This window comes from Lathyrus oleraceus, chromosome 6, assembly GCF_024323335.1.
Source record: "Lathyrus oleraceus cultivar Zhongwan6 chromosome 6, CAAS_Psat_ZW6_1.0, whole genome shotgun sequence".
NCBI lineage: Eukaryota > Viridiplantae > Streptophyta > Magnoliopsida > Fabales > Fabaceae > Lathyrus > Lathyrus oleraceus.
The window spans coordinates 427,123,217-427,195,305 of NC_066584.1; the positions used below are offsets into that span (position 1 = coordinate 427,123,217).

General features: G+C 35.0%; 4 protein-coding genes, 1 non-coding gene and 1 pseudogene across 5 annotated transcripts; 1 reads left to right on the forward strand and 5 right to left on the reverse strand.

The window, feature by feature from the left end:
* Window positions 1-12,117: 12,117 nt before the first annotated feature.
* LOC127097505 (pleiotropic drug resistance protein 1-like) lies at window positions 12,118-14,054 on the reverse strand. Its single transcript, XM_051036002.1, has 5 exons — window positions 13,765-14,054; window positions 13,213-13,658; window positions 12,965-13,136; window positions 12,573-12,827; window positions 12,118-12,491 (listed from the first exon to the last, which is right to left on the reverse strand). Exons 1-5 carry the CDS (start codon window positions 14,035-14,037, stop codon window positions 12,231-12,233), a joined length of 1,407 nt encoding a protein of 468 aa, XP_050891959.1. The 5' UTR covers window positions 14,038-14,054; the 3' UTR covers window positions 12,118-12,230.
* A 266-nt stretch (window positions 14,055-14,320) lies between these two features.
* LOC127096064 (chaperonin CPN60-2, mitochondrial) lies at window positions 14,321-15,956 on the reverse strand. Its single transcript, XM_051034685.1, has 7 exons — window positions 15,925-15,956; window positions 15,803-15,827; window positions 15,560-15,691; window positions 15,233-15,392; window positions 14,921-15,096; window positions 14,703-14,798; window positions 14,321-14,498 (listed from the first exon to the last, which is right to left on the reverse strand). Exons 1-7 carry the CDS (start codon window positions 15,954-15,956, stop codon window positions 14,340-14,342), a joined length of 780 nt encoding a protein of 259 aa, XP_050890642.1. The 3' UTR covers window positions 14,321-14,339.
* Window positions 15,957-16,184: 228 nt separating this feature from the next.
* Window positions 16,185-17,391, reverse strand: LOC127097501 (GDP-fucose transporter 1-like; annotated as a pseudogene).
* A 12,258-nt stretch (window positions 17,392-29,649) lies between these two features.
* Window positions 29,650-30,683, reverse strand: LOC127097502 (heavy metal-associated isoprenylated plant protein 39). The gene is made up of 3 exons (XM_051035999.1): window positions 30,413-30,683; window positions 30,230-30,305; window positions 29,650-30,115 (listed from the first exon to the last, which is right to left on the reverse strand). Exons 1-3 carry the CDS (start codon window positions 30,416-30,418, stop codon window positions 29,796-29,798), a joined length of 402 nt encoding a protein of 133 aa, XP_050891956.1. The 5' UTR covers window positions 30,419-30,683; the 3' UTR covers window positions 29,650-29,795.
* Window positions 30,684-32,228: 1,545 nt separating this feature from the next.
* LOC127099406 (small nucleolar RNA R71) lies at window positions 32,229-32,335 on the forward strand. Its single transcript, XR_007793910.1, has one exon. It is a non-coding gene; the product is annotated as a small nucleolar RNA R71 (small nucleolar RNA).
* Window positions 32,336-35,813: 3,478 nt separating this feature from the next.
* Window positions 35,814-36,672, reverse strand: LOC127097503 (heavy metal-associated isoprenylated plant protein 39). Its single transcript, XM_051036000.1, has 3 exons — window positions 36,482-36,672; window positions 36,299-36,374; window positions 35,814-36,183 (listed from the first exon to the last, which is right to left on the reverse strand). The coding sequence occupies exons 1-3, from the start codon at window positions 36,485-36,487 to the stop codon at window positions 35,864-35,866; spliced, it is 402 nt and encodes a 133-aa protein (XP_050891957.1). The 5' UTR covers window positions 36,488-36,672; the 3' UTR covers window positions 35,814-35,863.
* Between the last annotated feature and the right edge of the window lie 35,417 nt (window positions 36,673-72,089).

Below are 72,089 nucleotides of genomic sequence, written 5' to 3' on the forward strand. Positions count from 1 at the left end.
TTGTAGTTTTTTTGGTAGTCCTTTTTGATGCCATGATGTAATTTTTAGGCTCTTTATGAGTTCTCTGGATTTCTAATTATCTCAGCTCATGTAGCTGTGTATAATTATGGTTTGTACCACCTGACATTTTGTTTTAACATTTTATATGTTATAACATCCTTTGTGACATTCTCTGTTGGACTGATTGTCATTTATTTTGTCTAATTGGTCACTTTGGTCTATTTTGACTAAAAAGGGGGAGAAGTTAATATATGGAGCGTTGCAGTTAATGTGTGGAGATATGGAGAGCTGCAGTTAATATGTGCTGAACAGATGACAGCTGATGTTGAACAGAATGATGTTCTATGGTGTAAAGGTGATGTTGGAGGAGATGTTAGATGGGAATGTTCTGTGGTGTACAGGTGTTGTTGAAGGAGATGTCTGTGTTGAACAGACTTAGGGGGAGAAGAACGACCTACGTGTTTAATGTGTGTTTATTACCAGTTGCTATTTTAGCTAGTAATTGTGTGGTTATTGCTTTTGCTGATGCTTAACTGCTGATATGTTTTTATCTTGTGAACAAATTGACTGATATATGTTTTAGCCAAAATTTGCCAAAGGGGGAGTTTGTTAGTTCTTGTGTTGGCAGCAATTTTGGTAAGACCTAGAGTGTTCACAAGATGTCACATGTGTTGTCTTGACATAAGATATCATGTACCTGCTGGATGTTTAAAATGTAATTATGCAGGATTTTACTAAGATGTCAGACCCGACGTCATGACATCTGTATATAGAACATTCAGTCTGAATGTTATGTATTATGTGATTGCGTTTTTAATGCAAATCTATGTATGATTGAAGATATGATTTACATGCGCATTCAATCATTAATTACAACCAGATTTACTTATTTTCCAAAGAGATCTAATCAGCTGTCATGAGAAGATTTGAATGGAAAATAGTTTTAGGGTTTTATGATGTCCAAGCCCAGCCAAATGCTTCTATAAAAAGGACATGGAAAACCCTATTTGATACACAAGAAATAACAAACGAAATATTGAGAGAGAATAAGGGTTTTAGTCTTGTGTGGTCGCGTGAATTGTAAGCCATTCAATTCATCCATAGATGATTGAATTGGTCTGATTTTTGAGTTGTAATTTGTCACTCAAAGCTTTTAAGCATGAGTGTGTGTCTACTTGATTGAAGCTGTTAAGTAAGATCAAGTGTGTGTCTTTGAAGAGTGTCTTCTTTTCATTGTAATTCTTGTTTATATCACTGGTGTGATTGAGGGGGAGTGAGTGGGATCTCATATCTAAGAGTTCTTAGGTAGAAGTCACACGGGTAGAGATTAAGTGATAAGACTGTAACTTGAAGTTGTTTACTAAGAGTCTTTGAACTGATTCTATTTTAGTGGATTTCCTTCCTGGCTTGGTAGCCCCCAGACGTAGGTGAGTTTGCACCGAACTGGGTTAACAATTACTTGTATCTCTTGCATTATTGTTCTTTATCTTTTATCCTGTTTGTATTGTTCAGATATTAGTGTCGTGACATTATCTTCGACATCTCATATCTGATACCAGAGTTTTAAAATACATGGTGGATTTGTTGTTTAGGAGCTAATAACAGAGTGTAAGAATGTTAGGCAGATAATTTTCCTTTTGGTTTCATAAGAGAAAGCGAAATAGGTAGATGAATGGAGGTTTTGGCTTCTCTGATTCGCAAAGTGTTGTTTCCATGACTGATGGAGCTTCTTGTTTTACTGAGAAGGGGAAGGAAATATGTCATGAATGAAAGAGAAATTGGGGTTGAGTTATTGCGTTGGCTATAATGTAGGATCTTGTATCCATGTTTTTTGGTTATTAAGGAAGAAGTGTGTGTTTCCATGAGGATGTGAGGGAACGACTGTAGGCCTTAGTTTTGTTTTAGGTTTTTTATTTTCCTTTCCTCTTTTGTTAAGCTAACTGAAACGGGTCTAGGTTAGAACCCGACTCGTCTCCTCATTTTCTTGAAATCCCACCAGTCGGGTTGTCTCTTTGTGGGTTGTGCCCCCCACCTGATCAGTTGCCCCTGGCCCATTTTCTTTGTTTTATTTAATTGATTCTTGTTATTAGTTTTTGTTTTAAAAACGATTTATTTAACTGAGTAATTTCTACTATTAACAAATAAATATATAATTAATCATAATTTCTAATTTTGTTTTCCTCATTTATTTTATTATTTATTTAATTAATTGTTGTTTGTTTTTGATTTATTTATCATACTTAATTAAATTAATGAGTAATGGCATTTATTAAAAATATAGAATAAAATAATATTGACTTATTCCTTAAATCTTGGTTCAACACCAAGTAGTGCCCTTTTTAATTCAATTAAACCATTTTTACCCCGATTCAAATATCTTCCCATTTAAGTTTAATGATTAAAAAAAATCTAAAAAAAGATTCGAAATGAGGGGACTGTTAGGATCTAGCATTCCAGCATAACCCTCGAATGATTGGTCCCGAGACACGCATCTTGGGATAACCATTCATTATTTTCTTTCAACACTTCCAACTATTTACAAAACTACTATCAAAACATTTTCAAAATCAAATCAAACACAAGTTTAAAAAATCATTTTTCTAAACAAATATGAAAGAAGAGGATCGTTGGAATCTAGCATTTTGGTGGGAACCCTCGAATGATCGATCTCGAGCATCACATTTTAGGTTACCATTCATTCTTTTCTTTTATCCCTGAAACACTCTAATTAACTTGGAAAAGATAAGGGTCGTTGGGATCAAGTATTTTGGCGTAACTCTTTGAATAATTGATTATTATCAAACGTTCATTGTCCATCAAACAATTTTCGTATTTAATCGAATGAAAAATGACCATTGTAATCTAGCATTCCGGTGGAACCTCGAATGATTGATCCCGAGGCTTAGATCCCGTTCTCATCAAACGTTCTTCATTCACCTAAAATACATCCACCAATCAATTTTCTCGTCACCGTGCGATTAACCTCAATAACCTTTTCATAAGTGAAAGACATATTGTCTTAAGATGATGCAAAGTAATGTTTCATCTACAATTGTTAAGTTGAGATAAGTGATGTTTTTCTGAATGTTGATTTGTAAATCCATTCGATGTGATGCAAACGTCCGCTCCTCATGTGTTTTGGGTAAAACAATGTTTCTCGTCAATTAATACAAGATAACTTTCGCTAAATTATCCAACAAAAAAACATTTTCTACCCAGAAATACGTAAGCCTTGAATTCTCCGTTGCACCCGGAGATACGTAAGAGCGTGATTGTGAATTCTTGTCAGGTCCGTTAATAAAAAAGTTAGGTTTAGTTCCTTTTATCAGGCCCCCTAATAATAAAAAACCTTTTTAGGTCTTTTCTCATTAATAAAAATTCAAAAAAACATTTGTATTTTTTATATTTTCCCCTTTCAAATAACTAGAAGATTAGACACTAACACCATGCTAACATTCTTTCGATACTAACTAAACAATTCTCGTTGAGTACAATGAACGTGAGGGGTGCTAATACCTTCCTCTTGTGTGACTGACTCACGAACCCTGATATGGGTTGCGATGACCATATATTATACTTTCTTTTAGGGGTTTTATCGATATTTCCCCTTTCCCTATTTTGGGAATAAATAAAGTTCGGTGGCGACTCTCTTCAATCCATCCCACGAGCATGCGATTGCGCTTCGTGAGCATTGTATTCTTATTTTTCGAGGTGAGACAATCGCAAAACAAGACAAATAAAATTTAAAGATCAACATTGGAAGGACCTGAAGATGTGAAAGCTCGGTCGATATTACACTTAAGTATTTTAGTCTTTCTGATCAATAATATGTATAAAAGTAAGAGTAAGTCTTGATGTCCTAAAGCAATTCACACAAACACTAAAATCTTTTGAATCCCTTCACCTATTTCATATTTCTTCTAAAAATTAATCCTGGTAATTACTTAATCGGTTAAAAAGAAATTTTGACCAATTTGGAAATAAATACCCATTTTCTAACAAATTAAAGCTTTCTTCCAATCAATTAAGGAGTAATTTTACCTCCTAATCAATTAAGGAGAGAACCTAAATTAGGATTTCCTATTTTGGCACATTGATTGTTGCCTTTTTTAGTTAAAATATTTTCATATATAAAGGTGTGATGTGCTCAATTTAAAAGCATTAATTTACAAAATGTACATTACCTTAGTGATGAGAAAGTGAAAAACTTACTTTAAGTGTTGTGTAACTTTGTTATTGTATTGAATTTGTATTTTCAATAGATTAGTTCTCTTGTGAATTAGTAATTGACTTTGAGGTTGCACCCTAAAATTTTAAAAAGCCTGGTGTAAGGAAGGTTGTTGGGATGAACACGTGCAAAAGCTCAAGGTGTCTTAGAGACTGGAGTAGGCCATGTGGTTTAAGGATGAACTAATATAATTTTTGGTGGAATTTATTTAACTCCATCTCTTTACTTTTTGTTGTTTATTTTTTTTTGCTTAATCTATGCTTCTATTAGCTTAAAATTTAATCAACTTAAAATCAATCTTTTGCAACATATTTTTAAAAACCTAATAACATAATTCACCTTAATGTTGTGTTTGGAGTCACTTGTTCAACAATAATTGTAGGAAACTCACAGGAATGGCATCACATTTACCAAGCACCAGGACACTGAGATTTCAATGGTGGCAACATATAATCAAGATTGAGCAATTACATCTCAGGACACAAATCCAACTAAGATATCCAAATAACACACTACCTAGAAGCAAGATCCCTTAGATATTCACTACAACAAACAATACATTTTATGATAACACTTTCACCTCACCCAACAAAAAATGAGGTATAATTCTTGGACGCATTATGTTTTTTCTTTCAAAAAAAAATACCATTTATTCCCTTGGTTAAAGTCTATAACCAAGGGGTAAAATAATGCAGGTTCATACTTCGAATTCGAACAGCGATAGTTTTTATTTTTATTTTTGTAAAAGTGGTACCTCTCTTTTTATTTTAATTTTAATTTAATTATTAAATAATCTATTACATCGGGTTTCCTAATAACCAAGGGGTATGATACCCAAATTCATCTTTAAAAGGATTCCTTCACTACGTTTTACCCTAAATCTAACTCATATATACAACCGATCCATACTTGTAAATATTATTCTCTTGGATGGATTGCAAGACAACAAAATTCTTTTGTTATGTGTTGTTGTTCTTCTAACACCATGATTCACAAGGATGATGATTAAGATATTATAGGATTCTTCTTCAAAATTGTACTTGTAGATTTAAATAAAAAATAATGTAAAATTATGAAAATTTGTATTTCAATGAAAAATGTGGAAATATATATATATATATATATATATAGGATCGGGATCAAATGACACAAAGATGTCAAACTTAGTAACATGACACCTTCGATAACTCTTCAATCAATCAAAACTCATATGATATATTAAATAAAATGATAAAAATTAATGGTTTTCATGAAGTTTTGTAAGACGTTAGGCTTTATGTATCTCGTCGACATGTCAAATGATTTCCGATTGATATTAAATTTTATAAACATGATCTATATGATGATATATTTCAATATAACGGTTGATTTTGTTATACGGACTTAGGGTGAAGAGTTTTCGGAGGTGTCATGTTACTAAGTTTGGAATCTTGGTGTCATTTGATCCTGACCCAAAACCAATGGGAAAAGTGGCAACTTTTTATGACGCCCTTCATTAATCGCCTATGAAAATGAGGTAAAACCCAGTTTTCAACTGAGGTAAGAGTTATTTTTCATAGAACTGACATGATTGATATAACTCATTTGCGATATATGAAGGAAACCTTTAGAAAAATATCTAAATATAAAAATAACCTAAATCAAACTAAATTTCCTTAGATCTTTCATCGCTAAATTTCATTAGAGATTTCTTGATTTCACGTTTAACGTTAATGCATGTCTGGTTTCTTTCCAAATTTTCCCTATGATTATAGCTCTTTATTCCTAAGGTGGATATGCATATCCTAATATTTTCAATCATATTTATAATTAGTTCCACTTGTTGATGGATTCCTCACATCAACGAACTTTTATCTTTTCCTAAGATGATAAGCCTAAGAAGCAGATTTATAATAGTATAATGCATGATAAAATCAGCCACTAACATCACATCAAATGACACAAGATTATGTTATGTTAACTTCATATTTCTCAACATAAAATAGTTTAGCTCATGATGAGCTCAGTACATACATCAACATTGGTTCCTAAGCTAAATATTCTTAATTACCTAATGAATAAGAAATGAAAACCTAAGAGTAATTTCTTTATCTTCTTGCAATCTTTAATAAGCATGAGGCGTGCTTTGTCATGCTAGATACTGGGATACTGGTGTCTTCCAATTGAGAGGAAGAGAAGAGAAATTCTCCAAACTTAACTCAGCATACTTTCAATCAAGTTTCTCTCAATTGTTTTTCTATTTCTGAGTCCGAACATCCTTTCATTTCTTCAAAGAGGTCTTTTTTACACAACCTCATATAGGGTTTTGTGAGGTATTAGATCACATGCTTCTTTATTATCCATCACTTTTGGGACCATTAGAATCATCATATTCCATTCATTCTTTCTCCTTTTTACCGATACCTAGAGAGGTACACATCGCATGTAGGAGACAAAGCATCTAGTTGTATACCTATTGTACAAAGGAGACAGGCCGCACGCTGCAGTTGTTGTTCTATTTTTCTTTCTTTTGTTTTCTAGTGCTTTGGTCTTATCCTTTTATTTTCCAGCTTAGCTTCCTTCTTCAACACCAATCTCCGTTTCTTTTCACCTTACTCTTGATGTTTTCCATTGTATTCATCATCTTCTGGCCCTAAAGCCTGCTAAACAAGAATTTCATTCCAGGTGCGACAAAACTCGTCACCAGTGTAACTCATGCACATGTAAAAACACATAAAATTCACAAGACATAACACCTAATGTGCTCTTTATTAATCTAGATAAAACATAAAAACTCAATTTAATACTTAGATTTAAATCATATAAAACAGTAAAAATTCAAATGTTAAGGGCTTAAATATTCTCACAACATATGAGTTATCACACTCCCTTATCCTCAAGTGATGTGACATATACTCTTTGAAGAGAGCGAATTTCTACTTCCTTCCATCTTTTACTCTAGCAACATATTTCCTATCCCTGGAATTTCTTTAAGAGGATCACATAAAAAAATTTGTAAAACTTCGGTCCTTTTATATTTTAGCCATGTGAGCATGTGTGTGTGTGTGTGTGTCTATGTGTGTGTGTGTGTTTCTTGATGCTACTTGTCATCAATAAGTCTTCAATCAAGATAATTAGCCTAAATCCTAGTATGGTTATTCCATCCTATGGTCCAAGATTTTAACTTTAAGTTTTAGCAGGGGGATCAACAAACTTTGATTTATTTTGGCTTTTTAGTTCAATTTGAACTTAAGGACTTTACTTGCATCACTTTTCTTAATAAGTTTTGTTAGATGCTCCACCGTTTCACCTAACGGGATATCACTTGTAATGAGTCCAACTTGTTAATAATGGCGAAGACATCCAATGTTCCTACAGTTTCTGGCACATGAACTTTATTTATAATGCTCTTTTGAATTTTAATTCTTTTTGCACACTTTTGTGTGTTTCTTTGTAAATGTTATAGATCCTTGTGCTAGCCTTATTTATTAGTGTTTTCATCCTCTAAAATAAACCCTACAATGAATCTTATTTGATACTCAACAACAATTCAAACATCTTAAAAGGCTAACTACTTTTCTAACATCTTTTGGAACGACATGGTTTATCATAAAGTCCCAAGCAGGTGCATTGATTTATATCAAGACTTTGTTTCTAGCAAATTCAGCAGTCCAGTTAGAAATTTCCTAAGTTCTTAGAAATTCTTCTATTTTAAAGATGAATATGATTATTTTCTTCTCTCATTATATATATATATATATATATATATATATATATATATATATATATATATATATATATATATATATATATATATATATATATATATATATATATATATATATAATAAACACATTTAATTAATTGAAATTGAAATTAACATGGGCTAACTTGATTGAAATAGAAAACTAGATAGGTTCCTTCACCCCTAAACTTAAAGTAAGGACATTGTCATTATTGTCCTTTTGATGAGTTCCGACACAACAGAAAACAGGAAGGTAAATGGAAGAATAAAAACTAAACATGATTGGTTGGAAATACCGCTTAGCTTGAAGCCTGCTGCTTTTCTTGGAGTCCTTCTCCTGATCTGTCTTCTTCCTCTTTTAAATCTAGTCTTTCTTCCCAGCCACTTTATCATTTGCATGCACTTTTCTCTTCACCTTAGGAATAATATCATATGTTTTAGTTTCTTTCATTTTCTTAGAGAACTCGGTGGCCTCAGTTGCTCTCTATTTGGTGGCTCTCTGGTGACTTCAGGCACGATAACTAGGATATTCTCTTTAACCTTTGTTGGGCTCTTCTTTTTCTCAGGGCTTTTCGGTTTGAAGGGGTTTTGGCTTATGCTGGACTAGGGCCTTTGACAGGGAGGACGACCTATGTTGGTCTTTTGATGACTTCAGGCAAGAAAGGTGTTGCCTCCTCGATTTGTGGTTCAACATTGCTTGTATTCTTTGGAGATTGTCAGTTTTCTCATCTTCATGTTCTTCTTTTGATGTTTAGGTGTCATCATCTGATGTATCAGGTTCATACCTAATAAATTTTTTAGTTTCAGACTCTCCCTCTTCTTCAACAATCTCTTCTTCAGTGTCTTCTTGCTCTCCTTCCTTTTCATCAACTTGCTCTTCATCTCCATTCTTATTGTCTTCAGCATTGTTATATTTTTCCTCTTCTTTGTCTTCTTCATCTTCATCTTTCTTTTCTTATTCTTTTTTGGTTTCGTCCTCCACCTTAATTTCTTTCTCTTCTCTTAATTCCTCAGTGTCTTATGTCACTTATGTTGGTCTCTCACGAACATGTGTAACTCCCTTTGGTCCTTTTTCATTTATAAAAAAATAGCCCACGAGATTTCTTTTTTGTCTCTTGAAGTACCATCTCCTGATGGCTTTTGGCGTGTCTCAACTCTTCCCTTATTCACTTTTGGGTTCAGTAGATTCATGATAGCTTACTAGTCAAACCCAAATGGTGGGTAGCATATTTCATGTGTGTCCTTCTGTGGAACTCCTTGAATTTTGCACATATCAATGATGAGGCAAGAAAAGTATATCATTCCATCATTCTTTTTAAAACAATCTTGGAAAAATTGTAGTATATCATCCTATCATTCTTTACCGGATGTAAGTGGTAATGCAATGCAGTATGACCAACCTAGCCTTGTTGATTGTTTAATTATGAGCAGTGGGATTGAGGGAGTGCTTGAATAATTGGTAGCTAACCTTTTGTACGTGTTATAGGTTCATCCTTAGCAAAATCTTATAGACTTGTTGGCCTCCAGCCAATTTTTTCCTGGTATATAGATATAATCTTTCATCATATCTAGGTTTTCCTCATCCACTATTTACAATAACCTTTGATACATTTCTTACACACTATTCACTTCTAGAATCATGATAAGGGTTCCTTCAGAGTATTTCACCTTTGTCCCTCTCACAATGACCTCCAACCTATTTTGAGAAATGTCGACCATGTTAGGATAGAACTCCTTCATTATCTCCATGTTGTAGGCTTAAGATATTTACAAAATTTCTTCCACTTATGGCATGTTATGATGCGCCAGAGTTCATCCGTGGGCCTGAATCTCCACCCTCGATGTTCAAGATAAAACCCCTCTCTTAATGCACACTCTTGGATGCAAAGATTTGGGTGAAATGCTGCTTGGCGTCACTGTTGATAAATGTCTTAACATCAGAGAAATCAGAGTCAGATAGTCAATAGAGGGAGTGGCATTTTTCCTTGCACGCATCTTAATTCTTTTTCCGACCATTTTTGGATCTATTGAGAGAATAGGGTTTAACAATTATGGGATTGATGGTGATGGAAGTTGAGGTGTTGAGAATTCTTAGAGAGACAGAGATGGTTTTGAGATGTTTATGAAAACCGGGAATGAGAGGGAATGATGATCATGGTGATGAGAAGTTGTACCTTTTTATAATGGAGAGGTGAAAGAGGGTTAAAATTTTGAATTTGAAAGTAACCGTTGAACTTTTACTGTCTGGTAACTTGTCACGGTTAATTACATGGTAAATGATGACATACATAACCATTATTACACTAGCATGAGTACTGCGGTGATAATGTCATGTATGTGGCTAAATGTTTTATCCATTACTAACTTTCTCTTTCCTCATTATTTTCCTCTTTAGTCCAATTTTAATATTCCTTGTTTCTTTCTTTTCCTTCTAGGATTTTCATCTTCATACAACTTCACACTTTCCCTTTTATGCCACGTTATTGTCATACCATAAGACTTCATAAGGCGTCAGGATTCCACCATTTTCTAATTCATCACTTCAAACAATAAATTATTAAGTTGAGCTTCCTCCCAGTAGTACTACTTTAGAGTCTTATAGCTTGACTTAAAATAAGAGCAATCATACATTAAAATTCACGGTGAACCTTGTGTTGTTTAAGGGATCATCAAGATAGGTTTTCATTCTTTGACTATTAACTTTAAACTCATTCCATGTTTTCTCATTCAAAGGGTCTACAACCCCATGTGGATAATTTTTCAAAAGTTTGAAGGGGCCTGACCATCATGACTTTAATTTTCCAGAAAATAGTTTCAATCTTGAGTTAAACAAGAGAACTTGTTGGCCTTCCACCAATTTCCTTTTCTGGCATTTCCTATCATGTCATTTTTTGGTCTTTTCCAGGTATAGCTCAGCATTTTCATATGAGAATAATCTATGTTCTTCAAACTCATTGAGTTGGAGCATTCTTGCTTGCCCAACAGCTGGCAAATTAAAGTTCAAAAATTATATAGCCTGTAATGCTTTGTGTTCCAACTCAATGGGTAAGGTGGCAAGCCTTTCCATAAAATAGCCAATAGGGAGACATTCCTAAAGGGTTTTTTAAGCAGTCATATAAGCCAACAAAGTGTCATCAAGATATTTGGACCAGTTCTTCCTTACAGGATTAACCACCTTCTCCAATATTCTTTTTATCTCCCTATAAAATTACTCAAATTTCCTATTACTTTGTATGTAATAGGTTGTAGAAACCTTGTTCTTGACCTCATACTTTACCATTACATTTTTAAATAATTTATTGCAAAAATGGGTTCCCTTCTCACTTATGATAGCTTTAGGTGTGCCATGTATAGAAAAAATATTTTTAATTAAAATTTTGGTCACAACCTTAGCATCAGTATTGGAGGTTACTAGTGCCTCTATCCATTTGAATACATAGTCCACAATAACAAGGATGTAAAGATTGCCAAAGGATAGTGGAAATGTCCCCATGAAATCTATGCCCCACACATCAAAAAGTTCAATTTCCAAAATGTTTGCGAGTGGCCACTACAACAAACAAGACCTTAGACAGCGCTTTTTTTAGCCTTAGACAGCGCTTTAAAGCGCTGTCTAAACCTCCGCTGCTAAAGGTTTAGACAGCGCTTTTTTAAATCTTAAAAGCGCTGTCTAAGCCCCCCCCCCCCCCCCCTTAGACAGCGCTTTGGCCAAAAGCGCTTTATAAGACCCTCTTATTTTAAATTTTTTAGATATACCTTAGACAGCGCTTTTTTCAAAAGCGTTGTCTAAGCCCCACCCCCTTAGACAGCGCTTTGGCCAAAAGCGCTTTCTAAGACCCTCCTATTTTAATTTTTTTAGGTATACCTTAGACAGCGCTTTTCAAAAAGCGCTGTCTTAGCCCCCCCCCCCCCCCCCCCCCCCCCCTTAGACAGCGCTTTTGCCTAAAGCGCTTTCTAATCCCCCCCTTAGACAGCGCTTTTTACAAAAGCGCTGTCTAAGGTATACGAAAATTTTATTTTAGTTATTTTTACTATTTTATGTTACATTATTTTGAAAATAAGCACACAAAAAAACTAATAAATATTATATTTGACGTCAATTTTTTAAGATAAATAATCGTTCATACATTTTAAAAATATTCAGAAACATCGATAAGGATTATATTAAAAATTCTCCGTTAGATAATATTTAAAATGAACGAGAAGAGTATAAATATACATAGTAATCATGTACAAAAATTTGAAAGTGAAGAGAATCCATCAAAATTGGCGCCTAATCTACCGTCTTTGGAAGTTGAAGAGTTTGATTGAGACAGCAAAAATACATGCAAAGAGCACTCCTGTCCCAACAACAACAGCTGCACAAACACCTATGAAATCATGCTTGATACCAAAGTAACTTGTTATGAATTCTTGAACTGTTTCATTTTCTGATTCCATCATGATGTTTATATCTCCAAATTGTGATGCTATCAATCCATATATAGTCCAAGCCACAGGACATGCCCAATAGTACCATCTCCACCACACCGGAATCATCTGTCATCGTCGTAAAAACTTAGAACATTGTATGTACATCAAATAAATACATTTAAGGTTGGTCATCCGTGTTACACTTACCGGTCGTGGAACGACGAATCCTGAAAAGAGATTCCAAATCGCATAGAATGCAGAAGCCACGATTGACGCGACATGGTGATTTGGAGTTATTGCTACTGCCATCATTCCATAGAAGGTGAAGTAGCACAATGTAAAGTACATGAAAAATATGTACCAAAAGAATTTCTCTAGAGTCCAATCAAATCCAATCATCGCATAAACTATCACACCATATGATATAGCTTGGATAAAAACATAAGGTAGTTCTATTATAACCTGTCACAAAAGAAAGTGAATTCTATGAAACATCATGGTGAAATAGGGTCACTAGTTCTTTTGTCTAGTTTGAAGCGTGACTAGCTTACACAGGGCTTCCAAAAACTTACGACGGCTCAGGTTGAGATTTTTTTTACCTGTGCGAATGCATAGGGCAAGGCAGAATACATTCCAGCAGCTCTTTCTCTATAGAAGACAGATCTTTCAACGGCTACCACGGGTTGTACAGCCGATGAATTCTGGACCCCAAGGAAGAGAACAGCAGTATACATCGAACCGAACGCATTAAACAGATCTTGTCTATTTGAGCTGAAAATCAACAAAAGAGGTTAGAATTTGTTCAACTTGGAAAGAAAAACAGATTAATAATTGAAGTTTCACTTACTATTTCCTGCCAAGATCCCAGAATATTGTTCCAAACATCAAGCCTATGAAAGTAGTGAAGAAGAACCTCACAGCAGTATATGGCGGATTGCGCCAATACGACCAATGTTGTTTCCATAAGCAAGCCAAGCATTGGACCGAAAATGACTGTGAGTATTGGGTGGAGAAATGAAGATCCTTTGAACCATAAGCAGGTTTGCCTAATTCTTCTATAAGTTGCTTGTTTCTCCTAAACAACTCAGAGTTTTTGTATGTATCATTAAAATCAACACCTAAAGTAAGTTCTTGCGCCGAACTCGTAACTTCCAACATCCATGTTGCTGGATTATAGCCATCTTTGATTTTACTAACCCCTTCAATGCTCTCAAAATACTTGATCAGTTGACTCGAATGACGACCCAACGGCCCAACGTATACTTCTTGTCCTCCGCGCTTCATCAGGAATAACTAAAAGAAATCATATATGTATGATAAGATATGTCATTTCAATTTTCAAGTCCAGAAGATGAAGAATCAGAAAACACTTGTTTTTTTTATCGAAATCATTTCTTACCTTGTCAAAAGCTTCGAATATGTCGATACTTGGTTGATGAATGGTGCAAACAACTGTTCTTCCTGTGTCAACTGTGTTTCTAACGGTTCGCATAACAATTGCAGCAGCTCTAGCATCTAAACCAGATGTAGGCTCATCCATGAAAATTATGGAAGGGTTGGCAACTAACTCAACTGCTATAGTTAGCCTCTTACGTTGTTCGGTTGAAAGACCGTTCACGCCAGGCAAACCAACCAAAGAGTTTCTCAATGGATTGAGCTCCACTAGTTCCATTACTTCCTCAATGAACATCTACAACCATTTATCAGATATCTCGATTAATGAATCAAGTATAAAAGAAAATCGCAAAGTGTCCCAAGCTTTAAATACGAACCTTTCTTGTATTGTAATCAACTTCGGCTGGTAAGCGAAGCCATGCCGAGTAGAGCAATGACTCATGTTAAGAAAAAAAAGAAACAGTTGGAAAATAGCCTACACGTTAAAAACAAGCTACAAATCCAATCCAGAAAACAGATATATGTATAACAGAGCAAAAATGGAAGACAGAGTGGGACTAACAAGCTTGCTAGAAAGTATTATATGCAAATACTTCTAATGATGCTGTGTAGAGGCAATGATATAGAACATACACATTTCTGGTTCTTCTGGTTTGTAATGAAATACGGAGAAATATAGCCTCTGTCAAGCTTCATTCCTTCAACAACTTCCAACTCATTGAGCAATGTCTTGCCATCCTGAAACAGCTCAAAAGTTATATCCCAGCATATCACAAAGTGCATGGCATACATGCCGAAGTATGAACCCCATTGGAGGATAAAGGGGAAAAAGGAAAGGCACAATAAAAACACTGCATGAATAACAGTATGCTCCCAAATCCATAAAACAAATAAAACCTAGATAAATGATTATTTATGCACGATGAGCATATAACAACTTACTGCAATTGTGATTACACCTTCTTTGCCAACTTTCTCCATGGCCTTTGCAATTAACCCACCAATTTCTCTCTCTCCATTGGCAGATATTGTCCCAACCTATCATTGCAATAATAAAAATACAAAAGTGCTATTATTAGCTCCACTTTCTCCACTTTCTCCACTTTCTCCACTTTCTTGGAATATGCTTATTATTAGCTCTAAATATTTGATATACTGACCTGAGCTATTTCTTCCGAAGTGCTAATCATCCGTGCTCTGCTTTTCAAGCTTGTTACGACAGCATCAACAGCCATATTTATACCTCGCCTCAAGTCCATTGCATTCATTCCAGCTGCAACTGATTTGCACCCTTCCGCAAATATTGCCCGGGTAAGAACTGTAGCACAAGTGGTTCCTGCCAAAATTTAGACCATTCAACATCAGCTTGTCCAATGTGACAGTATTTAAATTTAATTTCTAACAATTATAAAACTGAATCAATGCTGAGGAACAACTAAAAAGTATAATCTATCATGGATATAACAGCTTACCATCACCAGCAACATCATTGGTAGCATTTGCAACCTGCTTTACAAGACTGGCACCAATATTCTTGACTTTATCCTTGAACTCAATGCTCTTAGCAACAGTGACTCCGTCTTTAGTCACTTTAGGGGCACCAAAACTTTGCTCAATCACAACATTACGTCCCTACAAACACGTAAAGCCAAATTTAAGAATCACAATCAGCACCAAATAAATAATGGGTCAATATTGTATAACATGATATCTATTATCTTCCATTGCTACAAACAAAACTAGTGCTTAATGAATAAATGTGTGTGATGATTGAATCAAAGGAAGATTTGCTTAGTTACCTTGGGACCCATGGTTACTTTAACTGCCTCAGCAAGCTCTTCAACACCCTTAAGCATCAAAGCACGAGCATCAACGCCAAACTTGATCTCTTTCGCCGCATAATTTCTGCTCCATGCCACCCTACTTCCAATCTATCCAACACAAACAAAACAAAAAACAGATATTAAGGATTAAAGGGATAAAATCACAAAAAAAAATCAACAGAAAAAAATAACAAATGCTATTAAATAACAGTGTTTCACCTGATGAGTGCTGGTCCTAGCAATTCTGCATCGAAAAGAACAATAATTTAACAGTCAGAATCATCCAAAATAATTGGAAATTCAATCAGAGAGTATGCACAAGTAGTAAATCATGAATCAACGTGGCAGGATCCATCATAATACACAATGCCATTGATGACTTACCTAGCTTTGGAGGCAAGGGAGGTTTGAACTATGAAAATTAAGCAGTGGAGAAATTGCAGAAAGAGTTAAGAAATGAAGAACAATGCAGAGTTATTTCTCAACATTCTCCGAATGTTGTTAAAATAATACCTAGATTTCAAATCATTATGAAAATAATACCTCAAGCTATATAAAATTTTCCGAATGTTGTTAATAAAAGACAACATTCATAGTTCATTACAGCTTAAACACCAAGTCAAGTACTAAACTAAAAACAAATAACAACACAAAATACTCATAAAGAAGCAAGTTTACCCTTTACTTCACTCTCATCTTCCAAATCACCATCACCAACAAGATTACTTTCAATATCACTCTGCTTAGTCACCACCACCGCATCCCGTTGTTGCGAACCATTCCCAGTAACCGATTGCTGATAAAGAACTCCCCCAATTATAGTAAAAAGCAAACAAACCAGACCAGCAGGCTAGCATGCTTATCCCAAATCGTCACATTAATAGCCACCATGAGAAACTTATTCACAACCCCAGTAACCGTAAAAGCAGTAGCCGAAACCGCTTTTCTCGCAGCAAATCCAAAGAAACTGATAAGCAAACCAAACACACAAGACAAAGAAACCGCAAGAAACGCATTCATCTCAAACAAACTCCCGGTACTCGAATTAATCGCATTCGAAACCTCAAAATTCTCTCCAGTTAGAAACCAAAAGAAAGGAGCAATCATTAAAGACAAGACATTGTTATAAAGAACAAAACCCCAAGTATTCAACCCAAGACTCATAACCATATGCTTGATATAAACCATCTCAGTAGTAATCGTAACCAAATAAGCAAAAGCCCATGAATAAGCGGTAAGAGTAAAACCCGAATCGGTAGCAACATAACCAACGGCACCAGCAAGAATAACAACAAGCGAGAAAAAAGTAAGGTTAGAAGGCGAAGGTTGACCTCGAAAAGCGGTATCAGCGAGAGCAACAAGAAGAGGGGTAAGAGATCTGAAAACAATGAAGGTATCAACGTTAGCGTGACGGAGTAGATTCGTGTTGGTGAAGATAGCGAGGAAGAAAACGAGTGCGGCAGGGAAGAATTTCTTGGCGATCGGAATGGTGAAAGGATCGTGATGAAGAAACCCTAATTTTCCGAAAAGGTAAACGCCGAGAGCTGAAGTGAGGTACTGTAAAGCGGTTAAGAGACCAGGGTAGTTGAATTGAGTGATGGCGTATTTGTTGATTATCGCTAACAAGCTTGAACAGAGAGCGTAACCTATCACCAAACCGCTTGTGGCGTAGTGCGGTGGCTTGGTTGATGATGACATTGTTGCGGTTTTTTTTGAAGGATTCAACAATGGTGTGAATTGGTTGGGATTTTTTTTTATGGTGTTTGAAAATGAAGTGGATCACCGACACTAGAGAGAAAAATGGGGTTTTTAGGGTTGATTGGATTGGAGGAAATTGGTGTTTGTGTGTGTGTGTCAGTGAAGTGTAAATTGGGAGCAGAATGAGTAGAGGAAAAATGAAGAGGGAAAGAGGACAGCGCTTTTGGTTTTAATTTTTTTTTTAAATTTAAAGACTTTAGACAGCGCTTTATCAAAAGCGCTGACTAAGGTCTATATTTAAAAGCGCTTTCTAAAAGCGCTGTCTAAGGGGGGGGTCTTAGACAGCGCTTTCTAAAAGCGCTGTCTAAGACCCCCCCTTAGACAGCGCTTTCATTACTTTTTTGGAACATTTTCCGTGTTTTATTTTAATTTTAACCTTAGACAGCGCTTTCTTTTAAAAGCGCTGTCTAAGATGCGCTGTTAAAAGTCATTTTTGGCGTAGTGGGCATTCCTTGCCTCGTTAAAATATTTCCTACCCTTTGGCATATGTCACATTACTTAACTAATGCATTAGCATCTTTAAATATAGAGGGCCATAAGTAACCTGACTGTAACACTTTTAGAGCAGTTCTGATTCCTCCAAAGTTTCTTGCATAAGGTCCATCATGGAAAGCTGTCAAGATTTGACGTGCCTCTAGGTGGTCTACAAATATCCTCAACAATTTATTAACATATCTCTTATACAAAAAGGGTTCATATCAGAAATAACTCGGAGACATATGAAAGAACCTCTTTCTTCATTGGGAGTGAAATTATGGTAAAACACTCTGTCATACCCCAATTTTGTCTGGGCATTTCAAACTTTCCTGCATCCAACTTCACTTTGTTTTACTTAGAATTTTTTTTGATTTTATGGACATACCGGTTGAATCGATTCTCAAATGTGCATAAAATTAGCGGGTTGAAAATTTAAAGATCGGGCTTGCAGACATCAGTTTTATTGACCTGAGATTTACGTAGTTTAACCTGATGTGCTCGTTTAATTGTTCCGACCCCATTTGCGGTCGTATTTTGATCAGCGTGATCCTTTTCAACCAGACGTTTTTTACTACCAAAATTTGATCTTTACCTATCTGTTTTACTGAAGTATATTTCATGTAGTTTAAACATTTTCGTGCATTTTCACGACCAATCTTTATTCATTTTAATTCCTTTTAGTTTTATTTTTTTATCAAAATATCTAGAAAAAATAAATAGCAACAAATAAATAATCATTTGGTTTTATTTGTTTTTATTAAGAAGATTTTATTTTATTTTATTTAAAATTCATTTTTAATCATTTAAAATATATAAGAGAACTTGTTGGTATTTTTAATCATCACCCAAGAACCTCCCTTCATCTTATTCCACTTTTCCACTCTCCCATCAAGCCACCTTAAAACCATTGCGTAGAAACCTTGAACTACCCTTCACCGACAACACACACTCTCCCATTCAAACCACCTTCTAACGGACCTTCACCACCATGCCTTTCACACCACCTTCTTCCTTGAACCATTCCTTTGCCATGCGAACTTATCAATCCTCTCTCTCCCTCCATTGATCCTCCTTCTTCATTTTCAACAGAACACCACCACACCAACCTTCTGCAAATTTTCCAGAGCCACCACCTTCTTGCAACTTCAACCTCCACATGTCCTCCTTTCCTCCGTCCAAACATCCACCACACCCACAAACAAAATCAACTATTGTCCCTCCTCCTAACCCCGCCAGAACCACCACACTAACATCTTTTTCACATCAACATTAAAGCTCATGAACCAACCACAACTTGCACCAACGATAACTCCTCTGTCGACCTACATATACGTAACCGATGGATCCGTCCAAGCTTCTCCAACCAACCACCATCAATCTGCATCGGATTCATTTCTACCATATCACCGCCACGAGTTTAATCCTCTTCGGTAACTAACCCTTCATCCATTTTAAATCCATATTATGTTGATATGTATCGTGTCTTCTTGTTTTGAATTTGGAAATTTAAATTGAGGTGTTAGGGTGTGAAGCGAAAATGTGATACATGTGGAAGAGAATTATGATGAATTGAGGTGTTAGGGTGTGAAGCGAAAACGTGATACAGGTGGAAAAGAATTACGATGAATTGAGGTGTTAGGGTGTGAAGCGAAAACGTGATACAGGTGGAAAAGAATTACGATGAATTGAGGTGTTAGGGTGTGAAGCGAAAACGTGATACAGATGGAAAAGAATTATTATGAACGAACTAATTTTTCCTTTTTGGTTTTACTTTTGGTTTATTTTTTATTGTTTCAAATAAGATGGTCATTTTCTATTGGTTGTGACTTATTTTGGAAAAGGTCAAACAAGCATTTTACATTTTGTTATTTTTTTACTTTAATTTTGTTGGATGTTTTATTATTATTATTATTATTATTATTATTATTATTATTATTATTATTATTATTATTATTATTATTATTATTATTATTATTATTATCATCTAGGTTTTAGAAGAAGTTTTATATTTGGAGCATTTGGATGTGAGATGTTAAGCCCATTAATCATTGCATCTCATATATGCTATAAATAACTTTGCAAGAATATAAATAAGTTGGTTGATGTCATTTTATTTCATTGATTTGTGTTGTGTAAAATCGGATTAAATTCGTGGTTTTGATGTATGTTATACGTTGTTATGCTGCTGAACTTTTGAAATATTGATGTGATACTTTACCGCGTTATGGTCCTTGCGTGTGACATTCCACTCTTGTTGTCTATATGTATAAACATGCTTTGAGCACATTAGGCTTTGTATGCGTCTCTTTGCAATAATGCACCCTCTATCTTTTATTTGATTAATTATTTTTATTTCAATTAATTAAATTGGATAACTAAGTTTGATTAAAATTATTAATGGTTGAATTAACCAATTAATCATGATAATCATTTTTAATTATCTTAGTTAATTAATTTGATTAAATTTTAATTAATTAATTTCACCCTATTCAGTTGATTGCTTATTTGTTTAATCATACTTTTTATTCATTGTTAATCCTGACTTAATTATGCATTTGTGATCATCTTTGTAATTAAATAATAAATGATTATTGAATAAACATTTTCAATAAACAAAACCCTTTGTCCAACTCCAAGTGAGATTTACAAAAACATTGGTCCCAACGCCAAGTGGATTCTTAAATCTGACATACTTCAAACCATTTCCATTTCACTATGTAACGCGAATCAAACACTTGACCCAACAAAGCTCTTTTTATAATCAAAGTCAAAATGATTAATTTATACTTTGACTATTTAAAATAATAATGAAATAAAAATACTACCTGTGTAAAGGTCCGGTCATAGCCCCAAGTATTAGGCCCAAGTTGTAATAGCTTGTAAGTCATAAATACTCGTCTTTCGTCAAAATCCAAATATGTCTCATTTTCGCAATAAATCGAATGAAAAAGACTACCTAGGTGAAAGATCCAGTCAGAGTCCCAAACATTTGGCCCAAGTTTTAATAGCTTGCAAGCCTAAGTGTTTGTCTTTTCCTTAGAACACTTGTAAATGTTTGAACTTTTTCGCAAAACAAATTAGAAAGAAAAAGACCTAGGTGAAAGGTCCATTCATAGTCCCGAGTACTAGAACCAAGTTTTAATAGCTTTCAAGTTATGAATAATCATCCTCTAAGTCTAAAACAAAATTAACTCAATCAAACCTATCTTTTTCTCTCCCTCGCGCGATCGAAAACCTTTTCAAAAGAAACATTATTTAGTTCATTCTACCACGAAACAAACAAGCGCTTAAACCTCCCCCACGAGCATACAAACCAAACTTTTAAACCGCTGGAATGCGACCTAAACATGTGTTCACTGAAGCCAATAAACCAACACTCATTTTCTACAAAGAGCTACATAGCCTTGAGTTTTTCATCGCACCTGGAGATACGTAAGAGCAGGATTTTGAAATTTTGTCAAACACATTAACATAAAAGCCTAAAAAATATTATTTATTTATTTTCTTTTCATAGCTCGAAATAAGTGGAGGAAAAAATAATGATAGCTAAAATTCAATCGCAAGTCTAACTAAAAGGTTCTCATTGATTACAATGGATATAAGGGGTGCTAACACCTTCCCCTTGCGTAATCGACTCCCAAACACGAATTTGATTGCGACGACCATTTTTTTCTTTTAAGGTTTTTATTGATATTTTCCCTTTCCTTCTTTGGAATTAATAAATTTCGGTGGCGACTCTATTCATATCATTTTTCGTGAGGGCGCGAACACCCTGCAAAGGGTCATATTTTTCGAGATGCAACACATACCCACTGACCAAATAATTTACAATGCTTGTATACCATGGTTTCATGCCAAAATTAATCATGAGCAGTTACTCATCAGGAAAGTTCTCTTTGATGTATTCAATGTCATGCCTCTAGACTTCATCAGGGAGTCTTGAAAAATGAAAATCAACTAATTTTTCCACTCAATTCTTGTCCCTTATTTCTAAGTCAAATTCTCACAACAACATCATTCATTTAATCAATCTTGGCTTTGCATCTTCCTTTGCAATAAAATATTTTATTTCTACATGGTCATTGTATACTATCACCTTGGTACCCACCAAGTATGATCTAAACTTGTCAAATGCAAACACAAATGCCAACAATTCATTCTCAGTAGTATAGTAGTTGATATGAGCTTCAATTAATGTTCTACTAGCATAGTAAATGGTGTGGAACACCTTGTTGTTCCTTTGACCTAACACAACTCCAATAGCAAAGTCATTAGCGTCACACATAAGCTTTAACATATTAGTTCAATCATAAGTTTTCATAATGGGTGTTGAAACCAAAGCTTGTTTTAACAATCTGAATGCCTTGTCACACTCCTTACTAAAGACAGATGGCACGTCATGTTGCACTAGTTGGCAGAATGACTTCATGATTTTTGAAAATTCCTTGATTAATCTTTAATAAAATATAACATGGCCAAGGAAACTTTGTATTCCTTTAATGTTGGAAGGTGGAGGCATCTTCTCAATAAATTCAATATTTTCTTGATCCACCTTTAATCCTACCTTTGAAACCTTGTACCCTAAAACAATACCTTCCTTAACCATGAAATGACACTTCTTCTAATTTAAAACCAAATTGCTATCTTTACAAAGAGTGAGTACCAACTATAGGTTGTCTAAGAATTTTATTGATGACTCTCCAAATACTAAAAAAATCATCCATTAATACTTCCATGGAACACTTTATATAGTTACAAAATATGACCAACATGCAACGTTCGAAAGTTGCTGGAGCGTTACATTGTCCAAATAGAATCCTTCTAAGGGCAAAGGTTCCATAAGGGCATGTAAAGGTTATTTTGTCATGATCTTTTGGGGCTATTGCAATTTGATTGTAGCCCAAATAACCATTAACGAATGGGATAGGGAAGTGATATTTACGAGTGGCTTTGTTCAGATTCCTATAGTCCATGCATATCCTCCTACTGGTGATACTTCTTGTAGGAATCAATTTATTCTTTTCATTTTAAATGACTATCATGCCATCTTTCTTCGGAACACATTGAATATAGCTTACCCACACACTATCATAAATGGGGTAAATGATTCCTGCATTCAATCACTTGATGATCTCCTTTTTTACCACATCATTCACGATGGAATTCAATCTTCTTTGACTCTCAATATTATTCTTGGCATTATCTTAAAATAGTATTATATGCATACTGTTAGATGCCCAAGTTTGCTTATTTGAGCTATCAAATGTGGGCATTTTTCACTCCTTTTTGTCGAAAAAGTGTTCGAAACCGCCCTTGCTTTTGTTGATTTGCAATACTATGTGAAATGATCTTGGTACCTTTAATTTGTGTGTTATTGTGCAGGAATTAGGCATGAAAGAGTAGAAAACTAAGGCACAAGAAAGATGGCAAAGGAACCAAGAAAGAAAGCAAACATAAGCAAACATAAGCAAGTTCGCTAGGCGAGTGAGGTAGCGAAGTATTCGCTAGGCGAGCACGCGGCGAGATGCCAGCGAACACTCCTAAACTTGGACAGAACCAAAAAGATCAAAACTCACTGTGGCGAGGGAAATAGCAAAGTATTCGCTAGGCGAGCATCCAGCGAGCAAGTAGCGAACACTTCCAGTAGCAAAAACATCAAGACTCGCTGTGGCGAGGGAAGTAGCGAAGTATTCGCTAGGCGAGCATCCAGCGAGCAAGTAGCGAACACTTCCAGTAGCAAAAACATCAAGACTCGCTGGAGCGAATGAGAGAAGCGAGGGCTTCGCCTAGCGAAGGATTGTTCGCCTAGCGAACAAATGCAAACTTGTCTTGGATGATTCCTCTGGACGCAGGCTCTTCTGGTGACTTATTTTGGGGCTCGCTAGGCGAACCATTCTGCTCGCCTAGCGAGCATGACAGCTCAACAACCATTTCTATAAGTAGTATGGGCTACTTTTTGGGAGGGATCTTTTTATCATCTTTTTACTTATTTTTTTGCTAGGAGGTGATTTTTGTGCCCTAAAAACCCCATTTCTCATTCTTCTTCTTCTCTTGACAATATTTTACAAAAAGAAGGTGGATTCTCATCCAATCTCGATTCTTCGACTCGGATGTTGATCAACCTTCTTCCGAAACTTATTGTTCAAGCTACCATGAAAATGAGTAGCTAAGTCTTTCATTTTGTCAAGGTTAGATGTAGATGATCATAAGCTTTGTATGTATATGGGTTGATCTTCATTTGTAAACTCTTTGATGATGAATGTATGGTGAAAACCTTGTTTTATTGATAACTCTCTGTGTTGGTTTATTATTGAAAGGTGTTTTCCAACTCTTGACCTAGGTTTTCATCCATCCTTGTTCTTTAGCTAGAGATAGTTTAGAATGAGTTTGTTCACTAAAAAGTTAAACCTAAAAGTTGTCATTTTGATAGATTGTGTGAGAAATCAACAATGGGTCAAAATGGGAAAAACCCATAATATGTGTTAGAAATAAACACGTTGGGAGGATTTTGTGAATGTGTTTATCATCTAATGGAGTTTATGAGTTTTGTTTGATCGAACATATGCATGCAAAGTGATCGTCGAACCCTAACTTCGACAATCTTTCTCAAATCGTAAAACCAAAACTTTTACCGCAATTTCTTACTTTTTATGCAAGCTACCGTAACCGAAAACTAAAACCCCCTTGTTACTATAAGTTAAGAACTTAACAACTGTCGAACGGCGGCAATATCACATAATACCTGTGGAGACGATAACAAATCCCGATACTCTATCCCTGTTCCAACACATACATACAGCGGGGCTGGTCCCCTTGATGTTAGATATTTTCCAAGAAATAGTTTTCTTATGCCTCTTCAGAAGTGCCAGAAGTTGACACCTCTGCTCATCAGAATTCAGTGGTAATGATCACATGCAACTTTGTCCTGCCTCTAAGTAAGCATATTGAAAGTTGGCATGTAGTTGCTTCAGCTCTATTTTAAGGGTACCTCTATGGGTGAAGTATTTTCTTTTTTCACTTTAGCTATAATCTCCAATACTTCAATGTGTTCTCCCATTCCTTCAATCCTGATTAGTGGCCCCCTTACAATTCCTTCATTCACCAATGCATCCTTTTCCAACTTTCCCAACTCGTGTTCCAAGTTATCATCGCTCTTTATAAGGTTCTTATGGATCATATTTTCCCAATTAGAAATTAATGAGTAATCAACAATCTCTTCTTCTAAGTACTTTAGTGCATTCAAAACATTGAATATCACTTTCTACTAATTGACTCTCATATTCAGATTTATGCTTTCCACGTCTATTAATGTTCTTCCCATGGCAAGAAATGGTCTTCCAAATAGAGTGAGAGTCTCTTCATCAGCACTAAAATCCATAATGATAAAATCTGCTGGCAATACAAACTTATCAACTCTTACCAACACATCTTCAATCTTTCCTTGGGGTAGAAGAAGCTCTTGTCAACTAGTTGAGAGGTGATAATTGTTGGTTTGGTAACTCCAATGCCTAACATCTTAAAGATAAATAAAGGCATGAGTTTAATACTTGCCCCAAGATCACTTAATGCCCTTCAAGAAAAGGAATCTTCTATATTGTATGGTATAGTAAAGCTTCCAAGATCTTTCAACTTGAGAGGGAATTTTCCTCGAACAAGTTAACAACATTATTGTGTTAATGCCACTATAACAAATTATTTCACTCTCATACTTTTATTAAGAACATCCTTCATGAATTTGAAATATTTTGGCATTTGTTGAATGACTTCAATCAATGGTATATTGATATGAAGCTATTTTAGAATTTCCATGAACTTGTCAAACTGCTGCTCTTTTTTAGCCTTTCTGATTCTTTAGGGAAAGGGTGGTGGTGGCCTTTCTTGTACAAATTTGGGTGTTGTTACAACATTTGGCATATCATTCAACTGCTTTTAAGGAGCATACGTCATGCCGGAAGATTTCAAAATGGATTGCTCAATTTGCACATTCTCCTCCAAGGGTGTTGTTTCAGTAGGCTTTGATTCCTCCATTTTTGTTGGGTCAGGAATATTCATATTTTCCCTTGGTGGATGTTATCTTGTTTATGTTGATCCTTCACATTCTTTTCCACTTCTCTATTTGATAAGTTTGCATGTTTCAATACGTTTGGCTCCAGAGATTGATGTTGGAGTTTTAGTGGAGCTTGGAAGTGCTCCTACAGTTCTAAAACTGAGTGCATAAGGAATTTGTCTGACTTGATTCTCCAAAATTTTAATGCTTAGTCTTTTGAGTGGAGACCACAATGACTCTTATAATTGGTCATTGGTAGATATTGGTCATAATAATTTTAATAAGCTTGTAGCCTTCTTCATGATAGCAAAACTCCACTAGAGGATGCATCCAACATGTTTCTTGAGGATGGAATCAATCTATTATAAAATGTTTCCAATTGAATACAAATTGGTATCCCATGTTAATGACATTTCCTTAACATCTCCTTTAGTATTTCCCAAGCATCAAACAAATACTCATAACCTCCTTGTCTAAATGAAGTAATCTCCCTCATATTAGCATTCTTGTCAGGAGGAAAGTATTTAGCTCAAAATATTTCAGCTAAGGCATTCAACATGACTATGGAATTGGGCTCTATAGAGTTCATTCAACTCCTGGCTCAATCCATAAGAGAGTATATAAACAATCTGAGTCTGAAAGCATCGAGTAATTCCAAGTATTTTGAGGTTGATAGCTACCTCCAAGAATTGTCTAAAGTGTAAATGTGGATCTCCAATGGCAGCTCCTGAATATTGGCCTATTGAATGTAACATTTGGAACATCATAGACTTGAATTCGAACTGTGCCATTGTGATCTCTGGTCATATAATCCATGTATTCATGGCTTAAAATCTCCTTAGTAATATGAGTGTTCTCCCTGGCTCAGGATATCCTCTGTATAGTGGAGTCAACAACCTACGCATGCAGCATCTCAAATGCTTTTTTTTCACAAAAATAAATAATGTTTTGTACAAAGTCAAAATGTTATTGACACATCCCCGACAGCAACCCCAAAAACTTGTTGGGTGAAAAATATATAACGCGTAAGTATACATGGTCCACAATAGCATGTGATAATAAAAATTAAGGGTGTTGTTCTAGAGGAAGTGTAATAACTTAGATTGATTTGCAAAACTATCTTTTGTAAATGAGCATGAGTAAAAATAACAATAATGTATGGTTTTCACAAGTTCAATTTTTAAGTAAACAATGATATAACTAAGTTTGGTTTAAATGAGTGAAATCAATAACTGAGAAAATGTTAGGCAATGATCCACTAATATAACTTATATATTGTGTATATGATGTGATATGTCGTATCAAATGAGGTCGAAATATGATCTTATGGTATATTCCTACAACATCAAAAACATGTGCAAGAAAGTAAGGGGACAAATTCCTAAGCCTCGCGTTTAACTTTAATGCATTGTTTCTTTCCAAAATTCCCATATGATTGTATCTCTTTATGCCTAGAGTAGCTATTCTAGTGAAATGTCTAACCTACTATTTTCAATTATATTTATCATGAGTTACACTTATTGATGGATTCCTCACATCAATAAGATTTTATCTTTTTCTTAGATGAAAGACCAAAGAATTAGATTTATAACAAGAAAATGCATGATAAAATCATCCACTAACATCACATCAAATGACACAAATGAATAATTCATATTAACTTAAAATTGCTCAACATAAAATAGTTTAGTTTATGATGAGTTAACTACATACAACAATACTGGTTCCTAAGCTAAACATTCTTAAACACAATATGAAAAAGAAATGAAAACCTAAAAGTAACTTCTTCATTTTCTTACGATCTTCGATCAGGAAAAGACGTGCTCTGTCATGCCAGATACTGGTGCCTTATACTTGAGAGGAAGAGAGAAGAAATTATCCAAACCTGACTCAAATTTCTTTCACACAAGTTATACTCAGTTGTTTTCTTCTTTCTAAGTCTGAAACTCCTTTCATTTCTTCCAAGAGATCCTTTTATAGACAGCCGTGTCTAGGGTTTCGTATGGTACTGGATAATGGTTTTCTTACTTATCCATAATTGTTGGGCCCATGAAAATCAACATACTCCCTTCATTCTTTCAACTTCGTACCAGTACCAAGAGAGCTACACATCGCATGAAGCACACAAAGTGTCTGGTTGCAGACCTATTGTGCAAAGGGGATAGGTCGTGCATTGTAGTAGCTATACTACTTTGTAGTTTTTTGTTTTCTAGCGCTTTGATCTTATCCTTTTACTTTCCAGCTCAACTTTCTTCTTCCACACCAATCTCCCTTTCTTTTCTCTTTCCTCTTGATGTTTTCCATTCCATTCACCATTTTTTGACCCTAAAGCCTACTCAACAAGAATTGCATTCCTACAGCGACAAAACTCTTCACCAGAGTAACTACTGCACATGCAAAAACACTTAAAATTCACAAGATCGAGCACCTAGTGTTGTATTTACTAATATAGCTAAAACAATAAAATTCAATTTAATACGCAAATTAAAATCAAATAAAGTAGTAAAATTTCAAATGTTAAGGGCTTAAATATCTCACAACATATGAGTTAACATTTACCCAATTTTATTAACAATCGAATCTGATAGAAAGAGCAACTCTCTGATTCACTATACTTCTAAAAGTTGTTACAAAAGATTACAAATGAGTTACAAGAAAATAGCCACTTAAGTTTCCAAGAGAAAACTATATATTCTTTCCATGTGTTTCCGATCTCTTTATCTATCTCTGCATATATGAATCACACAAGCGTGAGGTGTTTGGAATTTTTTCCGAATCCCCTTTAGATATCTCCAAGGGTTTCCTAAATTCCAATAACACACTATTAAGAATTTACCCTAGTCTCCTTAATATTACCACTAGGATTCACAAACCTTTCTTAACTTCTTACCTCTTAAAGTTCTAAAGGTTGTTAAGACAAAAATGATGAGAAACACATTTATAACGATTGAAACTCAACGGATCTGTAACAAGTCCAAAACACAAACCATAAACGAATGGATTCACATATCGAAACAGAGAAAACCATAACACACCAATCGAAAAAATCAGACATGATGACTAAAAATCCAAACCACCGCAGACCGAACCAAACCACTGCAACCGTTCAACTGCCGTCATTGCCAATTTCCGACGGCTACCTTCCACCGCCACCATATTGACTTTCTGACTACTTTGACTTTTTAATTTATGTAATCTCGAAATATATTTCCCTTCTCTTCATCACGTAACGTTTTAAGAAATAATTCACAATCTCAATCATGATCTTTCTATAACATTTATTCCATGCTTAACTTCAGATTTAACAAAATATGAAGAAAAAACGTTTTACCCTATTAAAAATGATCTTTTAATGAAATTAAAGAGAGGCCTAGGTTAAATTTATGATATGAGATCTCAAACTTTGAATGTAAGTACTTGTACTAGAAAAAACAAAAACAAAAAAAGACAGTAGTTGGTTAATGAGTTATACGTAGGATTGGAAACAGAGCAAAAATTTGAATTCATTTTATTGCATCATAAAAAACTAAAGCAAAAACTAGTATGTACAAAATCTAACATTCATTTATGATTTATCTAAGTTTTTAAAGTTATTTTAAAGGAATAGAAGGCTGACTGAAAATGAGAGAGAAGAAGTCAACTTAAGTCACTTAGCATACGACATTTGAATTATTATGAAACAGATCTGTACATGATTGACACTTGTGTTTATAACTTGAATATTTGTTCAACTTTGAGAATTGAAGTTTAAGTTTAGAAAGTATCATATTGATTAATAATGTACTTATCACACAAATAAAATGTACTAGTATAAGATTAGTCTTGCAAGCCTCATATTACATAATCAATATACTACTTTTACAAAACAAAAAGAAAGACATATACAACAACTTTTCAGATTAACTTTTTATCAAACATAGTACAGAAAACTTAGATGATGACACAGCTATTAGGATCCTCTTCAACGCTAACAGCACCGTAATAAGGATTGTATTGTTGTTTCATCTGATGATTATAATAAGCATGTGTTCCATAGAACATGAATGGATCAATAATATTTATTTTTGTTGAATCTTTCTTATCATCTTCCTTCTTTTTAGGTTCTTCTTTCTTTTCCTCTTTAGCTGGTCCAACAGAGATTATTTCCGCATGACAAAACTTCCTTAGCTTGGCCACTACTTTATAAGGATCAATATCTCCTATTAAAGTTAGTTTCTTGTCTTTCATGTCCATTGAAACAGATTCAACCCCTGCAATAATATTACAAATAAAGTCTCAGTATATATATCACTAAAACAATTTAATTCAATATAATTTCATTTCATTAAACAAACAAAAAAGCATAATTCCAATAAATTAAATACCTGAAATGCCAGAGACTGCTTTCATAGCTTTTTGCTTGATTCTGTCTTCATTTATTTCCAACTTTAACACAAGTTTCTGTAACACAAAAAATTCAAGTAGTTGTTAGTTAGGACAAAGCAAAGGTTGTTAATTTATAATAAGAAAAGCAAATTCACCAATGATGAAGAAAAGAACTAACTAACCATCATTGTTATGGAAGCTTGTGATATATGAGATGAGAGCTATAAGCAAGAATCGAACAACTCTTGATGCAAATTGTAATAGAAGTTTAAGGAAGAGATGATATTTCAAATTGAAATGAAGTTATGAAATGAAGATGATTGTTTGAATCTTTTTATAGTAATGAAGGAAGAGTGATTGATGAGAGAGGCACGGTCAACTGAAACCAGTCAAGACGAGTAGTGTGTGGTTTTCTACGAAACTTCAGCAGCAGATAGAAACGACTTTTTCTAATTTAGTAATTTATTTGATTTCCAAATTCCAATATACCGTTCCTTCGTGGAACACTGCAACCTATCTATAAAAGGACATTAGGCAGTGAAAATTGAAATGGAAAATTTACTATTTTAGTTATGACCATCATTTAAATGGATCTAAAACAAAATGTATGTAAGGACCCGTCAATAATGTTGAAAGACACGGAAATAAAGAGTGATGATAAACATCAATATCAATTAAGGACTGTTCCTACTTCAATCTAAATTCCTTATGCTTTAGACCTCTTTAAGTAAGGAGTAAAGATAATATACAATTTGAATATTGTGCATCATAATTTGTATATAAATCCATTAAAATTTTCATTTTTTTTCTCCGAAATGTGTCAACGTGACGCTTATTCATATTCATATTAATTTATCAAATATATAATTATTTATTTAATTAAAAATCTAATTAGCTTTATTATTTTATTTGTTTACTAATTAACTAAGGCTTCTAATTGATAAATAGTTAATATAACTAAATAAAAAATAAATAAATAATTATTTTAGAATATAAAATTAAATTAAATATTTAATAAAATACTCCAACAATCTAATATATTTTAATTATTATATCAAACTTCTTTATACATATATCATAATGTTATTTATCTTTAAATTTTCACTTTTAAATCTAATTCACATATGAATCATCGCGGTTTTTGTCACTAATGTATAACGTTATTAAACTCCAACCAAAAATAAAAAAATAAATTTTATAAAATATATTGTTGAAACACTATAACACAACTTTATGTTGAGTGATTTTTCAAATTTTTTTACTATATTACAATCAAGTTACATAAATATCTACAATCATTTTTTATACTAAGATGGCCATTTTATATATATATATATATATATATATATATATATATATATATATATATATATATATATATATATATATATATATATATATATATATATATATATATATATTATTGGAAATATTTTAATTTTTACATTGGTTAAACATAGTCTCTAAAGAGTTTACATTAGTTGATTTTGTAAACATTTGGCATATCATTGAACTGCTTTTAAGGAGCATAAGTCATATCGGAAGATTTCAAAATGGATTGCTCAATTTTCACATTCTCCTCCAAGGGTGTTGTTTCAGGAATATTCATATTTTCCCTTGGTGGATGTTCTCTTGTTTGTGTTGATCCTTCACATTCTTTTCCACTTCTTTATTTGATAACTTTGCATGTTTCAATACATTTGGCTTTAGAGGTATATGTTGGAGTTATGTGGAGCCTGGAAGTGCTCCTACAGTTCTAAAACTGAGTGCATAAGGAGTTTTCCCGACTTGATTCTCCAAATTTTTAATGCTTAGTCTTTTGAATGGAGACCACAACGACTCTTATAATTGGTCATTGGTAGGTATTGGTCATAATACTTTCAATAAGCTTGTAGCCTTCTCCATGATAGCAAAGCTCCACTAGAGGATGCATCCAACATGTTTCTTGAGGATGAAATTAATCCATTATAAAATGTTTCCAATTAAATACAAATTGGTATCCCATGGTGATGACATTTCTTTAACATCTCCTTCAATATTTCCCAAGCATCAAACAAATACTCATAATCTCCTTGTCTAAATGAAGTAATGTCATTCTTCATATTAGCATTCTTGTCATGAGGAAATTATTTAGCGCAAAATATTTCAGCTAAGGCATTCAACATGGAATTGGGCTCTAGAAAATTCATTCAACTCTTGGCTCAATCCATAAGAGAGTATATAAACAATCTGAGTCTGAAAGCATCGAGTAATTCCAGGTATTTTGAGATTGGTAGCTACTTCTAAGAATTGTCTAAAGTGTAAATGTGGATCTCCAATGGCAGCTCCTGAATATTGGCCTATTGAATGTAACATTTGGAACATCATAGGCTTGAATTTGAACTGTGCCATTGTGATCTCTGGTCATATAATCCATGTATTCATGGCTTAAAATCTCCTTAGTAATATGAGTGTTCTCTCTGGCTCAGGATATCCTCTATATAATGGAGTCAGCAACCTACGCATGCAGCATCTCAAATGCTTTTTTTCACAAAAATAAATAATGTTTTATACAAAATCAAAATATTATTGACACATCCCCGACAGCAACCCCAAAAACTTGTTGGGTGAAAAATATATAACGCGCAAGTATACATGGTCCACAATAGCATGTGATAATAAAAAGTAAGGGTGTTGTTCTAGAGGAAGTGTAATAACTTAGATTGATTTGCAAAACTATCTTTTGTAAATGAGCATGATTAAAAATAACAATAATTTATGGTTTTCACAAGTTCAACTTTTAAGTAAACAATGATATAACTAAGTTTGGTTTAAATAAGTGAAATCAATAATTGAGAATATGTTGGGCAATGATCCACTAACATAACTTATCTATTGTGTATATGATGTGATATGTCATATCAAATGAGGTCGGAATGTAATCTTATGGTATATTCCTACAACATCAAAAACATGTGCAAGAAAGTAAGGGGACAAATTTCTAAGCCTCGCGTTTAACTTTAATGCATATCTTGTTTCTTTCCAAATTTCCCATATGATTGTATCTTTTTATGCCTAAAGTAGCTATTCTAGTGAAATGCCTAACCTACTATTTTCAATCATATTTATCATGAGTTACACTTATTGATGGATTCCTCACATCAATAAGATTTTATCTTTTTCTTTAGATGAAAGACCAAAGAATCAGATTTATAACAAGAAAATGCATGATAGAATCATCCACTAACATCACATCAAATGACACAAATGACTAATTCATATTAACTTAACATTGCTCAACATAAAACAGTTTAGTTTATGATGAGCTAAGTACATAAAACAATATTGGTTCCTAAGCTAAACATTCTTAAACACAATATGAAAAAGAAATGAATACCTAAAAGTAACTTCTTCATTTTCTTGCGATCTTCAATCAACAAAAAACGTGCTATGTCATGCCAGATACTGGTCCCTTATACTTGAGAGGAAGAGAGAAGAAATTATCCAAACCTGACTCAAATTGCTTTCACACTAGTTATACTCAGTTGTTTTTCTCTTTCTAAGACTGAAACTCCCTTCATTTCTTCCAAGAGATCCTTTTATAGAAAGCCTCGTCTAGGGTTTCGTAAGGTACTGGATAATGGTTTTCTTAATTATCCATAATTGTTGGGCCCATGAAAATCAACATACTCCCTTCATTCTTTCAACTTCGTACTAGTACCAAGAGAGCTACACATCGCATGAAGTGCACAAAGTGTCTGGTTGCAGACCTATTGTGTAGAGGGGATAGGTCGTGCGTTGTAGCAGCTATACTATTTTGTAGTCTTTTGTTTTCTAGCGCTTTGATCTTATCTTTTTACTTTCCAGCTCAACATTCTTCTTCCACGCCAATCTCCCTTTCTTTTCTCTTTCCTCTTGATGTTTTCCATTCCATTCCCCATCTTCTGATCCTAAAGCCTACTTAATAAGAATTACATTCCTACCGCGACAAAACTCTTCACCAGAGTAACTACTGCACATGCAAAAACACTTAAAATTCACAAGATCGTGCACCTAGTGTTGTATTTACTAATATAGGTAAAACAAAAAAATCAATTAAATACGCAAATTAAAATCAAATAAAGCAGTAAAATTTCAAATTTTAAGGGCTTAAATATCTCACAACATATGAGTTAACATTTAACCTATTTTATTAACAATCTAATCGGATAGAAAGAACAACTCTCTGATTCACTATATTTCTAAAAGTTGTTACAAAAGATTACAAATGAGTTACAAGAAAATAACCAACTTAAGTTTCCAAAAGAAAACTATATATTGTTTCCATGTGTTTTCGATCTCTTTATCTATCTCTACATATATGAATCACACAAGCGTGGGGCGAGGAGTTTGGAATTTTTTCCGAATCCTCGTTAGATATCTCCAAGGATTTTCTAAATTTCAATAACACACTATTAAGAATTTATCCTGGTCTCCTTAATATTATCAAGAGGATTCACAAACCTTTCTTAATGTCTTCACCTCTTGAAGTTCTAAAGGTTGTTAAGATAAAAATGACAAGAAACACATTTATAACGATTGAAACTCAACGGATCTATAACAAGTCTAAAACACATCCCATAAACGAATGGATTCACAGATCGAAAAAAAGAAACTCATAACACACCAATCGAAAAAGTCAGACATGATGACTAAAAGTCCAAACCACCGCAGACCAAACCAAACCACTGCCACCGTTCAGTTGCCGCCATTGATGATTTCTGACGGCTACCTTCCACCGCCGCCATGTTGTTCCGACTCCTTCGGTTGACTTTCTGACTACTTTGACTTTTAATTTCTGTAATCTCGAAATATATTTTCCTTCTCTTCATCACTTATTGTTTTAAGAAATACTTCACAATCCCAATCATGATCTTTCTAGTACATTTCTTCCATGCTTAACTTCAGTTTTAACAAAATATGAAGACAAAACGTTTTACCCTATTAAAAATGATCTTTTAATGAAATTAAAGAGAGGCCTAGGTTAAATTTATGATATGAGATCTCAAACTTTGAATGTAAGTACTTGTACTAGAAAAAACAAAAACAAAAAAGACAGTAGTTGGTTAATGAGTTATACGTAGGATTGGAAACAGAGCAAAAATTTGAATTCATTTTATTGCATCATAAGAAACTAAAGCAAAAACTAGTATGTACAAAATCTAACATTCATTGATGGTGACTTTGGTGAGGCAGAGGCTACAAGGATTGGTGTAGTGAAGTTTATCTAAGCTTTTGAAGTTATTTTAAAGGAATAGAAGACTGACTGAAAATGAGAGAGAAGAAGTCAACTTAAGTCACTTAGCAAAAGACATTTGAATTATTATGAAAAAGGTCTGTACATGATTGACACTTGCGTTTATAATATTTTCCTTATTAATGAAACAATTAATTCTTGAATATTTGTTCAACTTAACGAATTGAAGTTTAAGATTAGAAAGGATCATATTGATTAATATTGTACTTATTATACAAATAAAATGTATAAGATTAGTCTTGCAAGCCTCATGTTATATATATATATATATATATATATACTACTTTTACAAAACAAAAAGAAAGAAATATACAACAACTTTTCAGATTAACTTTTTATCAAACATAGTACAGAAAACTTAGATGATGGCACAGCTATTAGGATCCTCTTCAACGCTAACAGCACCGTAATAAGGATTGTATTGTGGTTTCATCTGATGATTATAATAGCCATGAGTTCCATAGAACATGAATGGATCAATAATATTTATTTTTGTTGAATCCTTCTTATCATCTTCCTTCTTTTTAGGTTCTTCTTTCTTTTCCTCTTTAGCTGCTCCAACAGAGATTATTTCCGCATGACAAAACTTTCTTAGCTTGGCAACTACTTTTACCGGATCAATATCTCCTATTAAAGTTAGTTTCTTGTCTTTCATGTCCATTGAAACAGATTCAACCCCTGCAATAATAATACAAATAAAACCTCAGTATGTATATCACTAAAACAATTCAATTCAATTGAATTGAATTTAACTTCATGAAACAAAAAAGCTTAGTTGGAGTCAATTCAATACCTGAAATGCCAGAGACTGCTTTCATAGCTTTTTGCTTGATTCTGTCTTCATTTATTTCCAACTTTAACACAACTTTCTGTAACACAAAAAATTCAAGTAGTTGTTAGTTAAGACAAAGCAAAGGTTGTTAATTTAGAATACGAAAAGCAAATTCACCAATGATGAAGAAAAGAACTAACTAACCATCATTGTTATGGAAGCTTGTGATATATGAGATGAGATGTATAAATAAGGTAGAAGAACTCTTGATGCAAATTGTAATAAAGTTTAAGGAAGAGATGATATTTCAAATTGAAATGAAGTTATGAAGTGAAGATGATGAATGTTTGAGGGTTTTTATAGTAATGAAAGAAGAGTGATTGATGAGAGAGGCAGGGTCAACTGAAACAAGTCAAGACGAGTAGTGTGTGGTTTTCTACGAAACTTAAGCAGCAGATAGAAACGACTTTTTCTAATTTATAATTTGTTTGATTTCCAAATTCCAATATACCGTTCCTTCGTGGAACACTGCAACCTACATATAAAAGGACATTAGGCAGTGAAAATTAAAGTGGGAAATTTACTATTTTAGTTATGACCAGTTTTACAGTACACCTAAGCTGGAATTACCTTTAAAATCCGATAAATCAAATATTAATGGTAAAAAAATTTATAGAATCATTTAAATGGATCTAAAACAAAATGTATGTAAGGACCAGTCAATAATGTGTTGAAAGACACGGAAATAAAGGTTTAGAGTCAAACATTTTGATGATTTGTACATTATTAAATCTCTCAATTGGTGAGAATAAACTCTTATATTCTCTTTAACAATATTCATTACAGTTTATTTTTAAAACAATTCAAGTTTGAATTACTAAAATATCTACTAAATGGATTTTTGCATGCTATTTTTTTATATGTATAAATAAAATCATAAATATGACATACAATAGTATAACTTTACTAAAATAATTAATATTTAAAAATTCCATATTTTCTTTTAAGATAATTATAATTAAGTCCTGATAGTATTCCTTATTTATTGAAGCATCCTCTCATTTATTGTATTTTATGTCGAATTTATTTTTAATCAGATTGATATAAACTTTTTGTAACATTTGAAGAAAACCTTTAGAAAATTATCTCAAATGAAAACAACATAATATATAATATAAAAGTAGTGTCCACGATATCTTTCATCGCTATCTGTTTTTCTTTAGAAAACACTTTTGTACGATATCAATTTCTAATGTAATATATAAATTTTTAGATAATCAATCGGATAGATGTTTACACTGAATTTCCAGAAATTTACACCTTGTTTTATATAAAACGGATGAAAAATGTTACATTCATACACCCAAATAAACACCCTACTTTACTTATAATTTACTTATAATGGATGTAAAATGTCATATATTTACACTGAGTTTTGAGGAATTTACACCCTATTTTAGATAAAATGTGCTAAACTGTCACATCTATAAACTATATTTTAAGAAATCTCCATTCTATTTTAGATAAAGATGGATGTAAATTGTCGCATATATACACTAAATTTCAAGAAATTTATGTTGAGATATTAGATATAATCCAAGTTGAGTTGTGTGTCCCAAACCCAAAGCTAATTAGGATTTATGGTTTGTTAGTTAGTTTGTTACTTTACTTAGTATTCAAGTCACTTAGGTGTATATAAATAGACACTTTGTAACTCAGTATTATAATTCAATTCAATAATACAATCTTTATTTTCTTATTTTCTCTTTCTCTTCTCACTAAAAGTGCCTCAAGCACTAACAAATTGGTATTTAGAGCTCCGGTTAGATTGTTGATCCTGTTTTCAAGAATCACAAGTTAGAGATCGTGGATTGTTGTTGATAAATTGCTGCAAAGATAAATGGCAACTGAAATTTACCATACTCCCTTCCAACTCTTAATGGAAAGAATTGGCTTCGATGGAGAAAACATATGCAATCTCTATTTGGCTTTCATGAAATCCTAGAAGTGATTACTAATGGTGTTCATGTAGTTGGTGATGATGTAACTGACGCACTGAGAACCGCTCACAAGGATGCCAAGAAAAAGGATTGCAAGACGGCGTTTTACATCCAATCGGCGGTTGATGCGGCTAATTTCGATAGATTCGCTCATGCTGAATCGGCAAATGAGGCATGGGATATTCTTATCAAGTACTATGAAGGAGGCGGGAAATTTAAGGTTGTTAAGTTGCAAACTTTATGACGACAATATGAATTGTTATTGATGGGAGAAGACGGAAAGAATGCAGGTTATGTGTCGAAGGTGCAAAAACTCGTCCATCTCATGAAGGGTTGCGATGAAATGCTAACTGATAAGATGATATTTGAGAAGGTAATGTGTACGTTGACCTCTCGCTTTGATCACATTATCGTAGCTATTCAAGAATCCAACAATCTTGAAACCCTAAAACTGGACGGTTTGGTTGGTTCATTGGAGACACATGAGATTAGGATTATTGAAAGGAAAGAAGTTCAAGACTCGATACAAGCACTACATGCTTAGTCACGAAAGAAGAATGGTAGTTCCAACAAGTTCAAAGGGAAAATCGACAAGATTCAGGGCAAGAAGTCTTGGTCGAATATTCACAAGAATAAGGTCGATGATGGAGCTTCTGAATCCTCGAAAAGAGGAGAAGGAAATTCCTATCAGAAAGACAAAGAAGAGAAAAAAGGTTTGTAGTGCTATAACTGTGAAAAATGGGGTTACTTGGCCAAGCATTGTTGGTACAGGAAAGACAAGGGATTGAAAAAAGGCAAGGACAAAGGAGCGAACCTTGCACGTTAAAATTCAAATGATTATAATGATATGGTATTTATGGCTACAGTTATAGATAACCATGTCTAATCCAAGATCTAGTTCCTTGACTCATGCTGCTCGAATCACATGACTGATCGAAAACTATGGTCAGTAGATTTCGACGAGTCGAAGAAGAGCAAAGTCAAACTTGCTGATAATAGCACGTTGTAAGCTGAAGGTACTGGAAACATAGTTATCCAAAGGAGTAATGAAGCGATAGCCTTGATCAAAGATGTACTTTATGTCCCTAGAATGAAGTACAATCTGCTAGGTGTTGGACAACCGGTCGAAAAGGGGTTCTCGGTGGCTATGAAAGATGGAGCCTTAGAACTTTTTGACTTCCAGAATAGGAATCCCTAATAAATTGAGATATTATTTATAATCCAAGTTAAGTTGTGTGGCCCAAGCCCAAAGCTAATTAGGATTTAGAGTTTGTTACTTAGTTTGTTATTTTACTTAGTATTCAAGTCCCTTAGGTGTATATAAATAGACACTTAGTAATTCAGTATTATAATTCAATTCAATAATACAACCTTATTTCTTTATTCTCTCTTTCTCTCCTCACTTAAAGTGCTACAAGCACTAACAATTTACACCATATTTTAGGTAAAAACGGATATAAACTATCACATATATAGGAAAAAATTAAACGAGTTTACACCATATTTTGGATATAATGGACATAAACTATGACATATACATCATGAATTTCAACAAGTCTAAACCTTATTTTACATATATTACATTATATCTTGCCCGATATCAGGAATCATGTCTTCTAGAAGACCACTAATCTCTATATCAAAGTATTCTCTTTTAAAGACCTTTGGCATGCCTGACAATTCATAATACCATGTTCACTTCTATAGTTTTGAAAAATCCCATTAACTCCTAGTTGTTTCGATACAATGTCAAAGGATGTGATTTTCACCCATTAGCACAAGGACAGGAAGATCTTCCTTACTCTTTAGAATATTAATTTTAACAAATTTCAAAAACTCTAAACTGCTATTTATACTCATCACTTAAAAATAAATTTCCATCCAATAATAAATATAAATATATGAAGAGTGATGAATATAAAAACACAAACAATTTTAAAAACTCTAAACTCATATCCTTTCTAACTGTAAGAAGACCCCAAAATCAAGGATATCTATTCATCCAATTCTACTCCATCGTGAAACAACCATCACACCAAAATTCAAACCCACAATCACCCATCATCACATCAACAACAAAAAAACACAACACAATAAAATCAAACAAAACACTATATCCAAAACTACAAAAATAACAACAGTATTATGATTTTGTCTGGAATTTTGGAGAGGAAAGGTGGGGAAGGCTTTTAAAAAGGAAATGTTTGAGTGAAAAAATAGAGGAATTTAGGTGGAGAGGGTTTTGGAGTTTTTTTTATTCATCAAACAAAATCTCCCTAATTTGGATGAACTAAAAATTTGCATTGAATGATGGTTTTGGAGGGCTTAAATAAAATTTCCAAAAATATGTTATGTTGTTATAATATTCTAAAAATTAAAAACATAGTTGAGGTTGGTTAAAAATATACATGTTGAAAAACTCCCACATCGCTTAGTTTTGTGAAGGAAGAGAAAGCCCAAGGCTATATATAGGATACAAGTTCTTTGAAATCCCACATCGATTAGTTTTGTGAAGGAAGAGGGGATCCAAGAATATATATAAGATTTAAGTTCTTCATTTCAAGAAGCACCAGTCAAAAACACTTTAAGCTTGTATTTGACTTTCTTTGTTCTCTTATACTCATGTATTAGAGTATTGGTAGATGTAGTTAAATATTTATTTTAGAGGGTGTGGATTGTAGCGGGAGCCTGAGTTTGTTGAAGGTATATTATGTTTTGTAACAATATTCACATAGTATTATTCTCTGGTTGTCTATTGTAAATGGTTGTGGTTTATTCTCCGGTTTTGGAGTTTCCACGTTATGTTCTTGTGTTGTTATTTTGTTTCTCTTTTTTTTCTATGCTTTGATTTGTTTCCCAACAACTAGGATCAGAGCCTAGTTTAATCTAGGGATAAGCGTTCTTAGTATGTTGCAGTTTTGTTTGATCTTCCACATCATAAAATAAAATAGAGAAAAGGAGAGAAAGACAATGCAAAGTGGCTAAAACGTAGATTCTTGATTCAATTACATAATAAGGAACAATATTTACAATTAAATCTCAACAATACCATTTTTTCGTCTGATTAGGATTATCATACATTTATAGATAAGTGATGACTAGTGTCATATTTATAAGAAAACTAAACCCTAACTTTCAACTAACATACTAAATAATTGGTCGAGCTGACTGGTCCAATTCGACATGCTAACAACCTAGCATATTTCAACAACTACACTAGCTATTCGACTTCGACAACAACTTCGACAAAGTTTGCTACATCACTAGCTTATAACCCATAAGCTACATATCTCTACCTTGGAACAACTCTGAACCACAAAACTAACTAGTTTCCATCATGCAATCTTATCAGCTGCATACAATGGAAAAACCTGTAACTTGGCAATATCTTTTGTGATCATATATGCAACACTGTCATCATTCGGAACCTTCAACACTTAGACTTCTCGACGCCCGATTCTCTCTCTGACAAAGTGCAGCCTCACATCGATGTGCTTGGTTCCCTCATGATAGGTTGGATTCTTTGACAGGTGCATTACACTTTGTCTATCACATTTAACAGTGATTGATTGACCTTGAGTTTTAGCTTCTTAGCAAAACCTTCAAGCCACAATGCTTCTTTCACAATTTTAGTGAGGGAAATATATTCCGCTTCAGTGGTTGATAAGGAAACAACCTTCTGAAGTGTTGCTTTCCAACTAATTTTTGTGTCAAACATAGTGAACAAATATCCAAAAATAGATTTTATGGAATCCATACAACCTGCATAATAAGAGTCGACAAATCCTTTAATTTCTACTTTGCTATCACTACAGACTTCATCATACCCATTTATGTACCTTAGAATCCACTTATATGCTTTCCAGTGCATCTTTCCAAGATTAGCCATGTACCTACTTACTAGGCTCACTGCATATGTTATGCATGGCTTAGTATATACCATAATATACATCATAGAATCTACTATGTTATTATATGGTATGCTTTTCATATAGGCTCTTTTGACCTCAGTACCGGGACTCTGAGTTATACTCCACTTGAATTGAGGATTTCTCATAGTCACAACAAGTCGAATTCGACATACCAAACTTGTCGAGAATCTTCTTCAAGAATGTCTCTTGAGATAAACATAATACCGAATGCTTTCTGTCTCTCTAGATATCAATCCCAGGAATTTTGAAGGCAGCTCCTAGATCATTCATGTCGAACTCTTTATCAAGTTCAACCTTCAACTTCATAACATCCTCGATAGTGTTGATTTCTATGAGGATTTCATCAACATACAAAAAAAATAACAAGTGAATTTCTAAGTCAAAATCTGAAGTAAACACAGTTGTCGAACTGGATCCTAGTGAAACCTATGTGTGTCATGAACTTGTCGAATCTCTTATTCCGTTGTTGAGGAAATTGTTAAAGTCCATATTGAAGGTGAGAAAAACAAGAAAGGGGGGGGTTTGAATTGTTTGAAAAATAAGCGCTTTTGCAAAATGAAATCACACAATGATTTTATACTGGTTCGCTTATAACACAAAGCTACTCCAGTCCACCCGGCCAAGGTGATTTCGCCTTCAACAAGGACTTAATCCACTAATCTTGAAAGATTACAAACAACCCCTAAGAGAGAAGAAAATCTCTTAGTCCTCTCAAGTCTACAGACTACCAAGAGTCACTTGAGGAAATCAAATAAAAATAAGATACAAGATGTGTAATCTAGAGTGCTTCTAAGAAAGCAAATATTACAAACTTAAGAACAAATTTTTCACTTGATAAGCAAAAGCTTAGTGAAATTCTTTGAAGAACAAAGATGTTTTTCTTGAGCGTGATATAATTTCAGTATAGTTTTGGCTAGTGATTTCTTAGTTTACTGAATGTTGATTTCTTCTCTATTTATAGGAGTTGAAGTAGAGTTGAAGTAGCGTTGAATCTGTTGGATATTGAGATGTAGTTACGCCATTCCATTTATAGCTTCTGCAGTAGACTTTTTCTCTTAGAAGTGACTACTTACCACAATTAGTATCTTCTCTCTTGGAAGTGGAGATTAACGTCTCTTTCTAATTGAGGAAATCCATTTGCAGAACTTTAACTTGGCTTAAACGTTACTTCATCATGATTAACAATTCTGATTAGAGTCTATGTGTATCTGGAGAAACTGGCTTCTGATGTTATCTCTTGAAAGTTCAGATGGCGCTGATAACTTCAGAATTTACAGAAGGCATTTGTTCAGAGTCAGAGCTTCTAGACTTTACTTCATGTTCAGATGCTTCTGATACTTTGTAGTTTTGTCCAGAGTCAGAGCTTCTTGAATGAGATTCCTCTTTAGATGCTTCTGATACTTGATAATTTGTATCTGATCTTGTTGTGCATCTGATGACATCATCAGATTTATTTCTTCTTTCTTTAGAACCCTGCACACTTAGAAACTTTTCGTTAGGGTGCCATTTTTGGTTTCATCCTTTGTTATCATCAAAATCAAGGAATCTGTTGTAGAACAATTTTTGTTCTTACAATCTCCCCCTTTTTGATGATGACAAAACAAATAAAATTATCAGATGAAACATGAAAAATATTAGATCAGATAGACAAAAGCTCCCCCTGAGTTAGCGCTAGGGAGTTCAGAAGTTCTTACCAGAGCTTTCCAAGTAATTAAGTTTCTGAAAACTTTCTGCAATTTCTTAATTTTAATGTTAGAGTTATTTAATCAGAGTTATTATTTAATCAGAGCTATTTATATCAGAACTATTTCTATAATTGTTGCAGAATGCTTAAGGTTTTAGACATAATTTTCATCAGAGCTATTTAATAATTTCTCCCCCTTTTTGGCATAATCAAAAAGGCATAAAAAGAATAATAAAGAGAAAAACACTTCATTAAAAAGCACAAAGGCAAACATCAGTTAAAAACATCAGATTCAAGGACAAATATCAGAGCTAAAAAGAAGACAGAAGCAAAAACACTAGGCAAGCAAACAAAATAAATCCTAAGTGCCTAAGGGTTTGGAGGTTGAGGAAGTCTCTGAAGCAACATGGCAAACATGTTCTGGATGTTTTCATTCAGAGCATCTTGCTTGTCCATCCTGGCACGAAGCTCATTCTGATCTTTCTTGATCTCTTGCTGATCTTGCTTGATCTCCTTCAGAGTGTTAAGAATCAGAGGGATCGCAGAGGAAGACTCCCCCTGAGTCAGAGCCTGCTGAGCTTCAGCTTCAGCAGCAGCTTGGGCTTCTGCATCTGCCTGAGCCTTGGCTTCAGCTTCCTGAATCCTTAGAAGTTCTGCTTCCTTTGCCAGGCGTTCTTCTTCTAACCTCTTTGCTTCTTCCTCAGCTTCCCTGGCCAACCTTTCTTCCTCTAATCTCTTAGCCTCAGCTTCTCTAGCCAGTCTCTCTTGGAGTCTTTCCTCAGAGTCTCTGATGTAGCCATTTCTGACTTGTTCAGAGATACTCTTCAGCCTATAAGACTCAGAGGTCATCCAACTAATGACTCTGTTCCAGTGTGTCCTAACAGATTTAGGATCATCACTTACTTCAGAGTTTTTAGCCAGAGACTTGATCTTCTGGACTGAAGCTTCTGCAACCTGTATAATGGCCTCCTCAAGGGTAGGTATGGTAAGTTCAGGTTCAGGTTCAGGTGAATGAGGTGGAGAGTTTTGAGGGCTGAGATTTAGAGGTTGAGGTTCAGTTTGTTGAGGTTCAGATTCTGCTTGAAGTTCAGAATCTGCGTCTGGTTGAAGACTGGGGATGAAGCATATAGTGGATTTAGGTCTAAAGGGTCAGAGTCTGGTCCAGGTACAGCGGGAATAAATGGTGGAGTGATATTAGAGGTGAAGGGATCAGATGGTTGAGTTTCAGAGGGTAAGGTTGTTGTTTGTTGTGGTGGAAGTGAAGTTTGGAGGGGTGAGGTTACTTCAGATTGTGTTGAGGGTTGTGGAGCGAAATTTTTAGCATAAATTTCAGCTATTGTTGGGGAGTTTGGGTCAGAGTGTTCTTGATCAGAGGACTCATGATCAGATAACTCTTGGTCAGAAGAAGGGGAAAGGTAAGGGGGTGATTCATATTCAGAGGATGAGGAAGAGCTGTGGTGATATAGTTGATTAGGGTCAGAGGTTGTTGTGAAATTACGAGCAATTTTTATAACAGGTGGAGGTTGAGAGGTTCTGATGGTTGAAGGAGGGATTTCAGAGGTTGTAAATATTGGTTGAGAGGAGAGAGGGTTAGAGGAAGCCATTATAGATTCAGAAGAGACAGGAGGAATAGACTTACCAGAAGAGACATTCAGAGGTGCTGAAGCTTTGGTGCCAGAGGTTTCTCCAAGTCTGGCTTTCTTTGCCTTCCTTGCTTCCTCAGCTATCTTCTTCTCAGAAAGACCTCTTTTGTATCTGACCAAATCTTCTACAGAGTCCAGACAGTCTTCAAGGCGGAAATCAGAAATATCAATGCCTTCATCCAGACGATCCTGAAGGTAGATAGCAATGGCATCTCTGGGTTCATTCTTGAAGAACCTTTCAAGGCCATGAGGCATCTTCCTCTGATCCTTCAGAGCTTCCCAGGTCACATCCATAGTGGGCTTGACTCTGATGTCTTTGATGATTCCCATACTCCTCAGATTTTTGGCATTCAGAGGCTTTCCAACGTCAATTGCCAGATCATCCATACATCTGGTCTTCTCCAGAGCATCTACCAGCCCATGCTCAATGAAGATGTCAGAGAGCAATCTACCCAGAGGAATGTAGGATCTGGGCTTCATGTTATTCCTGGTTTCTCTGACTGAATCCCTCAGATATCTGAAGAGGAGAACAGGGAGGTTGATCGGGATACCCTTCTGAATACAATAAAGGATGCATTTCTGATCAGCATTTATGTAATCTGAAGAGTTGGAGGCTGGACGATGATGGATTGTTCCCAGAATAATCTTCAGCCAAACTCGGAGGTTCTGATGAAGCTCCTTGTTCTTAGAGGGGTTTCCTTCAACATTTGCTTTGAAGATTGTTGGGTTAATGACTTCTGTGATGCGCTTGGACCTTGGAGGAATATTGTAAATCCTTTTACCTCCAGCTTTCTCCATGTTTAGCAAGGAAGCAATTGATGCTTCAGTGATGACAATCTTCACACCCAGAACAAACGAGACAATGAACTGGTCATCAGCATCTGCACATCTCCAGAACTCCTTCACCAGAAGAGGATAGATTGGACCATAAAGCCTGTCGAAGTAGGTTTCCCAACCTTGCTTGCGAAGATCTTCAGTAAGATCAACACCGTTTCTTCTCAAGTTCTCAAAATCCACCAGTGATTCACACAGTACATCTAAACCTTCAAAGGGAGTTGAAAGGTTTATGTGTTGTTCACGTTCAAGAATGTGAGGTTCTTTGTAGACTGGGGTCGTGGTGACGCCTATAACCATGGGTGTTTGAGTGTTTGAGGTTTGGGGATTAGAAGCGGCTTCCATTTGTTGGGAGAAGTTAAAAACTTCTTGCTCTTGAGGATTCATGAAGAAAATTGATGAAGAAGATGAAGAACTGAGAAAGTTGCAGAGAGAACTTCGAGAGAGGGTTTAGGGTTTAAGAGTGAGTGAGAGTGATAAGTGTGTGAAATGTGAGAAAAGTGTTTATATACCTAAGTTCAAACACATGCAAAACGACACACATACCAGCGTTAGACACAAAACTCAAAATGGCACGCTTGGGGGGAAAAAATGATTACAGCTCATAAATGAATGTCTAATCCCAACAGTAAGCACACTGCTCGAGGAGATTTCAAGCGTTCTGACCTTTGATTTCTTTTGACAGCTGTCTAGAAGTTCTAGGGTTAGACGCATGTTCCCCACGTGTTGATGTATCTGATCTTCAGGAATACCAAAGGATTTCTGAAGATTTCTAACTCAGATATCTTCTTAACTTGGTAGAAGTATCAGAGTCAGAGGCAGAAGTGTATTTGTTTTTATCAGAGTCTCATTTTACATGTTCAGAGCCAAATTTTACTCAGGGCAATTTTTAATGTTCAGATTTTCTAAGATAAAAAGAAATCTATCTTCAGCTAGAGGCTTAGTAAAGATATCTGCCCATTGATGTTCTGTATCAATGAACTTCAGCGTTACTATCCCTTTCTGAACATAGTCTCTAATAAAATGATGTTTTATTTCTATGTGTTTGGCTCTGGAATGTAGAATGGGATTCTTACTTAAACAAATAGCAGCAGTATTATCACAAAAGATAGGAATGTTACTCTCAAATATCTGAAGATCTTCTAGCTGATGCTTCATCCAGAGCATCTGAGTTGTGCACAGTGATGCTGAGATGTATTCTGCTTCTGCAGTTGATAGAGCAATTGTTGACTGTCTTTTGCTAGCCCAGGAGATTAAGTTGTTTCCCAGAAGCTGGCAATTTCCAGAAGTACTTTTTCGTTCTATTCTATCTCCTGCATAATCTGCATCACAATAACCAGAAAGCCTATACTCTGATGTTTTCTCATACATCAGGCCCAGGTTAGGAGTTCCTTTCAGATACTTAAGAATTCTTTTAACAGCTGTTAAATGAGATTCTCTAGGATCTGATTGGAATCTGGCACAAAGACAGACGCTGAAGAGAATATCAGGACGAGTAGCAGTCAGATAGAGAAGAGAGCCTATCATACCTCGATAGAGCTTCTGACAAACCTTGTTGCTTACCTCTTCCTTTTCCAGAATGCAAGTTGGGTGCATAGGAGTTTTTGCAGAGTTGCATTCAGACATATCAAACTTCTTCAGAACGTCTTTAATGTACTTGCTTTGATGAATGTACGTGACTTCTGGAGTTTGATTGATTTGAATTCCCAGAAAGAACTTTAGTTCTTGCATAAGACTCATTTCAAATTCTGCCTGCATTAACTTAGAAAATTCTTGGCAAACAGAGATATTAGCAGAACCAAAAATAATGTCATCAACATAAATCTGGCATATCATGAGATCATTATTAAGGTTTTTACAGAAGAGTGTAGAATCAACTTTCCCTCTGATAAAATTTTGTTCCAGAAGAAAATTGCTCAGACGTTCATACCAAGCTCTGGGAGCTTGTTTAAGTCCATATAAAGATTTCTTAAGTTTGAAAACATGTTCTGGAAAGTTTGAATTTTCAAAGCCTGGAGGTTGGTTGACATACACTTCTTCTGAAATATAACCATTAAGAAATGCACTCTTGACATCCATTTGGTATAATTTGATAGAATGATTAATAGCAAAAGATACAAGAAGACGAATAGATTCTAACCTCGCGACTGGAGCAAAAGTTTCATTATAATCAATACCTTCTTGTTGACTATAACCTTGAGCTACCAGTCGTGCTTTGTTTCTGACAACTTCTCCTTTCTCGTTCAGTTTGTTTCTGAAAACCCATCTGGTTCCAATGACATGAGTGCCTCTGGGTTTAGGAACGAGATCCCAGACATCATTCTTGGAGAATTGATCTAACTCTTCTTGCATAGCTGCCACCCAATCGTTGTCTTGAAGAGCTTCATCACAGGACGTAGGCTCAATCAGAGACACTAGTCCCAGAGGAATATCTTCAGAAGTTCTGAAGGTAGATCTGGTTCTAACAGGTTCATCCTTGTTTCCCAAAATCAAATCTTCAGATACGTTGCTACGACTCTTGACTTTCCTTGGAATTTCTGGAGATTTAATTTCTTCAGAGTCTGGAGTGACAGTTGCTTCTGGAGTTTTCTCAGATTCTACCAGAGTGATCTCTAAATCTGCAAACTTTTCAACTAGCTTTGACTTTTCAGGGTCAAGCTTATCATCAAATCTAACATGAATTGATTCCTCCACAATTTTGGTTTCTGTGTTGTATACTCTGTAGCCTTTAGAGCGTTCTGAGTATCCTAACATAATACCTTTCTGTGCTTTGGAATCAAACTTGTTCAGATGTTCTTTAGTATTTAATATAAAGCAAATGCATCCAAAAGGATGAAAATATGAAATGTTGGGTTTTATTCCCTTACACAGTTCATAGGGAGTCTTATCCAGAATAGGTCTAATAGAGATTCTATTCTGAATGTAACACGCTGTATTTACAGCTTCTGCCCAAAAGTGCTTTGCTACATTTGTTTCATTGATCATGGTTCTGGCCATTTCTTGGAGTGTCCTATTCTTCCTCTCTACAACTCCATTTTGTTGTGGAGTTCTAGGGCAGGAGAAATCATGGGATATTCCATTAGAATCAAATAATTCTTCAAAATCTTTATTTTCAAATTCTCCACCATGATCACTTCTGACTCTAACAATTTTAGAGTCAAATTCTTTTTGCACTTTAGAACAGAAACTGGTGAATACAGAGTGAGACTCACTCTTGTGCCTTAGGAATTTTACCCATGTCCAGCGGCTGTAATCATCAACGATTACAAGTCCATACTTCTTTCCATTGACTGATGCTGTTTTCACAGGACCAAATAAGTCAATGTGAAGAAGCTCCAAAGGCTTGGAGGTAGAAACAACATTTTTCTTTTTAAAAGATGTTTTTGAAAACTTTCCTTTCTGACAAGCTTCACACAGAGCATCTGAAGAAAACTTCAGTTTAGGTAAGCCTCTGACTAACTCAAGTTTAGTTAGCTGAGAAAGTTTTCTCATGCTAATGTGGCCTAAGGGTCTATGCCATACCCATTGCTCTTTGTGAACTGACATTAAACATTTAACATTTTGATCTTTTAAATCAGAAAGATTTATTTTATAAATGTTGTTTTTCCTCTTGCCTGTGAAAAGGACAGAGCCATCGTTCTGACTAATGGCTTTACACGTTTTTTGATTAAAGATTACATCATAACCGTTATCACTTAATTGACTTATGGATAACAAGTTATGCATTAATCCTTCTACATAAAGAACATCAGATATAGAGGGAAGAGTACCGTTACCAATAGTTCCGGAGCCTCTGATCCTTCCTTTCTGATCTCCTCCAAAGCCTACGAAGCCAGCGTCTTTAAGTTCCAGGCTTTGGAACATAGACTTTCTTCCCGTCATATGTCGCGAGCATCCAGAGTCCAGGTACCATGACTGGTGTCTGAACTTTGCTGCATAGGATATCTGCAACATAGATAATCTTATCTTTCGGTACCCAGAATCTCTTGGGTCCTTTCAGATTAGTTTTCCCAGAGTTTCTTACAACTTTGGGTCTTCTAGCATTTTTAAATTTGTGTTCTTGTGTGTGTGTGTAGTGGTATGAAAAAGGCGATTTAATTAGGTTACTGGTAGAAGTTTTATCAGAATCAGAATCATACCCAATTCCCCTTTTATTATTCTGACCTACTCCATAAATCATGGATGCCATAATACTCCTATTTATCCCATTCTTCAGAAATTGTTGAAAGGCTTCTTCATATTTATAAATAATTTCATTTGAAGTTTGTGGTGCTTGAGACAACACTTCTTCTAATTCTAAGTTTTTCGTTTTAGCTTCATCTCTTTCTAACGTTAAAGATATGATTGTATCATCTCTTGTTAGAATTGTTGTCTCAAGTTTACTACACTCTTCAGATTTTGCTTTAAGAAGACCTTTAATGTTTTTAACTTTTTGTTTTAATTTCTGAAGAGAGGTAAGAGTTTCTGATAAACATGATTCTAAGTCAGATCTAGAAAGTTCAGAAAATACCTCTTCAGATTCTTCATCTGAGCTGCTGGATGTGGTAGCCATAAGAGCTACGTTGGCCTGTTCATCAGAGTCAGATTCTGATGATTCGGATTCACTATCGTCCCAGGTGGCCATTAATCCCTTCTTTGTTCTGAAGGCATTTTTCTTGAAGCTTTCTTTCTTAGAGTTATCTTTCTTCAGCTTGGGGCATTCATTTCTATAATGACCTGTTTCTTTACATTCAAAACAGGTAATATCTTTATTAGGTTTACCTTTTGAAGTTGACTCTGATCTATCCCCTCTGGGTCTTGATCTTCTGAAGTTGTTGTTGTTCCTTCTTTTCCAGAGTTGCTTAACTCTTCTGGTTAGTAAGGACAGTTCTTCTTCATCATCAGAGTCTTCAGGTTCAGAGTCGTCAGTATCTGCAGTTTCTGCCTGGAGAGCTTTGGTTCTGTCTGACTTCCGTCTTTCAGGTCTGGACTTCAGCGCCACTGACTTGTTCCTTTTCTGAGGCTCATCCTCCTCTAGTTCTATCTCATGGCTTCTGAGAGAACTAACAAGTTCTTCAAGGCTGATACTGTTCAGATCCTTTGATAACTTCAGAGCAGTAACCATAGGTCTCCATTTCTTTGGCAGACTTCTGACAATCTTCTTAACATGATCTGCAGTCGTGTATCCCTTGTCTAGCACTTTAAGACCTGCAATAAGAGTTTGAAATCTGGAAAACATAGCTTCTATAGCTTCGTCATCTTCCATCTTGAAGGCTTCATATTTCTGGATCAACGCCAGAGCCTTCGTCTCCTTGACTTGGGAGTTTCCTTCATGGGTCATCTTCAGAGAGTCAAGTATATCTTTAGCCGTCTCTCTGTTGGTGATCTTTTCGTATTCGTTGTATGATATAGCATTTAGAAGTATTGTTCTGGCCTTGTGATGATTTTTGAACTCACGTTTCTGATCTTCTGACATTTTGCTTCTGGGAACTTCAGCTCCATTTAAGGTTGGAGGTTTGTATCCATCTGTGACAATGTCCCAGAGGTCAGCATCATAACCCAGAAAGAAACTTTCGATTCTATCTTTCCAGTAATCAAACTTTTCTCCATCAAAAACAGGAGGCTTGGCATTGTAAGAATCTTTCTCATTTGAGTGGGCCATTTGTTTTTCTCGCACTGGATCTCTCTACACGGTTAAGTGTTTGATTTGAAAATCAATAACAGAGCCGGAGCTCTGATACCAATTGAAGGTGAGAAAAACAAGAAAGGGGGGGTTTGAATTGTTTGAAAAATAAGCGCTTTTGCAAAATGAAATCACACAATGATTTTATACTGGTTCGCTTATAACACAAAGCTACTCCAGTCCACCCGGCCAAGGTGATTTCGCCTTCAACAAGGACTTAATCCACTAATCTTGAAAGATTACAAACAACCCCTAAGAGAGAAGAAAATCTCTTAGTCCTCTCAAGTCTACAGACTACCAAGAGTCACTTGAGGAAATCAAATAAAAATAAGATACAAGATGTGTAATCTAGAGTGCTTCTAAGAAAGCAAATATTACAAACTTAAGAACAAATTTTTCACTTGATAAGCAAAAGCTTAGTGAAATTCTTTGAAGAACAAAGATGTTTTTCTTGAGCGTGATATAATTTCAGTATAGTTTTGGCTAGTGATTTCTTAGTTTACTGAATGTTGATTTCTTCTCTATTTATAGGAGTTGAAGTAGAGTTGAAGTAGCGTTGAATCTGTTGGATATTGAGATGTAGTTACGCCATTCCATTTATAGCTTCTGCAGTAGACTTTTTCTCTTAGAAGTGACTACTTACCACAATTAGTATCTTCTCTCTTGGAAGTGGAGATTAACGTCTCTTTCTAATTGAGGAAATCCATTTGCAGAACTTTAACTTGGCTTAAACGTTACTTCATCATGATTAACAATTCTGATTAGAGTCTGTGTGTATCTGGAGAAACTGGCTTCTGATGTTATCTCTTGAAAGTTCAGATGGCGCTGATAACTTCAGAATTTACAGAAGGCATTTGTTCAGAGTCAGAGCTTCTAGACTTTACTTCATGTTCAGATGCTTCTGATACTTTGTAGTTTTGTCCAGAGTCAGAGCTTCTTGAATGAGATTCCTCTTTAGATGCTTCTGATACTTGATAATTTGTATCTGATCTTGTTGTGCATCTGATGACATCATCAGATTTATTTCTTCTTTCTTTAGAACCCTGCACACTTAGAAACTTTTCGTTAGGGTGCCATTTTTGGTTTCATCCTTTGTTATCATCAAAATCAAGGAATCTGTTGTAGAACAATTTTTGTTCTTACACATATAACGACCTATTGCCACATAATCTTCCTTTCCTTTTTATGCATACAATCAAGATTACACAAGGTGCAAGATTATGTCGGTTGTTGAAGAGCTTCCTGCCAACAAGGAAGTTGCACCATAAGTTTTCAACTTGGTGGTTTGACATGTGAAATTCTTTGAGTGATTTAACTTCAAGTGAAGTATATTCTTCTTTAGGTGGAATATGATAGTTTTTTAAAACTTTGATTGTTGGTGAAGACAATGTGAAAATTCTTAGATTAATGTAACTTCAAATGACTATACTCTTTATGGTGGAGTATGATTATCGATGAAGACAATGAAAGTTTATGTATTATTTTCAATAAAGATGGAGATTGTTGGGGTTGATTGAAAATATACATGTTGAAGTCTCACATCGTTTTGTGAATGAAAAGAGAGCTCAAAACTGTATATGAGATACAAATTCTTTTAAATATCACATCACTTACTCTTTTATCATTCTATACAAAATCATTCTTCTAAAAAAAAATATCAAATTTTTTTATATTATTTTAAAAATTTATTTTCAAAAGTCTTTCCCTCCCATCCTTTTCAAACTTTCAAAACAAAGTCTAAGAATATCATCCAATAAACTCTAAATAAGACAATCTATAAACTAAGCTGATAGAAGGATGTTGAATATTCTTATACATTCAAATTCACGATACCATCAAATAAAAAATGATCATAAATGATAAGGGGTACTAGGGGGAATAGACAGTGGTGTGAGGAAATCCGGCGCAAAGATTCGCCTTTGCAACAACCAAGACTCAACAAGAATATAAAAGGCAAATTTGTTAAGAAACATAGAAACAAAAATGTACAGGGATCAAAAACTAATTATCGTGGCGGAGGCAAAAGGAAACATTTAAAGTGTACTCAAATTATAATCTTGTTGGTTCGATTGAGAATTTGCATGAAAAAAAGGAGCACATAAATGGCTTTCTTTCTTTGTGTTCATGTGGCTAGTAACAGCGAGGGGGAGTTCGAAACGAAAATTCAACTGATTAAATTAAAAAACTAGAGGATGAAAGTTTCAAGGATTTATAAATGACTACTAAAACTAAATTACTTGGAGGTAAACATATTAAAATTTAATTTTTGGATTTCTTTTATGTAAATAGGTGGGAATTTCCATTCCATGAAACTATATATATTTTTGGAAAAAAAATATAACTATTAATATTTCTGAAAAATCATTAAATATTTTCAAAAAAATAGAAGTTATTTTACTTTAAAAAATTTTAATTACTTTTTCCTAATCATTAAAATAACTAATTTTTTACTTTTTATTTTTTAAAATATATTTTTTTCAAAACAAACACCCCATATTTAATAGAAGGGAAAAAAGAAAAATACATATATTATGGTAATAAATTAAAATTAATACTAATTGATCAACAAAAATACAACAAAATGGAAATATTTTCGTCACAGTTTATTAGTATTAAGTATATTAGCTACCGTTTTAAATGACACTATTCCTTGTCTTTCACATTTATAAGTACTACCTCCATTTTTTATTATAAATGATTTTAAAAAAATATTTTATATCATATTATAAGTCATTTTATAATATCAACGAATTATTAATATTTTTTTATTATATTTATAAATATTTATTATTTTCTCTTTTTTCAACTATGTAAATTTATATTTTCAATATCATTAATGAAAAATAATTTTGTAAAATCATTTATAATTTCTCATTTTCATACCATAACTATTATATTTCTTAATACGTGTGAAAATTTAAAAACAATTTAAAAGTAAAAAACGGAGGAAGTATTTAGTATTTAGCAAATGTGATTGAATAATAGTTTATCAACAAAGTGGCTTCTAGATCTCATTAGTATCATCTAAACACATTGATTAATGGTAATCATTTCAATTAACGCGTTTAAATAAATCATATAGTACTATGAACAAGTGTCAAGATTAATTAATGTAAAAAAAAGTTCAAAGGCAGAATATTATATGAAAAAAATCCTCCGGTGACTTTTTATATTAAATGTTCAAATAGATAAGATTGCTTTCACATGGCATTAATCAAATCAGACAAGTTTTTTCTATTTTAATAATCCTTCCGTCTCATATATCATTTTCGCTTTTTTCCGTTTCATAAAAAATATTTAAATTAGATATTTTTTATGAGACGAGGGAGTAACAAGTCTTTTTTTCTTACTCACTCTCTTTAATATATTCATATCATATGCATCCCTTTTTCTTAACGAGGCTCTAATACCATACTGACCGGGAGCCTCACATACCATTAAACTCAGTCTCAACTGAATCGTCATCAAACAACCAATCATAGGCATAACATAGACTATCAATTAAAACTGATATTCCATAATAGTGAGGACCGTAGTATGGATCGAATGTCAGATGTTTTCTGATACACAAGATCCTTAGTTGAGGCAGGTGTAAAGCATACTTGCATCTATGTGGGGAATTATGATATGAATATAGTAACTAAAGCTTTTAAGGAGAAAGAAAGGATATTTAGAACATAGTTGTTCTTGAACACACAAAGAGTTTTTATTTGTGATTGTTTGATGAAAATATGTTACAAGAGCTCTCCTTTTATAGGAAAGAAGAAGCATAAAGGACAAAAGAAACACTATTTACAAGCATGGCATTATAGAAATGCCTTTTCCAAAAGTCCGACACCCTTATCTCTAAAGCATACATAATGGAATTACTTTTACACAAAAAGACGAGAAAATACTATTCATAAGCATGCTAATGGCTTATAAGGGACACTTGTCACCTAGTCTTTGAAAATGGGTTCATGAGATAGGGACATGTTCTGATCGGATAAGTTCTCATCAAAAAAGCAATCTCCATATCGTGATGACTCATGTTGCCAGATGTCATCCATCATGTAAGTGTGATCCATCAATTTTCTATTAGCTTCTTCCACTTGTCCCCCTGAGAATTCAGCTTCCATTGGAGAATCTGGATTCTGTTGTGTGGCTTGAGTTGAGCTTTCTCAAACTTCTGGTCTTCTGAATTTTCCATGACTTATACAAGTTGTACTATCATCAAGGTTCTTTGGGTCATAAAGATTGATGCAGTTGACATATTCCATTAATTCCCTTGTGATTTTTAGACTGGGAGGATAATCATCAATTGTTTCCCATAAGTGAACATAACTCTTACAATCTAGTAACTTTGTCTCGGGATCTGTCTGATAAGGCCTGTGTAGAAAGAAAACAGACTTGAGCTTGTTAATAGCTTCTAAGGCTATTCTTCTCTCTTTGACCTCGTCTATGACTGGTTTTAATTGATTCCTCCACCATTGTAATGGAGAATACCATTCAAGAGTAGTCCAAATCAAGTACTTGTGATTTTTGGGATTCATCAAGTGTTGATACCTGGCTTCAGTGGGAATAAGAACAGGCATAAAATATAATACTGTGGCACACCAGATATACCATAAATGGTTTTTTGTGAATTTGACATTTGGGTTTATTAAAATTGGTAGGAGGAAAGGTGTGTTAGGGAAATAAGGAGTATGATCCGGGAGTTTATTCCTTATGATTTTTGTCATGTAATAAAAGAGATTGTTCCTGGCATACTGTTTGAGCTGAGATGGTGAAGAGGAGACTATTATTCCTAGAGGAAGATTTCTGGTTGTGGATGCATGAGCTGGTAGTGGTATGACCATAAGAATCAAAGGGAAAGTGTGTTTGGCTGTGATGATCTGGACAGGTTTCATAGGTCGGGATAGTAGATCCAGAATCACATTTTGGGTTCCTTTGATATGTTTTACGGAGAAATCATATATGGAAAACCAATCTTTGAGGCGAAGGGTTTGAGGATCGGGTAGCATCTTATTTTTGAATTCAAGGATCTTGGCAAAAGATGAATTATCCATCTGGACTTCAAACTGGTAGCCTCTTAGGTGGAAGTCAAACTTTTGAATTCCCATTTTTACGGCAAGAGCTTCTTTGTAAGTGGTGTGATAGTGTTTTTCAGCTTCTTTAAATTGGCCGCTGGCATGACCACAATAGTATCTTTTCCCTTCAAGTTCCTCTATCAAAACTGCTCCCCAATAGTGATCACTGGCATCGGTCTGTAGGATTCTTTTCCCATTTCCAGGGACTTTTAGGGCAGGTGGAGTTTGTGTGATCTTCTTCAAGGCTTTTACTGCTTCAGTTTGCATTGTTCCCCACGGTGGGGGTTTTTTCTTTAACATTTGTGATAGAGGGCTTGTGTATTTCGCCAGTCTAGGAAGGAAATCTCTGATATAATTAATTATACCAAGAAATTGTTGGATTTGTTTGACAGTGAGATTTTCATCAGGAAAGTTTAATAGTTCTTGGGAAATATGAGGTTGGGGTTGATATTTCCCTTGGGAGAAATGCATCCCTAAAAAATCAATCTCTGTTTGACCCAATTGACTTTTCTTTTCAGAGAGCATCATTTCATGCTATTGGGCTATTTGAAGGAATCGACCCAATAATTGTTTATGGGTCTTTTCATCTTTTGAGAACAATTTCACATCATCAATATAAATGAGGATACTATTGAGAATGAGTTCAAAAATTCTTGTCATGGCCTTTTGAAAGAGTGACGGAGCAACTTTAAGCCCAAATGGTAACACAGTCTATTGGTACTGGGCGTTAGGAATGCAAAAGGATATTTTGTAATGATCCTCTGGGTTGATACCCAATTGCCAAAATCCTGACTTAAGATCAAACTTAGAATAGATCTGGGCATCTTTGATGAAAACATTTAAGGAAGAGGCTTTTGGAATGGGAAATTTATCATCTTTAAGAAAATAATTTAGAGGTTTGTAATCAATTACTAGCCTCTTTTTCCCTCTTAACTTTTCAGATCTTTTCTCCATATAAAATGCTTGACAAGCCCATTCTGATTTGGTGGGCTCTATCAGACTTGCTTGAGCAACTGGTTGCATTCCTCCCTAGCCAATGAATAATCTGATGGACTCATTCCTGGATGAGTGGCCTTGGTTGTATTAATATCTTCATTTAGCTTAAAAGGAAGTTGAAAAAAAAAGTCCTTATTTTTCCATAGGGGTTTCGGATGCCGGAATTCTTCATGGCTGTCTGCGCAGAGTTTGAGTAGGTTGGACTTGATTTCTTCATAACCAACAGGGATCTTAGACAAGGAATATAGTTTCAATATTCTAGAATAAGGCTTGAATTCTCTTTTGAATTTGATTCTTGTGGGGAGAATTTGAAGTCTGCTTGTTGCTGAATAGACATCTATTCCTACTATAATATCTTTGTTTGGAAGATTACTGCCAATGACCATGGTCTAGACGATGCAATCCGGGAAGAATTTAATTCCTATTTTCTCCTTGGTCATTAGATATGTCTTCAAAACCTTCCCATCTTCTGCTACAAAGTATGAAACATGTGTTACCCACGATTCTGCTGGGAGAATGCCAGGGTTCATCATTGTGATCCGGACTCCAGTGTCCATATAAGCTATGACTTTCTTTGGACGTGAAAACTTTGTTCCGAGGACATGAACTTCGACACAAGGGAGAGGTGGAGTAGGAAGAGAACTTCCTATCTCTTTGAAGGAGTAAATAGGTAGATATCTGCCATCTTCCGACTCCGAAGATAATGCTTCATCAGGCGAAGAGTCTTGGAGGAAAAAATCGTTTCTTCGTCAGCAGAGCTTTGCTCAGAATACAAATATTCTAAATCTTCTTCTAGAGGTTGAAGAGAGTTGATCAGTTTTGCGGCTTTATGAGTATTATTATGACATTCTTTAGAGAAATGTCCCTTCTTCCCACAAATAAAGCATCTCTGATTTTTCCCTTTTCCTCTGAAAGGTTTTCTTTTGAAGAACTTCATATTCTTCCTTTTCTTTCCCTTGAAGGTCCTATGAGATTTGGTGTATTTTTGTTGATGGTGTTTCTTTTTTGTTGCACAGCTACACCTTTTGTCATTACACTTAATCTCCAGGTAGGGCTTTCTACAGGCGTGGGTGAATTTTGACTTTTGTTCTATAACTTCCGAAAATTGGTGATGAAAACTGTAAAGCTTTTCAAGTGCTTCTATTGTTACCTGGTGAATTTGTCCAAGACTCATGGTTTTGATATCCCTTTGAGTTGTGGCTAACATCCTATGGATTTCAGGCTGGAGTTCTTGTGGTAGAGAGGATACATAGGTATTCTTGAGACTAGGGTCATTGTATCCATTAAGGACATAATATCTCTGTGCCATCCTGTGATAATGTCTGTCGAGGTCCTTTGTTTTGAGGGAATAACACCATCTCAAAGAATTCTTGTCTGTTTTTTCTATCAAACATCTCCATATCACCGATAAAGTCACGGTGAAGCACACCAAAAATATTAGCTGTAGTTTCTAGACGGTGTAACTCATCTTGTTTGAAGGTTCCAAGATTGTGATATCATTCTTTCATCGTGCCTGTCATCCTACAACAAAATTCTTCAATGATCTTATAGCTACCTGCACTTGTTTTCATCATCTGGGTGTCAAGCCAAGCTCCAAATTCAAGTAGTCTTTTTCTCCAGCGGTTGGGTGGAATATCATCAAAGGTGAACCAAGGACCGCCATTTGGTTTAATCCTTTCAGGGGTCAGAGTTTCTTCAGGGGACTCTTCCTCAAAAAAGGAATCTTCCTCTTTTATATTTTCCATGAAGAGTCTTGGGATATAGTTGTCTTCAGATTCTAATTTTAGGGAAACAAATCATGGTGTTTCATCAGTAGATGTTTCCTGATCAGAGTTATTGTCACTATCTGTCGAGGACTCATCTTCCTTGTGTGCCGATGTTTCAGAAAGATGGTGATTTTCCCGGGAAGATTCATACTTTCTAGTGATCTCCATGGCCTGGAAACCTTTATCAGGAGTTTCTTCTTCCTTTTGGATTTTGGGAGGAAGTGTCTCAGGGATATCCTAAGAGTCTGAGGATGAGGCGCTTAGGCAGGAAGCTTTTCCTTTTGTCTTGGAGGTCGAGGGAGTTGCAGTTCTAGTAGATTTTGGCCTATAAGTTGTATGTATGTATTTAACCTGATTTGGTGGTGATGAAACATAGGTAGGGTAGAAAGGAGAAGTCCTTTCTGGTTGTTTGAAATATGTAGGAAAAGCAGGAGGGTCAAAGAAAGAGTTTTCAACAGGCTTGGGCTTTCTTTCATGATAGGCTCTTAAGAAATCATCTTTCTCTTTTACCTGGCCTTGTAGATTTCTGATTTCTCTTTCCTTTTGGTCAAAATTTTTGCCAAAAGTTCTCTCTTCTAACATCTTCCGCAAATCACGATCCAACTGAGATACTTGGGCTTTTAAGCTCCTATAATGCTTCTGCATTTTTTGGGATAAAACCTTGAGATTGTCATCCGTCTCATCAATTTTCTCAGCAATCTTATCCATCCTTTTGTCAAGGATTTGGAGAATCTCATTTTGAGAAACCATGTTTTCAGATTTCCAGTTTAGCACTTCTCCAACTTGAGTTAAAGGCTTAAGTTTTCCATCGGGTTAGACTTCACTGAGATGAATGAAGGGTTTAGATGTTCTTCCTGTGATTGGATCCATTTTCCTTTTTAAGGAAGGAAATTATAGCTCGTACTCTGGAGTTGCAGCTGAGTACATAAAACAAGGAATTGGTTGGACAACAGCTAGAGGATGTAGTGCCTTACAATGGTTTGTCGGTGACCATGTAACAAGAGTTAGATCATCAGGTGGTAACAATCCTTCTTTCCTGAGGATTTTTAGTCCTTTCTTATAGACAAAGAGGGGTTTCTTTTTCCCATGGATTCCTACCCATGGACCATTGTCTGGATCAAATCTTCTTTGAGGAGTTGGAGAGGGTTTACACCTCCCTTTTTTCTTTGTTTTGGGAAGAATGATATCTCGGTCAATATCATTGTCGTGCATCCAACAGTCACAATCTGGGTCATATCTTGTAGGATCAACATCCCAAATGAAGTGGCCATCTATTTTATTAGTATAGATGGGTTTTCCTTATGTAGTAACAACATGGACAGGACACCAGTCTTCTTTTAAAACTGATTGGATCATCATTGTCTGGAAGATTGGAGACATTGAGGTCGACCCTTCGTCTGGCTTTTTGAAAATCGTCTTAACCGTCTTGTCAATAGATCTTCTGAAAGTAGCCTCTTGTGATTGGATAAGTGTTTTATCAACATGGAGTCTCTCGTAGTTGGTTATCCATTCAAGGGGAATTAGCTGAGTTAACTCTTCCCTTGTAATTCTTCTTGGAAGTTGGACTATAGAGGGTATGTCTTCTTCTCTATTGGTGACAACCAATAGTGAATCAGAAGAGAAACCTGAGAGAGGGAGATCTATCGAGTGATTCTGTAAGAGGTATATTATCTGGTGATAAAGAGTAACTGACATAGCTTCTGGTACTTGGTCAGTTCCAGTGATTTGAACCTGTACTTTTAGTCTCGTGGATAAAGTATTATCATTGAGACTCACATTATAATTAGGAAAAATGGTGAGGATGACACTCCCTGCATGCAGTGTGGTGAGAACAGTTCCTATCACAATGTTTTCATAGTGGAGGTAGCTCGAGTCCAGTAGAGCTATTTTTCAAAAGACAGGTTGGTTCTGTAAGACCCCAATTTTGGCCCTAAGATCCCTCATGGCATCATAACATTGCATTTGCAAGGCCTCAAGGATCATAAGCATCTTGGTTCCCCTTGCCTTTGGGTGGGACCTCTTGTGAGTGGTTTGAGATCACCAAGCATGCTTGAATTGTGTATCATTGCTTTTCTCATTTTATTTACTAACCAAAAGCACAAAAATATGTCACTAACATTTTTTTTGTTTGTAGCTTGAGCAATCACAAGGTCTAAAAGCTTCTAGGAGATCCTTTGTGCAATGATAAGGTCAGGAGAAGATGAAAGAAAGCATGGTATTGGTTCCTAAAGCTCTCATCCATCAAATATTCCTCCCAAGTATCTCAATTCATCATTTTGATCAAAGCAAGTCAAGGGGTTTGAGGTTTGTTTCCCAAGGAAACTCTAATTCATCTGATCATCCACAATGCCTTGCTCATGAAGCAACCTCAGCCCATGGTCAAATACCATCAAGGGAAGTTCTTTAATTCATCATTACATGCATATTTGAACTTATTTGAGTGCCCTCAATCATCAATTCATCAAGATATGAGTTTTTGACTTGAGAAGTTGATTAGTCAATTCATCTAACTATTCTGAAATACACTGAGACCTAACCTTTTATGTGTTGGTCAAATGGGGATGACCCCAAGAGCAAAAATGTTCTTAATGACAATTCGAACAACTTTCATGTTCATCAAAAATTGATTTGAATCTTAGAAGATCATCATCCATTCCAAGACATTATAGGTCATTTTAACTGAAACCCTAATTTTGGGTCAACTTCTCAAGAACATAACTCATTCATTTTTTATGATTTTGAGGTGTAACTAAATGCATTGGAAAGCTTATTATGTCTACTTCAAATTATATATTGATAAAAATTTCAAAATCTCAAAATAAATACATGTGATAATGCAAAACATTATATGTCACTTTGGGCCAAATGCATTGAAATGGAAAAAAGGTCCAACTTAAAGTGCCCATAACTTCTTCATTAAAAATCCAAATGATGCAAAATGTAAGTCCAAATTGATTGTATTGAAAAGATCTACAACTTTGATGTTTAAGGTTTTATCCTTTGGAGCTTTTATCATTGAGACAGAAGGGCTTTAACATTGGCCAAATTTGGAAACTTCATTCATGCAAGTTTTGCACCCTACACTTTAAACTCAAAATTCACTAATTTCCAAGGCCCAATTGAAATTTTGATCAACATATCATTTGTTCCTTATGCAACAAGCTCTCTAACCAGTACTCACAAGGTGGCATTTGGAGTGTGGAAGCACCATTTTCGAAGGCATGAAGATTAAGTGCATTTTGTGAAATTCAATTCAAATTACCATGCATGAGCTGTTTACACTTCTTGTACATGTCCATTTGCAAGTCACATGAACTCAACAAGTCATTTCAGTCTTCATTGGGCCTTCCACATGATCACACAAGCCCATGCAATGCAAAATCCATTTGCCATGCACACGAGTTAACTCATGCACTCAGCCCTTTCCAACTATAAATACATGTGCTATGCTTCATAATTCTCCAACCTGAAGGCGCCTGAAATGCTGCAAGAGTGAATCCCTAACCATACCAAAGGAACAAAGTTCATTTTTCTTCAAAAAATCAGATCTGAAATTCAATTACATTTGGTTGAATTTTCAGATCTAAAGTTCCTAGACCTTCATCATTTGATCTATTGAAGTGCTTTTTTTTGTAAAAGGAACCAAGGAAAGGGACTCAAATCTTCATAATCCAAAGGTTTTGATCAACTATTTTTTGCTTCGAATCTCCTTATACTTTGATCCATTGGCCTTGATATTGTGTTGTCTGAAGTCCTCTCTATAGAGGCATCATTACTGAGTGCTTAATTGTTGAAATCGAGCAAGTTCAGTTGAATATCACCAAACTTCCATCTCTGATTTCTCTCTTAATAGGAATCTAGAGTGGAAGTAAGTGGTATAGGAGTGATGTGCATCACTTCACCTTTCGAATGGTGCCTGGATCGTCCATTTTAATGAGCATTTGAATCTCTGCATTTTTTGACCTTCGCCGGAGCTCACCGGAGAAGACGGTGGCGCTGGCCACCATCTCATTGCCAGATTGATTGTGAGCCATTGATCTCAATCTCCAGATCTAATCTCCACGCTCCATTCTTATGACTTTTTTAAATACCACGTGTAGTTGCATTAACCGTGGAACATGTTGGACGCGCGCCTCTGGATGCTTGGATCTGCCAGCTCAATTAATCAGCTCAGATCCAAGGGCTCACGCTTTTTGCCATTTTTAATTTTGATTCTATTTTCTATTTCATTTTTTTAATTCCATTTTATTTCTAAAATCCATATCTCTCTTACTATTGGTCCAAAAAATATGGGACCAATTGCATTATTTCTTTTTTAATTTCTAGTTTCTAAAAATGATTTTTAATATTTTTTATTTTACCATTTGCTATTTTTTAATAATTTTCTCTTTTCTGGTCATTTTTAATTAATTTTAAATAGTTTCTGATATTCAAAAAATACAAAAGTATTTTCCTAATCTCTTTGAATGATGATGGATCCATGAAAAATATTCTCATCAATTTATTAATTGATTTGAGATTTTAGTTCAATTAGGTTATTTTTATTAATTTTTAATTGATTAAACATAGTTTCTGACCTTTAAAAATGCTGAATTTTTTTATCAAACTTTGTTTGACCTTGTTGAACTTGGGATAATTCACTTGGACTTTTCAAAGTTGATTTGAAGTGATTTTGAAGTTTGACCTTTCTTTAATATTTTAATTCAAGTTTATTTTCAAATATTAAAAATGCCAAAAATATTTTGTGTATTTCTTGACTTTCAATCTTCATCTCATTTCTGATTTTTATGGTTTGACCTTGATCTTCCCTATCTTTGGTCAACATTTATGGATTGGTACATTCCTTTTCATTTGATGCACTTTATTTTCTTCATTTTCAGTATCCATCTTCTTCTTCTTCTTCTTCTTCTTCTTTCTTTTTTGATCAATGAGTTAAATGTTCAATGTGCTCCCAGAGGTGGAGATCCCATCAATGAGACTCTTGATGGAAGCCAAGTTGACTGATGCTGAATGGATCCAGAGTTGTTATGACCAGCTGAATTTGATTAAAGAGAAAAGATTGACTTCCATGTGCCACGGTCAATTATATCAGCAAAGGATGAAGAAAGCCTTTGATAAGAAGGTCAAGCCTCGTATGTTCCGAGAGGGTGACCTTGTGCTCAAGAAAGTCTTGTCTTTCGCGCCCGATTCCAGGGGCAAGTGGACTCCAAACTATGAAGGTCCATATGTTGTCAAGAGAGCCTTTTTAGGCGGTGCTTTGATACTTACAACTATGGATGGGGAGGATTTCACTCGTCCTGTGAATTCAGATGCAGTCAAGAAATACTTCGCCTAAAGATAAAAATAGAATAGCTCGCTAAGTTGAAAACCCGAAAGGGCGACTTAGGCAAAAATGAGCGTCTCGGTGGATTGAAAACCCGAAAGGGAGATCCAGGCAAAAGTTAGAGACATAAAAAATAAATATGTATCCCGCTAGATTGAGTACCTCGCCATGGGGCAATCTAGGCAAAAAATAGGGATTTGGCAAGTAACTGCATCCTGACAAGACTATGTTCTACAAACTGTCATCCGTCAGAGATTCCCGCTCAGTCATCATCAACTAAAGCTTCAAATACATCAGATTCAGGGTTGGTGGAGAAATGGTCATTATGTTCAATGTAGCCATTTTTCCAATATATATCACCAATTTCAAAATTGTAAAGATTCATGGAGTCTTGCCATTTGCAGACTACCATTCCATCAAATAAATTTTGAGCATTTATCCAATTATTTACGCTCTTATTTGTTCCTACTCAACAAATGTTTTGCATGTTTTAATTGAGAAATATCATTGTTTTAAATAATTAAACTGTTCATAACTAGTTTTAAAACAAAGTGAACATTCACAATGATGAAAGGATACAAGGATGTCTTCAGTGCTCTCCCAAAGATGGTATGATTCCCACTAGGGTAAGATGTTTGTTCATATTACTGGCATGAGTGTATCCCCTTCCTCCGGAGCCTTTTGTGGTTTCCTCCCGAGCAGAATGGTTGATGAAGAAGTTTACCTTTCCTTCAGCAGAGTAGTGATCTTTCCTCCTCAGCAGATGTAGTCTCTTTGGTAGTGCAGTATATGTTGGTGACCTTGGAAGCTTCTGACTGGTGGTTGTTCCCCACAGAATGGCGTCTTCCTCTCCTCTGATGATTTCCCCAGTAGAGTTGCTTCTACAGCAGATTTCACCTGTGGGTTTGGTCTTTGTCCTTGGCAGCGACTTTGCTTGATCCTCAGTAGTTAGTCTTGTTCCCCTGCAGAGATTTTTGTTTCCTGGTATCTCTTGCCCCCAACAGATGGGATGATCTCCACTGAGCCTGGCTTTCTCTCTTGAGGTGTAGTATCAGATGTTTACTCAATCGATCAGTGGACTTGTTTGCGTGGATATGTCTGTTCTATCAGCATTCATCATACATAAACCACGCATATATGCATAGTTTTAACATTCAGATATTCATGTTGCATCCTTTGCCATATATCTTTGTTTGTTATCTTCTGCTAGTCGGTAATATATTCCCCAAGCAGATTATTTGTGTCTGATCTCTCCATGAAGAGTCAGCCCCATAAGCAGAAAATGTTTATCCCTTTTTCCATATTCCCCACCGAGTTATGTCCTCGTGGATGATGGTTGTTTCTGTTTCCTTCCAACACATATATTGGGATGGAACCCCTCATTGAGTCATATCCTCATAGGGATGAGTCTTGTTTTATTGTGCATCTCTAGTTTGTTCCTAGATTTGGCTTCTGGAGATTATCCTTGCAGTTCCCCATAGTTCGGATGAATGATTGCTCAGTAACCAGTAATTATCCATCTTTTCCACGGTGGAGTCTGTGGTTTTCTACCCTCATATCGGTAGTTGTAAACCCTATTTTTATCCCCTTGGTAGAGTTAACCTTTTTGTTCATCCTAACCGATAACGGTTACTTTTCTGTGGTTTTCTACCCAGTATCTGGTAGATGTAATCCCCTTCTTGACAGTTATCATTATCCAATATTCGGTCTTGATAGTCCTTCACCCCTTTTGAGTATGTCTCTCGGATCATTGCCTTTGTCAATGTATCCCCGGCGAGTCATCTTTCATTGGCCGTTTATCGATAATGATCGTTTCTCCCCTTGATTAGTCATCATTTTATATCTAGTTTTTGGTATTCCCGATATCCTTTCTTTTCGGTTGATTTATCCTTTATTAACCCAGTAACCGGTTGTGGATAATCCTTCATGCGAGTATGTTATCTACGTTCTGACGGTAATAGATAATATATCTCATGCACTCGTCGGTCGAAGTCTTTGTTCTTCCCCAGTCGAGTAAGATTCATATCCCCTTCGCGGAGTCGAATGCCCATCCTGTAGTTGAATTTGTTGTTAGCCCTCTTTTGGATGATGAGTGTCCTGGGAATATTCCCCAATTCACGCCTTGGTCGGTCACCTATTATATGCCCAGTAACCGGTATCCCTGGTGTTCCTTCCTCTCTGCTCCCTATTATGACCTTTGTCCCCTGTGGAGTCAGATTTTCCTGAGTTGAAATATACCTTTTAGGTTTTCCTCAGATGATTTAGGATGTTTGATATCTCTCACCCTTATACCGGTCTTAGATATTCATTCCCCCCGAGCATGTTGTTCTTTCACCCTTATACCGGTGTTCGGATCACATGTCTCTTTGAGCTTATTATCCAGTAACCGGTAATACCTCGCCCTGGTATTTCCTCAGAGGAGTCCTGTTTGGATGTTCCCCAGCGAGGTCCTTTAGTGGATTCTCCCCATCTGAGTCCGGCTTTTCATCTGAGGTATCCTTTGTGGGTAATTCCGCTGCATTTCCATATTCCCCAATACGTGCACCTTTGAGTCAGCACAGGTCTTTCCATTGATTTACTCTTTTGGAATTCAGCTCCCCAAGTTTTGAGTTGTGCCCGGCTCACGCAATTTATCCCTTTTTCTATCCCCATAAGAGTCCCAGAGCCTCTGTCCCAATGAGTGTGTTACTCATATGGATTGTCAGTTTCTCCGAATTTCTTTTCTCCTTTGTGGACACATATCCCCACGAAGTATTACCCGTTTTGCATACATACATCTGCATCATGAGGTCTCTTAGGGACCAAAATTCGTCTCTTTGTTATTATTTAAGCCCATTCTACCTCGTCGAGACGAAGATTTTAACCTTCATATCTCCAGCTAGAATGATCTTAAATAGGGCCATCTGTAAGACCCCAATTTTGGCCCTAAGATCCCTCATGGCATCATAACATTGCATTTGCAAGGCCTCAAGGATCATAAGTATCTTGGTTCCCATTGCCTTTGGGTGGGACCTCTTGTGAGTGGTTTGAGATCACCAAGCATGCTTGAATTGTGTATCATTGCTTTTCTCATTTTATTTACTAACCAAAAGCACAAAAATATGTCACTAACATTTTTTTTTGTAGCTTGAGCAATCACAAGGTCTAAAAGCTTCTAGGAGATCCTTTGTGCAATGATAAGGTCAGGAGAAGATGAAAGCAAGCATGGTATTGGTTCCTAAAGCTCTCATCCATCAAATACGCCTCCCAAGTATCTCAATTCATCATTTTGATCAAAACAAGTCAAGGGGTTTGAGGTTTTTTCCCAAGGAAACCCTAATTCATCTGATCATCAACAATGCCTTGCTCATGAAGCAACCTCAACCCATGGTCAAATACCATCAAGGGAAGTTCTTTAATTCATCATTCCATGCATATTTGAACTTATTTGAGTGCCCTCAATCATCAATTCTTCAAGATATGAGTTTTTGACTTGGGAAGTTGATTAGTCAATTCATCTATCTATTCTGAAATACACTGAGACCTAACCTTTTATGTGTTGGTCAAATGGGGATGATCCTAAGAGAAAAAATGTTCTTAAGGACAATTTGAACAACTTTCATGTTCATAAAAAAATGATTTGAATCTTGGAAGATCATCATCTATTCCAAGACATTATAGGTCATTTTGACTGAAACCCTAATTTTGGGTCAACTTCTCAAGAACATAACTCATTCATTTTTTATGATTTTGAGGTGGAACCAAATGCATTGGAAAGATTATTTTGTCTAATTCAAATGTTATGTTGAGCCAAAGTTCAAAATCTCAAAAGAAATACATGTGATAATGCAAAACATTATATGTCACTTTGGGCCAAATGCATTGAAATGGAAAAAAGGTCCAACTTCAAGTGCCCATAACGTCTTCATTAAAATTCCAAATGATGCAAAATTTAAGTCCAAATTGAATTTTTTGAAAAGATCTACAACTTTCATGTTGAAGGTTTTATCATTTGGAGATTTCATCATTGAGACAAAAGGGCTTGAACATTGGCCAAATTTGGAAACTTCATTCATGCATGTTTTGCATCCTACACTTTAAACTCAAAATTCACTAATTTCCAAGGTCCAATTGAAATTTTGATCAACATATCATTTGTTCCTTATGCAACAAGCTCTCTAACCAGTACTCACAAGGTGGCATTTGGAGTGTGGAAGCACCATTTTCGAAGGCATGAAGATTAAGTGCATTTTGTGAAATTCAATTCAAATTACCATGCATGAGTTGTTTACACTTCTTGTACACGTCCATTTGCAAGTCACATGAACTCAGCAGGTCATTTCAGTATTCATTGGGCCTTCCACATGATCACACAAGCCCATGCAATGCAAAATCCATTTGCCACGCACATGAGTTAACTCATGCACTCAGCCCTTTCCAGCTATAAATACATGTGCTATGCTTCATAATTCTCCAACCTGAAGGCGCCTGAAATGCTGCAAGAGTGAATCCCTAACCATACCAAAGGAACAAAGTTCATTTTTCTTCAAAAATTCAGATCTGAAATTCAATTACATTTGGTTGAATTTTCAGATCTAAAGTTCCTAGACCTTCATCATTTGATCTATTGAAGTTCTGTTTTGCAAAAGGAACCAAGGAAAGGGACTCAAATCTTCATAATCCAAAGGTTTTAATCAACTGTTTTATGCTTCGAATCTCCTTATACTTTGATCCATTGGCCTTGATATTGTGTTGTCTGAAGTCCTCTCTATAGAGGCAATATTATTGAGTGCTTAATTTTTGAAATCAAGCAAGTTCAGTTGAACATCACCAAACTTCCATCTCTGATTTCTCTTTTAATAGGAATCTAGAGTGGAAGTAAGTGGTATAGGAGTGATGTACATCACTTCACCTTTCGAGTGGTGCCTGGATCGTCCATTTTAATGAGCATTTGAATCTCTGCATTTTTTGACCTTCGCCGGAGCTCACCGGAGAAGACGGTGGCGCTGGCCACCGTCTCATTGCCAGATTGATTGTGAGCCATTGATCTCAATCTCCAGATCTAATCTCCACGCTCAATTCTTATGACTTTTTTAAATACCGCGTGTAGTTGCATTGACCGTGGAACATGTTGGACGCGCGCCTCTGGATGCTTGGATCTTCCAGCTCAATTAATGAGCTCAGATCCAAGGGCTCACGCTTTTTGCCATTTTTTAATTCTGATTCTATTTTCTATTTCATTTTTTTAATTCCATTTTATTTCTAAAATCCATATCTCTTACTATTGGCCAAAAAATATGGGACCAATTGCATTATTTCTCTTTTAATTTCTAGTTTCTAAAAATGATTTTTAATATTTTTTATTTTAGCATTTGCTATTTTTTAATAATTTTCTCTTTTCTGGTCATTTTTAATTAATTTTAAATAGTTTCTGATATTCAAAAAATACAAAAATATTTTCCTAATCTCTTTGAATGATGATGGATCCATGAAAAATATTCTCATCAATTTATTAATTGATTTGAGATTTATTTGAGATTTTAATTCAATTAGGTTATTTTTATTCATTTTTAATTGATTAAACATAGTTTCTGACCTTTAAAAATGCTGAAATTTTTTGTCAAACTTTGTTTGACCTTGTTGAACTTGGGATAATTCACTTGGACTTTTCAAAGTTGATTTGAAGTGATTTTGAAGTTTGACCTTTCTTTAATATTTTAATTCAAGTTTATTTTCAAATATTAAAAATGCCAAAAATGTTTTGTTTATTTCTTGACTTCCAATCTTCATCTCATTTCTGATTTTTATGGTTTGACCTTGATCTTCCCTATCTTTGGTCAACATTTATGGATTGGTACATTCCTTTTCATTTGATGCACTTTATTTTCTTCATTTTCATTATCCATCTTCTTCTTCTTCTTCTTCTTCTTCTTCTTTTCTTTTTTTTGATCAATGAGTTAAAGGTTGATAAGTTAACATTGATTAGGGAGGTTTAATCTTCCTTGATTCAAATCTAATTCATCTTGATCAAATGATCAAGTGAATGACTTTGCATTAAGGATAGGTTGCCTTCTAAATCATGCAAAGGACTTAAACCAATACAAGATCATTTCTTTTCCTCTTTTTGGCATGGCAAGTTGTTGAAACTTGGTTCACTAATCAAGACTTCTAACTTGTGTTGTTGCCTACATTATTATTGACCGGCCTCAGATAGTTGTGACTTCTACATAAGTCCAATTACGATTGCTTAACATAGCGCTAAATTTGCCTTATGGCACACTAACTACTAACATTAACCATTAACAATTAACATTTAGTTTTTGCTCTTTACCTTTATGCAATTTACTATTCTTGTACATATTATTCATTTGCTTTATGTTAATGCAATTTGCCTTTTGCTCACTTGAGCACATCATTGTGTATATATTATTGTGCTTGTGCTTTTGCTTTGATTGTTGTGGACCAAAATACAAAGAAATAGACAAATGGACTTAGTTTCTAGGACTTTCCCTATGCAAATTGAAGAAAAAGGATCTTGATGTGAAGATGGATTAGAAGGACCAAATATCTAACTCACTCTTGTCCATTCTTGATTTGTTTCATAAAACTTTTGATGTGTGTGCTCTTGTGCTAGAGAATCCTATGAGAGCTCAAATTAAAGAACCATTGCCATGTTCATCCCAAGTGAAGGATACAAGATGCATTCAGGATCTCTTAAGAGACTTGTTTGATTGTTGCTTGAGCTTACTATTATTTTGCTTGCATATTCCAAAGGATGGGAGCTACTTGGATCATCAACATGATCTCAAGAGAGGAACTCCATTTGTGGTCTTGTTCTCTTATCCCTTATATCTTGCGTGTCTAGGACTTTAGCCATTCTTTTTCTTCCCTCCACTCTAACCCAAGCCAAAACTTTTTGTGCAA

What these genes read in the sequence shown, in the direction of transcription:
- LOC127097505 (XM_051036002.1), bottom strand. Translation starts at nt 14,037, where the DNA reads ATGGAACTAGTGGAGCTCAATCCATTGAGAAACTCTTTGGTTGGTTTG. An exon ending in TATTCGAAGCTTTTGACAAG is followed by an intron (nt 13,659 to 13,764) that starts GTAAGAAATGAT and finishes GATTTCTTTTAG; the next exon opens with TTATTCCTGATGAAGCGCGG. An exon ending in TGGGATCTTGGCAGGAAATA is followed by an intron (nt 13,137 to 13,212) that starts GTAAGTGAAACT and finishes GTTGATTTTCAG; the next exon opens with CTCAAATAGACAAGATCTGT.
- LOC127096064 (XM_051034685.1), bottom strand. Translation starts at nt 15,956, where the DNA reads ATGGCATTGTGTATTATGATGGATCCTGCCAC. An exon ending in ATTATGATGGATCCTGCCAC is followed by an intron (nt 15,828 to 15,924) that starts GTTGATTCATGA and finishes TTTTCGATGCAG; the next exon opens with AATTGCTAGGACCAGCACTC. An exon ending in AAGTAACCATGGGTCCCAAG is followed by an intron (nt 15,393 to 15,559) that starts GTAACTAAGCAA and finishes ACGTGTTTGTAG; the next exon opens with GGACGTAATGTTGTGATTGA.
- LOC127097502 (XM_051035999.1), bottom strand. An exon ending in AGCAGTCTCTGGCATTTCAG is followed by an intron (nt 30,116 to 30,229) that starts GTATTTAATTTA and finishes ATATTATTGCAG; the next exon opens with GGGTTGAATCTGTTTCAATG.
- LOC127097503 (XM_051036000.1), bottom strand. An exon ending in AGCAGTCTCTGGCATTTCAG is followed by an intron (nt 36,184 to 36,298) that starts GTATTGAATTGA and finishes TTATTATTGCAG; the next exon opens with GGGTTGAATCTGTTTCAATG.